Source organism: Miscanthus floridulus, chromosome 6 (genome assembly GCF_019320115.1).
Source record: "Miscanthus floridulus cultivar M001 chromosome 6, ASM1932011v1, whole genome shotgun sequence".
Classification (NCBI taxonomy): domain Eukaryota; kingdom Viridiplantae; phylum Streptophyta; class Magnoliopsida; order Poales; family Poaceae; genus Miscanthus; species Miscanthus floridulus.
Genome location: NC_089585.1, coordinates 121,583,489 through 121,655,577, shown reverse-complemented (window position 1 = coordinate 121,655,577; position 72,089 = coordinate 121,583,489). Strand labels below are relative to the sequence as shown.

General features: G+C 44.1%; 5 protein-coding genes and 1 pseudogene across 5 annotated transcripts; 2 read left to right on the top strand and 4 right to left on the bottom strand.

Annotated features, from left to right (window-relative positions):
* The first annotated feature begins 35,529 nt into the window (after positions 1-35,529).
* LOC136459374 (histone H2B.4) lies at positions 35,530-36,233 on the top strand. Its single transcript, XM_066459236.1, has one exon. It carries the CDS (start codon positions 35,610-35,612, stop codon positions 36,021-36,023), a length of 414 nt encoding a protein of 137 aa, XP_066315333.1. The 5' UTR covers positions 35,530-35,609; the 3' UTR covers positions 36,024-36,233.
* A 1,446-nt stretch (positions 36,234-37,679) lies between these two features.
* On the bottom strand, positions 37,680-39,626 carry LOC136459373 (pentatricopeptide repeat-containing protein At5g42450, mitochondrial-like). The gene has a single exon (XM_066459235.1). The coding sequence runs from the start codon at positions 39,075-39,077 to the stop codon at positions 37,701-37,703; it is 1,377 nt and encodes a 458-aa protein (XP_066315332.1). The 5' UTR covers positions 39,078-39,626; the 3' UTR covers positions 37,680-37,700.
* A 340-nt stretch (positions 39,627-39,966) lies between these two features.
* On the bottom strand, positions 39,967-43,505 carry LOC136459372 (uncharacterized; annotated as a pseudogene).
* A 3,027-nt stretch (positions 43,506-46,532) lies between these two features.
* Positions 46,533-49,117, top strand: LOC136459371 (protein SOSEKI 5-like). Its single transcript, XM_066459234.1, has 4 exons — positions 46,533-46,868; positions 46,984-47,053; positions 47,158-47,943; positions 48,743-49,117. Exons 1-4 carry the CDS (start codon positions 46,646-46,648, stop codon positions 48,870-48,872), a joined length of 1,209 nt encoding a protein of 402 aa, XP_066315331.1. The 5' UTR covers positions 46,533-46,645; the 3' UTR covers positions 48,873-49,117.
* A 2,770-nt stretch (positions 49,118-51,887) lies between these two features.
* Positions 51,888-53,077, bottom strand: LOC136459369 (zinc finger protein ZAT8-like). Its single transcript, XM_066459233.1, has one exon. It carries the CDS (start codon positions 52,841-52,843, stop codon positions 52,274-52,276), a length of 570 nt encoding a protein of 189 aa, XP_066315330.1. The 5' UTR covers positions 52,844-53,077; the 3' UTR covers positions 51,888-52,273.
* A 3,784-nt stretch (positions 53,078-56,861) lies between these two features.
* On the bottom strand, positions 56,862-60,449 carry LOC136456789 (uncharacterized). The gene is made up of 4 exons (XM_066456769.1): positions 60,309-60,449; positions 58,494-58,638; positions 58,079-58,405; positions 56,862-57,785 (listed from the first exon to the last, which is right to left on the bottom strand). Exons 2-4 carry the CDS (start codon positions 58,635-58,637, stop codon positions 57,144-57,146), a joined length of 1,113 nt encoding a protein of 370 aa, XP_066312866.1. The 5' UTR covers position 58,638; positions 60,309-60,449; the 3' UTR covers positions 56,862-57,143.
* Between the last annotated feature and the right edge of the window lie 11,640 nt (positions 60,450-72,089).

Sequence of the window (72,089 nt, the reverse complement as noted above, 5' to 3'; positions counted from 1 at the left end):
CAGACCGCGAGAGAGTCAGCACCGTGTGCCCCTGCGCCACCAATGTGCGTGTCGGCGACGAGCCCACGGGCGCGTGCTGCCTGGCCCCGCGTGAGGTGCACGAAGCCGTGGCCAAGGTTTTCATTTTCGCAAATTAAATTTATGAGGGTCACAGATAAAGAGGATAAACATGATATATCGGAAATATCGGACCAAATTTAAATAAAATTTAATTTGAATTTAAGTAAATTTAAATAAATTTAAACAAAATTTGTACGAAAAAGATAGATATTTCCTTATCGACACCTACAGATAAAGAGGATATATCGAAAATATCAGGAGATTTCAGCCGATATTGAAAACCATGGCCGTGGCTGCCGGGAGCACGTCATCGAGGGAGGCACGGTACTGCACCAGGAGGCGCTCTCTGGGCGCGGCCGCAGCGCGCCGGGGCCATGGCCTCGGCCACACCCTCGGCCATCTCGTGCAGCGGTGGATGACCTGAGGCCGCATCAGGGCGCTTCGAGGTCCGAGGCCACCGGGGAGGAGGAGGGCGGCCGCTTCGAGGTGCGTGGGCGCTCGTCGTGCTCTCCGGCTCGCCCACAGGCCACCGCGGGCGCCCATCACGTGAGTGGAGCATCGCCGCCGCTCCGCTTGTGCGTAGGCCACCGCAGGCGCTCGACGCCGCTCCGCCTCACGCTCTGTCCGTTGCAGCTAATCGCTCCGCCGCGAGCGGGATTATTCTTACAGAGGAAACGGAGACTAACGCCCATACGTGTTCCCGTAGGAATACATGTCTGCCAGTGGGCCTTGTATGCAGGATACGTAGAAAATGGCATCAACGAGGGAGCGATGAAATTATAATAGCAGTTCTCTAAATAGACGAATTATAACGACATATCTCTAAATTTTCAAAATTATAATGTTATGGATAAAAAAACTTTTAACTAACAGATTTGCTAGCGCCCAGACATCTCCTGACGGTTCCCGCACCAGGAGCGAGCGAGCGTCTAGCATGTCGAGCTCGCGAGCAAGCGCACCAGCAGTGGGTTCGCGCCGCCTCGGGCGTCGCCCACGTCTGACCGAACATCGCCCGCATCACCAGCCGCTTTCCACCCGAATCTATGTACACCCGATCTACTTTTGAAACATTCAAATACAACAGTTGCAACATATAAAAGACGACAGTTGAAACACTTGAAACAAACGTCTGTGACACTTGCGAAAATGCCTGAAAAACATTTAAAAAATATTGCAAACAAATGCAATATCCAAATGAAAAACACTTGCAAACATAAAAATGAAACATCTAAAAATACGAAACATATGCTTGCAGCATGCATGTATATGCAACATTCAGATCTACTTTTACAATATCTAGATAAAACACTTGCAATATATATCTATAATAGTTGAAACATTTAGAACATACACTAACATACGTGTATAGTCATTATAACATGTGCGACATGTCAATCTACTTTTACAACATCAATATACAACACATGCAACATACCTCTAAAACACTTGAAACATACCCTTGCAACATGCGGTTTTCACCCTTTTTTCTTCCGTACGACGCAACACAGAGCGGGGGAACGGTCGATTTCAAAAGTCTGCATCCTGGCCACCGTCATCGTAGCCGCTGCCAGTAAATGCTCTAGTTTGGTTTTGGTGAATTGATGAAACCCTAAGTGCTAACCTAGTTTATCAAGTGATCATGAGATAGGTAGCACATTCCAAGTGGTGAAGCAAATGAAGATCATGACATGATGATGGTAATGCCATGGTGATGATCTAGTGTTTGGACTTGAAAAGAAGAAAAAGAAAAACAAAAGGCTCAACGCAAAGGTATAAATGGTAGGAGCTATTTTATTTTGATGATCAAGACACTTAGAGAGTGTGATCACATTTAGGTTTGATAGCCATACTATTAAAAGGGGTGAAACTCGTATCGAAATACAGTTATCAAAGTGCCACTAGATGCTCTAACTCATTGCATATGCATTTAGGATCTAGTGGAGTACTAACACCCTTGAAAATATTTGTGAAAATATGCTAACACATGTGCACAAGGTGATACACTTGGTGGTTGGCACATTTGAGCAAGGGTTAAGAACTTCACCGGTGGAATGTCTGCCCATAGAGTGCGAACAGTCTGACGATGCCACCGGCACCCTAGATAGAAAAGACGAAGGTCACTGTAAGTGACCGGACGCTGCTCTCTGAAGGACCGACGCGTCTGGTCAGTAGCAGCAGAAGAAGCATAGCGTCGATCATCGACCGGACGCTGGCGCTGAAATGACTGGATGCTGACTAGCTACGTCTGGTCACACTAACATGGTCATGCATAGGGGAGTCGTCGTGTGACCGGACGCTGGGTGAGTCCGATCAAGCATGACCAGGCATGCCCGGTCATGAAAGTTGTCTCTGGATGCTTACTGGAAATGACCGGACACTAGGGTTCAGCGTCTGGTCACTTTGAGCTGCAGCGTCCGGTCGTCATATGACCGTTGAGATCGGGCGTTCAATAATTGAAGAGAGGGACATGTGGCACGCATCACATGACCGGACGCTGAGGTCCAGCATCCGATCACCCCGTGTTGTGCCCAGTGAAGGGGTACAACGGCTATATTTCATGGGGCTTCTATTTAAGCCCCATGGCCAGCTCAAGCTCACTCTCTTGGCTATTTGCATTGACATAGCAACCTTGTGAGCTTAACCAAAGCCCTCTCACTCATCTCCATCATTGATTCATCATCTTTCTAGGATTGAGAGAGAATCTAAGTGCATTGCTTGAGTGTTTGCATCTAGAAGCACTTGGTATTCGTGTTTCACTGCGGGATTCACTTGTTACTCTTGATGGTTGCCGCCACCTAGATGGCTTGGAGCAGTAAGGATCATCGAGCAGAGGCTGGTGATTGTCTCCGGCTCCGATCATGGTGATTGTGAGGGGTTCTTGACCTTTCCCCGGTGGAGAGCCAAAAGGTACTCTAGTGGATTGCTCGTGGCTTATGTGATCCTCATCTTGTGTTGGTTGTGCAGCACCCTATTGAGGGTTTGGCGTGTGAAGCCAATTAGTGCATGAACCTCTAAGTGAGTGAATCGCCACAACGAGGAGTAGCTTGCCGGCTAGCAAGTGAACCTCGATAAAAAATCATTATATTCATCATTTGATTCCGAGATGATTGGTCTTTATTGGTATTCATTCTTGTGATTGATTGGCCTCTTTCCTGACACGGCGGTATAAACAAATTGCTCACTCTCTTTACTTTACCGCAAACTAGTTATCAAGCTCTTTAGTGTAGCTAGTTGTGAGAGCTTGTTAGTTTAGTTAGTGTGGCTCTTTAACTAGCTTTTGAGAGCACACTAACTTAGTGTAGTGACATAGTTTTTGTGTGGATAGAAACTACATAAGCTAGAATTGTGGTAGGTGGCATGCTATTTTAGTAGGCTAGCGCAACACTTGCTTCACCTCATAATTATCTAACCGGTTTGTTAAGTGTTGTTATAGAAATTTTTAATAGGCTATTCACCCCCCCTCTAGCCATTAGGACCTTTCAAGTGGTATTGGAGCCGAGGTCACCGTAATTTGAAGCTTAACAACCTTCGGTGTAAAAATAGCTCAAATCAACAACACCAAGAAGCCACCCTAATTTGATGGCACAAATTATTCATATTGGAAATCAAAGATGACCACACATATCAAGTCAATCAATAGAAAAGTGTGGAAGGTGGTAGAAACCAAAATTGAGATTGGTGATCTGTAGAATCCCACTGCGACCGAAGAAGTGCTTCTCCAAAACAATGATATTGCTCTAAGTGCCATTCATGATGCAATTGATGAGAGAACATTTGAGCAAATCAAGAATATTGAGATGGCTCATGAGGCTTGGAAGAAGTTGGAAGAATTATTTGAAGACACTCAAGCCGTAAAGGGTGCAAAGGCATACATTCTCAAAGAGAAGTTTGCAAGCTTCAAGATGAATGAGGATGAGAGTGTGCCGGAGATGTTCCATAGGCTTCAAGTGCTTGTTAATGATTTCAAAGCACTTGGAGAAGAGGTGAAGGACAAGGACATCTCTCACAAGTTCTTAAGATGCTTACCTTCAAGATTTGGCACATTGGTCACTATTCTAGTGAGGAGTGGTTTGGACACCATGACACCAAACCAAGTGTTGGAAGATATAATGACCGATAATACATATAGAGATGATAATGAGAAGGAAGAAAAGAAGGAGAAGAAAGATGAGAAGAAGAAGAGTGTGGCATTCAAAGCCACATCATCCAAGGGCAAGGCAAGTCAAGAAACATCAAGTGAAGATGATGGCTTATGGGATGATGATGATGATGAGAAGATGGCTCTCTTTGTTAAGAAATTTGGCAAGTTCATGATGAAGAAAGGGTACCGTGCTAGAAGAAAGAAATCTTCATCCAAGAACAAGGAAGAGTCAAGAAGGTGCTTCAAATGTGAAAGCAAAGATCATCTTGTTGCTCAATGTCCATACAATAGCGACAATGATGACGACAACAAGAAGAATAAGAAGAAGGACAAGAAGGAAAAGAAAGAGAAGAAGGACAAGATGACCTTCAAGAAGAAGAAGGGTGGTTCATATGTGGTCACTTGGGATAGTGATGCCTCCTCAAGTGATGATGATGATAGTGATAATGACAAGACCACCAAGAAGAAGGCACTTGCAAGCATTGCTATCAATGAGAAGCCTTCTCTCTTCGACACTCCATCATGCTTTATGGCTAAGGTCACTAAGGTACAAACTTCTGATGATAATGGAAGTGATGATGAACATGATAATGAAAATGATAGTGATAGTGATGATGATGAACCTACTAAAGATGAATTATTTGACATGTTAGAAGATGCCAAAGAACACTTTGACATTAAGAGAAGGGAATGCAAGAGCTTGAATAAGGAGGTAAAAGCCCTTAAGCAAGACCTTGATGAACTCAAAGCAACTCATGAGAGGCTAGAGAAAGCCCATGAGAAGCCTGGCAAGGCTCACAAAGAGCTTGAAAAGGCTCATTCCTCTTTGCTTAATGAGTAAGATAAAAAGAAGCATGTTGAGACTTATGATGTAGGTTTAACTTGTGATATAATTGATGAATCATTATCTATGCCTATCATTGTTGCTCTCACTAACCCTTCTTGTAGTACTTCTACTTCCACCTCATCTAGTAGTGATGGTCTCACTTGTGATGCCTCACTAATGGTTGTGTAGATGCAAAAGTGGATCTGCAAACACAAAGGGCTAATACCCGAATCGATATCCAAAGCGTGCCAGTCGATTTGACCTGTTAATCGACAAGGATGAAGATACGAGCACTTTGATCCTGACAACAGCGATACGCCTGGAAGTCACGGCCAAGAGGTACTCACGCGGAACTCGAGAATCGCCGAAGGTTGCACTACAATGCAACTCGCCGAATCAATGAGAACTCGTAAAAAGAAAAATGTGCAAATTGACGAAGTCGCCGAAAAGTAAGTAGATGCAAATAGGAGTAAAAATTGGTTTTGATATTGATTGATATATCTTTTACATTGCCCTTCAATCTATATTTATACCCTGATCTAAAGAGACATAACCAAACATAACTAGGACACCAAATCCATACCTAAGGAAATACGTGACTCTTACATGAATCATATTCTAATAAATACAGAAAAGGAAATCAACTCCTATCTATTTCCCTGTCCGCCTCAATTACGATGGAAATCTCACCGACCTCCTTTCCATCGGCATACTTCCTATTTCATCAGCAGTAGTCTTCAAGCCTTCCTTCATCGGCATCGACAATAACACCTCCAACCTCATCGGCAACGCCCGAGTCTAAATCAACCTTTCCATCGACCACCACCAGTCATCGGCAACCATCTTTACAAGCTGACTTTCATCGGCTGTCAGCGTATACAGTAACTTTCCTCCTGCCGATTAGTCCACTCCGATCATTTTGACACGTGCAAAAAACAGTGTCAACACATGCCCCCCAATTTCGGAGTATAAAACCATTAATGCTCCGAAATTTACTCCAGATAACATTTGCCTTCACCCAATTATCGTAACTCATCCTCCAAGCCAAAACCTGATCTGTTATCAAATCTAATCAAATCTAATCCTGATTCACGTACCTCAGTAAATATCACACAATCGTCAACCACTCTTGCCTTGATTATGGTTAAGATACCGAAACAATAATCCATCGGCAAGATCCTAACATAATAATGCTGTCATTTTCAGAATTAAAATATCCTGTACCGATATCTCTTCCAAGTCATGATTACTTGCCATCAACTCATCTGTACAATCCCCTGATTATCGTGCGAACAGTTACCATATCCATCTGAACCACCTCGACCTACATGCGCGCGGTATAGAGATAAGTCCAAAATACCCCTACTCCAAGCGGCTTATAAATAGATTCCTTCGAAACGCTTATCTTCTACCCTCAGACTCCAATCTTTGACATTTTCTCTTTTTGGCGGCGACTCCGACGAACAACTGCGCGACCTCAACCAACAAGAACTCTTCTCCAGCGTTAACCTCAAGTCTCTGGCTCGTGCCCCCATCTTCCTCAAGATAATGGCAATCAACTTCGACATCCCTGCGGTTTGTTCCACTTCCATTACCTTTTACCTCGATTCCCCTAGTTTTTGCAAATTCATACAGTTGGTGATTTTTCTTTTCTTTTATTCTCCGGATCCTTTAAACTTAGGAACTGCGCAACAAATTAGTTATTCCAACCGATCAGCCGCATGTCCAATGCCTAGGACCAATGGGCAACCCAGATCCAACTGATCTAATTAATGCAGAGGTTAACAGAATCTCCTTTGAGACTTTTCCCTGTGTGCCCTTATAAAAGATCGTAATTCCCTGTGTGCCCCTGAAAAAATTCAGCGGTCTTCAGCGCCACTACTTCAACTTTTTCGTGTCATCCATGCCACTTCCGTCAGTTTGGGCTCTAACGCCGTTAAACTGCAGGTGTGAAAAGACGAAAATGCCCTTAAGTTCAAATATGTTATTATTTTTTTTTGAGCATCTTAACGACTTCAAATGAAAAAACTCAAAACTAGAAAGTTGTAGATCTCGTCGAGATCTATAATTTTCATATAATTTTTTTTTCATTTAATTTCGCAAAAAAAATAATATGATTTTTCTAAGATATATTAATCATATCAAATCATATTTTTTTTGCGAAATTAAATGAAAAAAAAAATTTATATGAAAATTATAGATCTCGACGAGATCTACAACTTTCTAGTTTTGAGTTTTTTCATTTGAAGTCGTTAAGATGCTCAAAAAAATTAATAACATATTTGAACTTAAGGGCATTTTCGTCTTTTTACACCTGCAGTTAATGGCGTTAGAGCCCAAACTGACGGAAGTGGCATGGATGATACGAAAAAGTTGGAGTAGTGGCGCTGAAGACCGCTGAATTTTTTCAGGGGCACACAGGGAATTACGATCTTTTATAAGGGCACACAGGGAAAAGTCTCATCTCCTTTAGAGCCCAAAATTTCTCTCTGAATTTATGGAAAGACACATTCCGATCTTGGCCCAAAACCACCAAAGGGTGGAAAGATTGGTACTTGAGGGTTAATAGATCGATACAAGTATACTGTGCAGAACGGAAGCTAGACCAATGCATTAGGCTATCTATTACCGATATGCAGAAGAATGAGTCAATGATGATTGCAGCTGCTTACTTCTGGTCAGACACAACAAACACTTTTATGTTTGGACATGGCCCAGCTACTCCCACACTTGCTGATGTATATATGCTCACTGGTTTGGATATTTCAACTGCCAATGAAGGCTCTATCTATGGCAGAAAATCTAAATATAGGGTGAATACCCGCAACATCGGTAGTTGGACAGGATACATCCAAGAATGCCAGAAGACTGGGACAATTAATCAGAGGGAACATGCCACATTCTTGAATATGTGGTTAGAAAAATTTATCTTATGTGGTCGATAAGTAGGACCAACCAACGCTTTCCTCCCCGCTGCTGAACTCCTGGCCAATGGTGTAAGATTCCCTCTTGGCCGATACCTTCTGAGCTCCACTTATCATCTTCTTCATCAAGTGTCTCAGAAACTTCTGCTTGGCAAACCCATCGGCAACTTAGGAGGCCCGTGGTGGTTCATCAACATGTGGCTAAATACCCATATGCATAAACGGTTGCAATGGGACTTCTTTACCCAACAATTCCCACAAGAAATTGCTGAAGACCATGTGCTTGGGGACGAGGAATCGGCAACACGCTCACCTCTCAATTTTGGTGAAGCCATAATTGTCCTCCCTAGAACAGAAGCCAATGAAGACCAGATCGGCAGATTCTTTCAAAGCTTCTACAATGGTCTTTCTCGTGATCATAGGGCCTAGGTGCCTTATATTGACGAAGAAAATAGATTCCTCCTTCTTTTCAACTTTGCCAATGGCACTCTGAATCAAGATAATGAGCTCATGATGGCTATCATTACTCCTAGGGCAATTCCAGTAAACATATTCGGTAGCGGGAAAACACCAATATCACATATGAGTTTTACAACCCATCGGCAGTATCCCGTCAATTGGCTTTTGGGCAACTGCCAATCAAACTTTGTTTTGCCGATGTGATCAAACCCAGAGAAACAATCACCTGCGGAACAGATTGGAACAGGGTAGTGCAACTCTCCCCCGATGCCGATACTACAAATGTCGATATATCCATCTGGATGCCAGTATCTTTCATCACCGAATCATATAAGCAATGGTGGCGAGAGTGGAGGGAACAACTATTTGCAACATCTGTTCACACATATCGGCACATGATCAACCCTAAATACGCCATTCCCGATGACGCAGTAAGTTCCTTTTAGCTCCCTTCCGCTTTTTCCTTTCATATATCGGTAACTAACTTTCTTGTGACAGGTTAACAACCCAGCACCAACTATGAGCAAAAGTGGGAAACCCTTCGATCTTTGGCCTGTTTCCCCGATATCACCGATCGGCTACAACGCCCCCACCTTAGCCGCTTTGACTCACCAGAAGATCCATACCAAGACCATCACCTCCAAGTCCAAATTGGCTACAGCTAGGGCCACTCCATCGGCTGCTGCTACAACCTTGGTCAAGGCATTCAAGGTAACAACCTTATTTATTTCTACTTATGCCGATCATAAACTGTATTAACATTAATCATCAGGGGGTAAGAGCCGCTGCTGGATTATCATCGGCAATTCCTCCGATATCAAGCACCACTTCTTCTGACAAACCTTCAGAGGTATCCCCTTGATTTCACATTTTATCTGTTAAATATCATACCTTACACTTGTTTTGCAGCAACAAATGGGTACATCGGCAAGCGTACCAGATGTCCAATCTTCACAACCAACATGTGTTGATGCCCCCCAGCCAACCGTTGCTGATGCCCAAGCAAAGCGCAAAGCTTTAACAGATGCCGAGGCACAGCCAAAACGACAGAAGTCCATGCCGATCCCCACATCTGCCCCAATGTCATCGGTCATCATACCTCAAGAGCCAACCACTGATGAAGTCACAGAGGATATCCCATCGGCAAGCTCAGTCGATCCTCCACATGGCATACTGTAGGCTGCTTCCTCTAGTCAAGCACAGGAAATTGCCTTGAAACAGGTAAACCGATTGACCTAGTTGATTTATAATACTCATACTTGTCCTTAACTGACCTCCTTTTCTTTTCCTCAGGAACAAGACTCCCCAAACAGCCTATTCTCCTTTGCCATTGACGTTTCTGACGATGATGGAGAGAAAACAAGTTCTTCCCTTGCACTAGGAACAATATCGACAGAAACTAAGTCCAAGTTGGAAGCTCTCCTGAACTTGTTACAGCAGGATACCGCCCAACTGGTAGATGACTCAGACCCCGCAAAGGCAATTTTCAAAACAATCCGTGGCCAGGTCCCTGCCGATGTTGAAGAAGTACTCTTCCCAGCAGCCCAGTTAGAAAGCCGCCAACTGCAATATCAACGGGCTGCTCAACGCATTGCTGATAGAGCAGCTTAGGCTCAACTCAAGGAAGAGATGCTACAACTGAAACAAATTGCCGATGAGAAGCACAAGGGCATCGGCATCTTGCAAACTTCGGGCGCTGAACTCAAGCAGAAAATCTTAGATTTATCGGCAAAGAAGATGGCTCTATTGGCTGAATTGAAAGAAGTCGAGGCAGCCTTAACTCAGGCTCAACAAGAAGAAAGCCAGCTACCCAATGCCATCAAGGCCCTTCAGCAAGAAAGAGACACCCAGGCTCACAAAGCCTTGACCATGAAGAAAAAACTCAAGCCTGTGGAAGGTGCTGCCGATGAAGACATCAAAGAAATGAAGGAAGCCGACCAGATTCGCCTGCGTGCGATATTGGCTATCCAATCTTTGTTAAACTTGTAAATCGTGTCTATTGCATTGGCACTTTACGAGACATTAACATCTTTGTATAACTCTAGCCGATAGGACTGTTATCGGCACTTATACTTTTATGCATCCATCCAGATACTAGGGTAATATTTCTTTAAATATTTTCCATTTAATGCTCTAGGAAACACGACCCCTTTGAGGGTTTCTAGAATATATGTGTTACCAGGAACAGACTGATTTATCCGATATGGACCTTCCCAATTAGGAGACCACTTTCCGAACTTTGAACTTTTAGTCCCAATCGGTAAAATCAATTTCTAGACCAGATCTCCATCGACAAACTCCTTTACCTTCACCTTCTTATCATACCATCTGGCTACTCTCTTCTTATTTTCTTCGATGCTAACTAGAGCCCTTAATCGATGACCCGTCACATCTTCCAACTCATCCTTCATAAGAGTATCATAATCATCGGCTGTCAGCTGATCTTGAGAACATATTCACCTAGATCCAGTTTTAATTTCCCAAGGCAATACTACGTTGTGTCCATATACTAACTGATAAGGCGTCACTTTGGTTGCACCATGATATGACATCCGATATGACCACAAGGCTTCATTTAATACTGTATGCCACCTCTTAGGATTTTCTTCAATTTTGCTCTTAATGAGTTTGATGATCCCTTTATTAGAAGCCTCAGCCTGACCATTAGCTTGAGCATAATATGGAGAAGAATTTAAAATTTTAATTCCCATACCTACAACAAACTCATCAAATTCTCCTGATGTAAACATAGTGCCCTGATCGGTAGTGATAGTCTGAGGAATACTAAATCGGTAAACAATATGCTCTTTCACAAAATTGATCATATTAGCCGATGTCACCTTTTTTAAAGGAATTGCCTCAACCCATTTTGTGAAATAATCGGTAGCAACCAGAATAAATTTATGTCCTTTGCTCGATGGTGGATAAATCTGACCAATGAGATCGATAGCCCATCCCCGGAACGGTCAAGGTTTGATTATAGGGTTCATAGCCAATGCAGGCGCTCTTTAAATATTACCAAACTTTTGACACCCCTGACATCCTTTAAAATATTTAAAACAATCTTCAAGAATAGTCAGCCAATAGTATCCATTCCTTCTGATCATCCACTTCATCTTGAAAGCCGATTGATGCGCTCCACACACTTCTTCATGAATTTCACCCATCAAACTTTTCGATTCATCACTGCTAACACATCTGAGTAAAACTCCATCTATAGTTCGATAATATAATTCATCATCGAGGAGCACATACTTGGTAGCTTGGAACCTTATACGCCTTTCAACCTTTTTACATGGATCCTTTAAATAATCGACAATCTCCTTTCTCCAGTCATCGGTATTGACTGCCGATGTTAGCACTTCCTGAATAGGCTGATACCCTGAAGCATGCTGAGCTAGTCAATTAGCCTCTTCATTATGCAATCGAGAAATATGTTCAAGACAAAAATCTCTAAACCCTTTCAATAATTGCAAACATCTTTCATAATATAAAATTAAAACTTCACTCCGGCATTCATAAATCCCAGCCACTTGATTTATAACTAGCATAGAATCACCAAAGATTTCAACAGCATCGTCACGTATTTCCTTCAGCAATTCTAAACCTTTTATCAAGGCTTGGTATTCAGCCTGATTGTTTGTCAATGTAGCAGCAATCGGCAATGAAAACTCATACTTCCTTCCTTGAGGTGAAATCAACACAATGCTGATACCTGCTCCTTCTCCACATGTAGACCCATTGAAGAAAAGTGTCCAAGGAGCAACCTCCAGAGAGTCTACTGTATTACAATGCTGAGTGACAAAATCAGCCATAACTTGCCCCTTAACTGCCTTAGTCGATTCGTAATGTAGTTCAAATTCTGACAATGCCAACATCCACTTGCCAATTCTACCACTTAATATCGGTATCGACAGCATATACTTTGACTACGTCATATTTGCATATGACCGTACATTCGGCAGATAACAGATAATATCTTAATTTGACACAAGAAAAGTATAAACACGAACATAATTTTTCGATGGCCGAATACCTCGTCTCGGCATCCACTAGTCTTCTGCTCAAATAATAAATAACACGTTCTTTCCCTTCAAATTCCTGAATAAGAGCTGAACCGATAATGGTATCATCAGTTGACAAATACAACCTGAAAGGTTTCCCGTGTTGAGGTGGAACTAGCACTAGAGGATTTGTTAAATATCTCTTAATTTGATCTAGAGCTAACTGCTGCTCAGCTCCCCATACAAATTTCTGATCGGCTTTCAATTTAAGTAATGGACTGAAAGCCTTGATCTTACCCGATAGATTAAATATGAATCTTCTAATGAAATTAATCTTACCAATCAAAGATTGCAATTCAGTTTTATTGGCAGGAGCAACCACCTTGTTAATTGCATCAATAGACCTCCTACTAATTTCGATGCCCCGCTGATGCACCATAAAATTCAAGAATTGACCTGCCGATACACCAAATGCACATTTATTAGGATTCATCTTCAATCCATGCTTCCTTGTGCACTCCAGTATCTTTCATAGATCGGCTAGATGTTTTGTGATATCTCCAGACTTAATCACTACATCATCAATGTAGATCTCCACTAATGTGCCGATGTATTCATGAAAAATAAAGTTTATAGCTCTTTGATAAGTAGCACCGGCATTTTTCAAACCAAACGTCATGACTATCCACTCAAACAACCCTACATGACCTGGATATCTAAAAGCAGTCTTGGGAATATCTTCTTCAGCCATGAATATTTGATTGTAACCTGCATTACCATCCATGAAGCTGATAATTTGATGTCCGGCTGTAGCATCAATCAACAAATCAGCAATCGGCATTAGATAGCCATCCATTAGTGTGGCTTTGTTAAGATTCCTAAAATCAATACAAACACGAAGTTTTCCATTTTTTTTATAAACAGGAACCATATTAGAGATCCACTCTGCATATCGACACTGCCGAATAAACTTCGCCTCAATTAATTTAGTTATTTCGGCCTTAATATCAGGAAGTATATTAGGGTTGCATCGGCGCGCTGGCTGCTGATGTGGCCGAAATCTAGATTTGATAGGTAATCGATGTTCAACTATCGATCGGTCTAATCCAGGCATCTTAGTATAATCCCAAGCAAAACAATCTTTATACTCTTTTAACAAATCAGTAATTTGCTGCTTACACTTGGAATCTAACTTAGCACTAATAAAAGTAGGTCTTGGCCTATCGCCATCACCAATATCTACTTCTACTAAATCATCTGCCGATGTGAACCCTTGACCTAATTTTCCATCATTGGCAAACCTATCCATTAAAACTCTTCTTCAAAACCGACTGCTTGGATCGGTGGAATCTCATAATCAGCAACTCTAAGGAACTCTTTTTCCCAAACTTCTCCTGATATGCACTTAGTTTGCTCATAAGTATCTGTTTCTGCCGATGCAATAATATAAGAAGAATCACCAGGGACAAACTCAATCTTATCCCCAATCCACTGTACGAGGCATTGATGCATTGTAGAAGGAACACAACAATTAGCATGAATCCAATCCCTCCCTAGAAGCAGATTATATGCACCCTTGCCATTAATGATAAAGAACGTTGTTGGCAAGGTTTTGCTACCGATAGTCAATTCGACGCATACTGCCCCTTTAGCCGGTGACACATTGCCTTCAAAATCCTTCAGCATCATATCGGTTTTTGCCAAATCTTGATCTCCCTTACCAAGTTTTCGATACATCACATAAGGCATAATATTAATTGCAGCCCCTCCATCGATAAGTATCTTAGATACAGGCTGCCCATCAACTCTGCCTTTCACAAATAAAGCCTTAAGATGCTGTCTCTCATCATCAGTAGGTTTCTCAAAAACAATCATCATTGGATCTAGTGTCAACTGAGCTACTTGATTAAAGAGAACAACTTCTTCCTCATTATCAGATAGTGCCAAAAACTCCATTGGCAACATGAATACCATATTAACGTCTGCCGATGGACCCCTATTTTTGTGTTTTACCTGCCACTGCTGATGACCGGACCTCTCATTGGAAGAATTTTCCTCTCGATATAAATCCTCCTGATGCTCATGTTGCATCATCCTTCTTTGTGTCTTCGTCAGACCCTCGGGGCACCATCAAGGAAACTTAGTTTTCCAAATCGGCTGATAACAGGTCCTAGTTGATTCTACACGGCGTATATTAGGGTTCCTGTAGAATATTTCTTCATCAGGAACTCTTGCGTTTGCCATCTCTTCAAGCTCCTCTTGATTCCTTAGAAAATATCCAACGCGTTTACCAAGCCTCTCATGTACACTTAGTCTGCCCCCTAGCCGATCATGCACTGATGCTCTGCCTCTGATCGGCTCATTAATAAATAAACCCTGATCGCTAGGTTGAAACCTCCTTTCTGACCGATTGACCCCATAATAACCATTGCACTCAGGGCAATTTTCAACAGTTGGCAATTTAATACCTTCTTCCCAGCAATGGATGAAAAACAGGCACCTCCAATGATCTTTATGCCGATGCCATTCTTCTCGACGTCTCTCTTCTTGCTGTTGTCGATATCGGTCATTTCGCTGACGCTAACTCTCCTGCTGCCTTCGATGGGTAATCACAATGCCAGATCGAGGAGGATTTTTGGAACTACTGCTTTCTCCCAGCAAACCCTTACTTTTTGCATCATTGGTAGTTATTCGATGTTGGGGATCCACTGATGCATTTTTCTCAGCAGCCTCTGACATCAATACCTTGGTCTTCCCTTTAGCCTCCAACATATTTGCTGGAAAAGGGTGTTGATCAATTTTTATCGGCTTCTGGGCCTTGAAAGTACCAAACTTAATTCTCCCAGATTCAATAGCCGATTGTAACTTTTGCCTGAACACCTTGCACTCATTTGTACTATGTGAAGTTGCATTGTGCCATTTGCAGTACAAGATCTTCTTCAACTCTTCTGCCGATGGGATCACATGATTAGGTGACAGCTTAATTTGGCCCTCTTGAAGCAGAAGATCAAATATTTTGTCGGCCTTGGTGATATCAAAGGTAAACTTTTCTGGCTCTTTTTGACCAAAGGGACAAGATATCAGCTTTTTATTCTTAACCCACTCAGCTAAGCCGATAACTGGTTCTTCATTAGAATCAGAATCTCCTACTTCTTCAACAAATGATACCTTTTTACTCCAATTCTTTTTAGGTTCAAAAACCCTAGTATCTTGATTAGAGATCCTTTGCATGAGATGACTGAGGCTTTCAAATTCCTAAGAAGCATACCTGTCTTTGAGATGTGGCAATAACCCTTGGAAAACCAAATCAGCAAGCTGCCGATCATCCAGCACCAGGCTGTAGCACTTATTTTTTACATCTCATAGTCTTTGCACAAAGCTTTCTACCGATTCATCATTACACTGTCTCAATTTTACTAAATCAGTAAGCTTCTTTTCATGAATTCCAGCAAAGAAATACTTATGAAATTGTTTTTCTAGATCAGCCCAGGTAATAATAGAATTTGGTGTTAACGAAATGAACCATGTAAATGCCGATCCAGACAAAGATGATGAAAATAATCGAACTCTTAATTCATCTCTGCTACCAGCCTCTCCACATTGAATAATGAAGCGATTGACATGTTCCATTGTTGATGTATCATCTTGCCCAGAGAATTTAGTGAAATCTGGTACCTTGTACTGATTTGGGAGAGGAATTAAATCATATGCAGGGGGGTAAGGAGTCCGATAAGAATAAGTATTGACCTTGGGCTTTATCCCAAATTGATCCTTCATAATTTCTGCTATCTTATCAGCCCAAAAAGCACCAGCCTCCTGCTGATGAACTGGCTGAATTTCTACAGGAGGTACCTGCTGATATCCCTCCACATATCTTTGTGGCCCACGATCTCCAGCAATCGGCATATTTGCCGTTACTTGTGGTCCATTAACCTGCTGGAAAAGATTCATCGGCTGAGCTGCTGATGCTTGATTCTAGAAACTAGCTTGCATATGACCTTGTTGAACCCCTGCAACCTGCTGATTTTGCTGAACTGTATGTTGAACAAGTAACTATCTTGGCCAACCATTATTAGAACTCATCGGTACAAAACTTACCGATGGCTGGTAATTTGCTGACATTGTTGGATAATTATAACCAGCTTGAGGCATGAACTGAACCCTAGTTTGACTCATAGCAGGGACTTTCTGCTGCATTGGTAGTAAGCTTACCGATGGACTTGAATTGGGTGTTTGAACCAAAGGCATCTGGAAACCTCCTAGAGTTGGTTGCACAGTAGTTGCTGTGGCATATTGAGGCACTTGAGCCATCAACGAAACAGCCAATGGTATAGGAGCTTTTCCTACTATGTCAAATACTTGAGGTAACCCAGGATTGAAAGCAGAGGACTCTGGAGGCATACCATATCCCCACCAATTAGCAGGAATCTAGCTATTCTAAGACACAGGGCCTGACATAGCTAATGCCGATAGATCTGTATTAAGCTGAACTCGTCCTCCTGGTAGTACTAGATTTGATCGTATCGGTGTAGATTGAATATTAGGTAAGCTTGCCGATATTGGAGGAGAAGTAACTTCTGTACCCACAACGGCCGAGGGAGCCGATGGAGTATTAACAGATACCAGCTCTGGTTGATGATAGGCAGGCCCAACATAATGCGGTGTCGTTTGTCCTTCTTTGAGAGTTCGAACCATAGCATTATGAATAGTATTGGACAACGCATTGGAATGATTAATTAAAGCATGATTTACTGCAGAATTAACCATCTCTTGAAGTTTACCAGGATTGGAGTCAAAGGTAACCTGCCGAGGCAACGGCAAATCTTGCTTCTGGATGACTTGTCCACTCTTGTTCAGGCTAAAAGATTTCAGACAAAGCTACATGTATTCTTCTACAGCTTTTTCCATAGCCTGCCTCTGCTCTTCCTTAAGATCTTCTTCTGATACTGCGATAATGTTCTCTGAATTGATCTCGAAATTGAACATATTGATTGGATTGATTGGTCCCACCAGGCGTGCCAAAAGATGTGTTGATGCAAAAGTGGATCTACAAACACAAAGGGCTAATACCCGAATCGATATCCAAAGCGTGCCAGTCGATTTGACCTGTTAATCGACAAGGATGAAGATACGAGCACTTTGGTCCTGACAACAGCGATACGCCCGGAAGTCACGGCCAAGAGGTACTCATGCGGAACTCGAGAATCACCGAAGGTTGCACTGCGATGCAACTCGCCGAATCAATGAGAACTCGTAAAAAGAAAAATGTGCAAATTGACGAAGTCGCCGAAAAGTAAGTAGATGCAAATAGGAGTAAAAATTGGTTTTGATATTGATTGATATATCTTTTACATTGCCCTTCAATCTATATTTATACCCTGATCTAAAGAGACATAACCAAACATAACTAGGACACCAAATCCATACCTAAGGAAATACGTGACTCTTACATGAATCATATTCTAATAAATACAGAAAAGGAAATCAACTCCTATCTATTTCCCTGTCCGCCTCAATTACGATGGAAATCTCACCGACCTCCTTTCCATTGGCATACTTCCTGTTTCATCGGCAGTAGTCTTCAAGTCTTCCTTCATCAGCATCGATAATAACACCTCCAACCTCATCGGCAATGCCCGAGTCTAAATCAACCTTTCCATCAACCACCACCAGTCATCGGCAACCATCTTTACAAGCTGACTTTCATCGGCTGTCAGCGTATACAGTAACTTTTCTCCTGCCGATTAGTCCACTCCGATCATTTTGACATGTGCAAAAAACAGTGTCAACAGGTTGAGAATGAAAACCTCAAGAAGGAGGTCAATAAGCTCACTCACACCTTGGTTAAGGCCTATGGTGGTGAGGACCGCTTGCTTATGTGCTTGAGTAACCAAAGAGCTTCTCTCTACAAAGAAGGATTGGGCTATACCCACAAGAAAGGCAAGGCAGATTTTACTCCTCACAAGACTAGTTTTGTGAAGAACAATGGTCGATTTTGCACTAGTTGCAAGCAAGTTGGTCATAAAGAGCATAATTGCAAAAACAAGAGCAAAAATGCTAATGTGTCCTCCATTAAGCTTGATTCTTTCTACATGCTTACTAGGGGTACAAATGGTGTAAAAGCTAAGTTCACTGGTAAACCATAGATGGGCTCAAAGAAGAAAGCCATTTGGGTACCAAAGAGCTTAGTAACTAACCTTCAAGGACCCAAGCAAGTTTGGATACCTAAAAAGAATTGATCTTCTTTTGTAGGTCAATTACAAAGCCGGAGGAAGACATTGAGTTCTTGATAGTGGGTGCACTCAACACATGACCGGTGATGTAAGAATGTTCAACTCAATCAACACCAATGGCAATGATGGTTATGATAGTATTATATTTGGTGATAATGGCAAAGGCAAGGTCAAAGGACTTGGTAAGATTGCAATATCCAATGACATGAGCATATCCAATGTGTTGCTAGTAGAGAGCTTGAACTTCAATTTGTTATCCGTGGCTCAATTGTGTGATCTTAGATTCAAATACATATTTAGAGTAGATGATATAGAGATCATAAGTGTAGATGGCTCTAACTTGATCTTTAAAGGCTTTAGATATGAGAATCTATACTTGGTCAATTTCAATGCTAGTGAAGCTAGATTATCTACATGCTTGTTCACTAAGTTTAGCATGGGTTGGTTATAGCATAGAAGGCTTGGTCATGTTGGAATGAAACAATTGAATAGATTGGTTAAGCATGACTTGGTTAGAGGTTTAAAAGATATTGTGTTTGAAAATGATAAGCTTTGTAGCTCTTATCAAGCCAGAAAACAAGTTGGAAACACCCATCCTAAGAAAAGCATGATGAGCACTAGTAAAGCATTTGAGTTATTGCATATGGATTTGTTTGGGCCAACACAATACACTAGCATCAGTGGTAACAAATATGGCTTTATGATAGTGGATGATTATACTAGATACACATGGGTATTCTTTCTAGTGGACAAAAATGATTTGTTTGCAACATTCAAATCATTTGTCAAGGGCATTCACAATGAGTTTGAAACAACCATCAAGAGAGTTAGGAGTGACAATGGTAGTGAGTTTAAGAACACTAGAATTGATGAGTTATGTGATGAATTTGGAATTAGACATCAATTCTCGACCAAGTACACTCCACAATCAAATGACCTTGTTAAGAGAAAAAATAGAACACTCATTGATATGGCAAGGTCTATGCTTAGTGAGTATAATGTTAGTCAATCTTTTTGGGCTAAAGCTATCAACATGGCTTGCTATTATAGCAACCACCTCTATTGTCACCCATTGAAAGAGAAGACACCATATGAGCTCTTGAATGGTAGAAAGTCCAACATTGCATATTTTTGGGTCTTTGGTTGCAAATACTATATCTTGAAGAAAGACACTAGATTGGGCAAGTTTGACAAGAAATGTGATAAATGATTCCTACTTGATTATTCCACTACAAGCAAAGCATATAGAGTTTAGAATTTGGATAGTGGTACTCTTGAGGAAGTTCATGATGTTGAATTTGATGAAACCAAGGGTTCACAAGTAGAGAATGAGAACTTAGAAGATGTTAGAGACATTCAACTTTCAAATGCCATGAAGAACATGGATATTGGTGAATTAAGGCCTAGGCAAGTGAATGATGATGAAGATGATCAAGTGCAAGTGCTCTCTAACTCAAATGTGCAAGATGATACAAATCAAGCTAGTACAAGTGGTTCTCATAACAATAAACAAGATCAAATGGCTAGTACATCATCTCAACCTAATGATCAAGTAAGTGCAAGCAATCAAGTTCCAATCCTCCAACCAACCAATGTTGCAAGGGATCATCTATTGAATACTATCATTAGTGATATTTCTAGAGGTATGCAAACTAGATCAAGATTGGCTTTATTTTGTAAGCATTTCTTATTTGTGTCATCCATTGAACCAAAGAAGATAGATAAAGTATTAAAGGATGTTGATTGGGTAAATGCTATGCATGAAGAATTGAATAACTTCACCTAGATGGCTTGGAGCAGCAAGGATCGTCGAGCGGAGGGTGGTGACTGTCTCTGGCTCCGATCATGATGATTATGAGGGGTTCTTGACCTTTCCCCGGTGGAGAGCCAAAAGGTACTCTAGTGGATTGCTCGTGTCTTGTGTGATTCTCATCTTGTGTTGGTTGTGTGGCACCCTATTGAGGGTTTGGCGTGTGAAGCCAATTAGTGTGTGAACCTCCAAGTGAGTTAATCACCACAACAAGGAGTAGCTTGCCGGCTAGCAAGTGAACCTCGGTAAAAAATAATTGTGTTCATCATTTGATTCTGAGGTGATTGGTCTTCATCGGTATTCATTCTTATGATTGATTGGCCCCTTCCCCGATACGGTGGTATAAACAAATTGCTCACTCTCTTTACTTTACCACAAACTAGTTATCAAGCTCTTTAGTGTAGCTAGTTGTGAGAGCTTGTTAGTTTGGTTAATGTGGCTCTTTAGCTAGCTTTTAAGAGCACACTAACTTAGTGTAGTGACATAGTTTTTGTGTGGATAGAAACTACATAAGCTAGAATTGTGGTAGGTGGCTTGCTATTTTAGTAGGCTAGCGCAACACTTGCTTTGCCTCATAATTATCTAACCAGTTTGTTAAGTATTATTGTAGAAATTTTTAAAAGGCTATTCACCCCCCTCTAGTCATTAGGACCTTTCTGCTAGGCTAGTCGCCCATGCTGAAGGAGTTGCCCCTACCCGATCTCGTACGCATCACTGCTGGAGACTGTCGCCAAGGGAGGTAGCGGCCCGGGCGCCATGGAGATAGAGAGGGGAAGGCCGATTGGTTGCCACTCCTAGCATGAGCTACCGCCAGAGAGGGACAAAAATAGGTGGGGAGCAATGCAAAATGGAAACCACACACATCAGTCGGTGAGAATGGTGAAGAGGGAAAAAGCTGCACGACGACGCTCAAGTGTGGTGGGGAGGAAGGATGAAAGCAGGCGGGCAGCCAGGCATAGTGAAGAATGCTGCGCCAGAGGGGTCACCATGGACCATGCCGTGGTAGCAAGGAGAACTCGACAAGTAGAGAGTATGGTTTGATCTTGTTTGTGGAATGGATTGGTTGCACGATTCTCAGTTAAGCAGACGTAGTGGAATGTTTGGGCCATTCAAGTTGGCGTCGTGGCCTAGCAATGGAGGCGTCCGGACGATCGAGCACCTAAGCCTAAGTATTTCTATTTAACTAAACGTGTCCATGCACGCCAACGAAACTCAGTACGTATAGAAATCAGATATCATCATTACATGTGAGCTATTCTAACTCATATGATTGTGGATCATGAGTATAGGTTACCTACGAGGCACAGAGTGCATGAGTGCCGTTTGGAAAGTAAAAAGAAAAAAAACCAAAGAACTTTTCACCGTCCGGGTAGTTAGGCTAGAGGTGGATGAAAAAATAGAGATGTAATTTTGGCTCTTTAATATTATTAAGTATATAGATATAGATACAAATGATAGGTATAGATATAGACCTGAATGATAGGTATATGATCACATTAGCTAGTGAAGATGGGCTACTCTCCACAACCAACGCTCTATTGGGAGAGTGTAAAAGGATTCATCGAGTCCATGTTGATTAGAGATCTTTCTAGGTTCTCGCTAGATCCAACTAGAATTACTAAATCAATCTTGTTGTCCACTGATGCCTCTTGTGTCCCTCGATGTCACTCGTGTTTCCTCAATATTTCATGACATCTTTTAGTTTTACTCAGTGTCCCTCGATGTTTGTCTATGTTACTCTACATCACTTGACACCTCTCTTGGTAGAATCGCCCCTTAAAGTCACTCATTGCCATTTGGCGTCCTTCAACGTCATGTGATGTCTATCGATGTCATGTCGAATCTCAACCCCCTCAATGTCCTCCAATGTCTCTCGACATCCCTCGATGTCCCTCAACATCCCTTGTCAATGTTGTCAACTCAACTCCTCCAAACTTCACCGCCGACGTCACTGCCACCTCATTTAACCATTTGAATCACTTTTAGAATTGCTTTATATATATCTCGCTCTATATTTTTTGTTTGTGACTTTCTACTAAGTTGACATACAACTTTAGTAAGAAAGGGATGCATCTTACATGTGCACTCGGTGGATGAGTGTTCTTCTTTCTAGAATTCATGTACCTATGTGATATACGTTCCGAGTGTAAAATTTTGTCACTAGTGATGGTGTCCACACATGGCATGGGACTATGATCTACTCAGTAGCTCACAGTGAGGAAACAATAACAAGGATAGAAATTAGCAAACTTAATGAAGCTATGTTTTGTAAATAAGTACTCGCGTGACAAATTATGTGTAATAAGCTTTATACACAACAACGGCTTACCGCTATAGAATATGGCATCTCTAGTTATGCATAGCAATCCTCAGACATTTGCAATCATATAGAGAGTATGACACAAACTGTATAAAAACAACATAGATGATTCTCGTAGAAAATTCCAGAGGACAATGTTGAAGCAACCACAACAAGTAAATAGGATTTTGGAAAAATGACCACAAATTATATAAGCATAGCTCCAACAGAGTACAAGTGCTTGTTGCTCTCTCTCACAACCCTGCTTGATCCTCTAGGGCCCTCTAATTCTTGTCGTACATAAAAAAACTAGTGCAATAGAAATGTCTAGCCTACTCATCTCGAGCGCTACTAATTGCTCCAGTTGACGCCTATGACCTCCTCCCCCTTTGTTTGTATAGTGCCCTCCAAGATCCTCATACATATAAGTAGGAGTCCTATTTCTGATAGGATTCAACATTAAAGAACTACGGCTATAACTTTGACATTTGAGAGCGGGTAAATTCGACCACTTAAAAAACTAAGGCTAAAACCACTTATAGAAAACTATAAGTTCTATCTAAATGTGGACTAAGGATTTTCTCTTGCTTTCTCACAGTCTCTTTTGCCAAATCTGATGGGACTAGGGGTTGTTCCTAATCTTTTGGTGAGTGTGGATAAACTCAATTTGGGGTGGATTCGACGTTGGCTGTCCGACTACAATGACCACAAGGTTGCTGTGCCTTAGTAACAGGTACACTGGCTCCGATTGTGATGTTCTTGTCGTGCCAAGAACACCAAGAACCTGCAAGCAACCAAGAACAAGCAAGAACAAGATGAACAAGCAAATAACTCATGGATTTAAGCCAAAGGCTGAATCTAAATCACAAGTTGGGGTCTTGAAACAAGCAAATCGGGTGGTCTAGCCAACACACGCATTTACAAGGAAGAAGCAGCAGCTATCTTGCATCTAAACAAAACCCACCCTCATTCTAATGGCTGCTGGCTCTATTTATAAGGAGGAGAGCACAAGGGGGAGTGGGAAACCCTAATTTAGGCATCCCTCAAAGGGTTGTAGTTAGTACAAGGCCTAGGCCCAAGCTGTAGGTCTCTGCGTCCTTTGGCTTGTTGCACATAGCTTTGGTAGATTCTGATAGTGGGGTTGGACCCATGTGAAAGAGGATGACGCACTCTTTCCAACAAGTAAAAAACCAGCTTCATTGGATCTCGTATCAAGGAGTTATGGTACTTTTGATGGAGTGTCCCCTGCTGTCTCGAGATGAGCTGTGCGCCCCATTAATGATGATTCCCACTTGTTCGGCTGCTCCATCCTCATCATGGGGTCTAAACATGAGGCAATGGAGTCTTGACCAACATTCCTAAGAATAAGACAATCATCACCATGATTTAGTAGCCTCCAATTCTGAGACGAGTTTGTATGAACAGCGAGGAATGACTTTACCTGATAATTAAGTTGTCGTGCTCGAGCTCTTGTCATCAGACCTTGTTGTGCAGCAGGTGTGGTTGTATCAATGGAAGGGATGTCCTCATCATCCTCCCCTTCTTGCATTTGAGTTGTCCTCGACTCTAGTTCATCCTCTTCTCTCAAATATGGCTTCAAATCTGCAATGTTAAATGTGGGGCTAACCCCAAAAGCTGCAGGTAGCTCAAGTTTGTACGCATTATCATTAATCCTTTCTAACACTTTAAAAGGACCATCGGCTCTAGGCAACAACTTAGACTTTCGCAAATCAGGGAACCTATCTTTTCTCAAATGGAGCCAAACTAGATCACCAGGTTCAAAAATGACATGTTTCTTCCCTTTGCTACCAGCTAGTTTATACTTTGCATTCATGCACTCTATTTTCTCTTTAGTGGTTTCATGCAATTTTAAGATCAGTTCAGCACGTTGTTTAGCATCAAAGTTCACTCGCTCCGAGGTCGGAAGAGGTAACAAATCAATAGGAGCACGTGGCACAAACCCATAAACTATCTCAAAAGGGCTTTTCTTAGTGGTAGAATGCTGTGAACGATTATAAGCAAACTCAACATGAGGCAAGCACTCTTCCCACATTTTTATGTTCTTTTTCAAAACAGCCCTAAGCAATGTAGATAAGGTTCTATTGACAACCTTAGTTTGTCCATCAGTTTGGGGATGACAAGTAGTGGAAAATAAAAGCTTAGTCCCTAGCTTAGCCCACAAAGTTCTCCAAAAATGACTAAGAAATTTTGCATCCCGATCAGAAACAATGGTGTTAGGCACATCGTGCAATCGAACAATCTCACGAAAGAACAAATCAGCAACATGTGTAGCATCATCGCTCTTATGACATGGTATGAAATGTGCCATTTTAGAAAATCTATCCACAACAACAAACGCACTATCCCTCCCCTTCTTTGTTCTAGGCAGTCCTAAAACAAAGTCCATTGAAATATCTTCCTATGGTGCACTTGGAACAGGAAGAGGCATGTATAAACCATGAGGATTAAGGTGTGACTTAGCTTTCTGGCATGTTGTGCAGCGAGCAACGAACCTCTCCACGTCTCTCCTCATCTTGGGCCAAAAGAAATGACCAGCAAGGATGTCCTCTGTCTTTTTCACACCAAAATGTCCCATGAGTCCTCCTCCATGCGCTTCCTACAACAATAACAAACGCACGGAGCTAGCTGGAATGCATAGCTTGTTGGCTCTAAAGACAAACCCGTCGGTGAGGACGAATATGTTCCATGTTTTCCCCTCTTGGCAATTTAGCAATACATCTTTGAAATCATTGTCATATGCATATTGTTTCCTTAATAGTTTCCAAACCAAAGATTTTAAAGTCAAGTTGTGAAAGCATGGTGTAACGTCTAGACAAAGCATCAGCAATTATATTTTCCTTCCCCTTTTTGTGTTTGATGACATAAGGAAAGGACTCGATGAATTCAACCCACTTGGCATGTCTACAGTTCAGTTTTGCTTGACTATGGATGTGTTTCAATGATTCATGATCAGAATATATGACAAACTCTTTGGGCCACAAATAATGCTGCCATGTTTCCAAAATCCGAACTAGAGCAAGCAATTCCTTATCGTAAGTAGAATAGTTCAAACTAGGGCCACTCAACTTTTCACTGAAATACGCCACAGGTTTTCCCTCTTGTAACAGCACACCACCCAACCCAATTCCACTAGCATCACATTCAAGCTCAAAGGTTTTGTTGAAATCAGGAAGTTGGAGTAAAGGTGCATGAGTTAACTTATCTTTGAGTGTGTTGAAAGCATCCTGTTGGGCTGTAGCCCAAGTGAAGGTTGCACCCTTCTTGGTGAGTTCATGCAGCGGGGCTGCAATGGTGCTGAAGTCCTTCACAAATCGATGGTAGAAACTAGCAAGTCCTAGAAAACTCCGCACTTGTGTGACCATGCAGGGAACAGGCCAGCTGTGTATGGCCTCAACCTTGGCTTGATCAACTTCGATTCCCTGCGGTGTCACAACATATCCAAGAAAAGAGACTCGATCTGTGCAAAAGGTGCACTTCTCAAGATTGCCAAACAAGTGTGCATCCCGAAGAGCATTGAAAATGGCACGCAAATGATCAAGATGTTCCTCTAATGATCTACTATATATCAAGATGTCATCAAAGTATACCACTACAAATCTGCCAATAAAAGAGCGTAAAACCTCGTTCATTAATCTCATGAAAGTGCTGGGTGCATTAGTCAATCCAAAGGGCATGACAAGCCATTCATATAAACCAAACTTAGTTTTAAACGCTGTTTTCCATTCATCTCCTAGCTTCATACGAATCTGGTGGTAACCACTACACAAATCAATTTTAGAGAACACAATTGAGCCACTCAATTCATCAAGCATATCATCTAACCTTGGTATAGGATGACGATATCTGATTGTGATGTTGTTTATCGCTCTACAATCAACACACATGCGCCATGATCCATCCTTCTTAGGAACTAAAAGCACGGGAACGGCACAAGGGCTAAGAGACTCACGCACATAACCTTTGTTGAGCAATTCTTGTACTTGTCTCTGAATCTCTTTTGTCTCGTCCGGGTTGGTCCTATACGGCGCATGATTAGGCAAGGAAGCCCCAGGGATGAGGTCAATCTGGTGTTCAATCCCTCAAATTGGTGGCAGCCCCGGTGGTACCTCCTTTGGAAAAACATCGGCATACTCCTGCAAAAGATTAGTGACAGCAGGAGGCAAAGAAATAGATGTATCTTCAAGTGAAAATAAAGTTTCTTTGCAAACCAAAGCATAGCAAACAGTAGTACTAGCATCAATCTCATCCAAATCAGATTTGGTGGCAAAGTAACAAGAGCCTTTCAGCTTGATCTCATTTTTATTATGATGAATAGATTTGCTAGACTTCTTCTTATGTTTCTCAAGTTCATTAGCGACAATCTGATTTTCACTAGCAACAGCCTGATTCTTAAGTTTGCTAGATCTAGCAAGTTCATCTCTTAGAATAGACTCAGAGGACATGGGGTGCAACACAATCTTCTTGTCATTATGCACAAAAGAGTATTGATTTGTTTTACCAGAGTGCAAGGAATCTTTATCAAACTGCCATGGTCTACCTAACAACATAGAGCATGCTTGCATAGGCACAACATCGCAGTCAATGGAATCATGATAAGAACCAATGGCAAACTCTACCCTTACCAATCGGGTTACCTTCACCTTGTCGCTGCTGTTAAGCCACTGAATGTAGTAAGGCTGCGGGTGTGGTTTTGTGCTCAATGAAAGCTTCTCCACTATTTCAGCACTTGCCAAGTTGTTGCAGCTTCCTCCATCTATGATCATACGGCAAGAGCGTTTCTTGATCACACACTTGGTTTGAAACAAAGTGTGGCGCTGATTTTGTTCAGCCCTCTCCATTTGGGCACTTAGCACCCGCTGCACCATGAGGCTCTCATAGTGCTCAGCAGCTTCAGCCCTAATGTGCTCTTCATCTTGTTGGAAATCATCTCCTTCCGCTACATTGTTAGCAGCAAGCAAAGCACATGTTTCTTCATCAAAATCACTAGCAGAGGAATACCCACCATTAGCTCGCACAATCATCACATGTGTGCTTGGGCAGTCCTTGCATATGTGGCCATATCCTTTGCAGTGTAGTCACTGAATATCCCTTGTTCTCCCCGTGGATACCACCAAGGATGAACTCTTGGCAGATGTAGCTGTTGCTCCTCTAGTTGGTTCACTTAGGCATGGTATAGAATTTGTTGTAGAGGAGCGTGGCTTGATGGTCGAGGAAGATTGTGGGGGTGCACGTGTTGACGGTGCAGCAGCATTGGAGGGTGTCCATGGGCTAGCACGACCTGTAGGAATGTTAGCCCTCATGCTAGCTCATCGTCCCTGCACTTCTCGTTCAGCTTTACAAGCAAGGTGAAATAAACGATTGACAGAATTATATTCCTTATAAGCTAGAATATCCTGAATCTCCCGGTTCAGCCCACCCATAAATCTAGCTATGGCACCATCCTCATTTTCCTCTAGCTCGCAATGAAGCATACCCATTTGTAGCTCTTGATAGTACTCTTCTATAGATTTGGATCCTTACCTCAATTGTTGCAACTTATGTAAAAGATCACGGGCATAATAAGAAGGAATAAATCTGGCCCGCATGACCCGTTTCAAAGCATCCCAAGTTGGTGTGTTATTTGGGTTCTTATGATGGTATTCAGACCACCAAACAGAGGCAAAGTCAGTAAACTCACTAGTTGCAGCCCTAACACGTTTGTCCTCAGGGAAATCATGGCAAGTAAATTTCTAATCAACAGCTAATTCCCAACTAAGGTACATATCAGGATTATACCTCCCATCAAAAGCAGGTATGGTGAATTTAATCTTGCCAAATGAGTCATCGGCATGTACCTCTTGCCGTGGTCGATGAGGACCTGTCTCATGGCGGCGGTGATGTTGTTCAATGCGTCGATGACCATTCAGCTCCTCATCAAGCTCAGTGTCCGCTGTATATTCTTCTTCATCATGACCAGCAGCACTGCCCATGGTGTTGTTGTTGTTGTGATTACGTCATTCAAAACCATCACAGTGATTCTGTTCCATCCTCTCCAATCGCTCCAAGACACCTACAAGAGATGTATTAACAGAACCAAGAGTGCCTTCCAAGGAAACCAACTTGGTGTTGGTCTCAATCTGAGCTATCTCCAATTAACCAAGGCGCTCATTGGTGACACGAACATCCTCATCAAGGTGTTCAGCATGGAGCCTCACTTTGCGTTCAAAGTGTTGCAGCAAGGCTTTTGATCGAGGTGATTGTGGAGGGGTCCTTTCACCTTCTCCTGCCATGGTTAGTATGTAGCAAGGGAATCACAAGAAAATATGTCCTACCAACTAACTGAATTAGGTGGCAACAATTTTCATTCTCTCAGCATGTGCAACCGAGTTCTTACATGTCCTTACCTTGCTATGCAGATGGTGTTGGCGACGACAAGAACAACACAAGTAGTAGCAAGTAGAACCCTATGACGTTGTAGATAATTTGTGGAGCTGTAGGTGGCTTAAAAAAATCAAGGTACAACTGGAACCACATTAGTCAATGCAAGTTGAATAAGTGTTCAAAGATAGTATCGTGCTGGTCCTAGGCTAACCCGTGCTAGAGACGTGAGCTTAGACACAAATGTTGTCACCGGACAGTAGCAAACAATGGAAATGATGAGAGTAAATAGCATCAACTTAACCCTTCTTTTTTTCTTTCTTTCTTTCTTTCTTTCCTCCTTTTCCTTTCTTTTTCTTTTCTATTTTCTTTTCTTTTCTTTTCTTTTTGACAAGTAGCGCACAAACTGAACTTTTGCAATATGATTATAACAAGAATGCAGCAAGTAACATAGACTTTCTTTTACTAGGGATAAGGATTGCAACAAGTAGTACAAATATGCAATTTGAACTCTCTTATTTTCAGAACTGAGTGTACTCAGATTTGCACCAAAAGGACAGGTGCATAAGGTAGTGTTTGTGTAGGCACGGCTAAAGGTGATGGTGGTGAGGGTTTCAGCGAAAAGGTGGAGAGAGCAGCGGCTGAAGTGGGGGGGGGGGAGGAAGGCAACAGCGGATTGTGTGGTGACTAAAACGTGACAAGAACTCGAAACTCTAAAGGATTAGAACCTAAGAACCAGCACTTGACACCACGATGTAAAGCACAAACTCAACAAGCAAAGAACTAAGTAGATCAGCAAAGCTCAAACTTGTGTTTGGAATTTCAGTTCTATCCTATTTTTATATTTCTGGACTATAGGTAAAGTAATGAACGGTAAATCACTCACCAAAGAACCTTGCTCTGATTACCACATGATGGGACTAGGGGTTGTTCCTGATCTTTTGGTGAGTGTGGATAAACTCGATTTGGGGTGGATTCGACGTTGGCTGTCCGACTACAATGACCACAAGGTTGCTGCGCCTTAGCAACAGGTACACCGGCTCCGATTGTGATGTTCTTGCCGTGCCAAGAACACCAAGAACCTACAAGCAACCGAGAACAAGCAAGAACAAGATGAACAAGCAAATAACTCACGGATTTAAGCCAAAGGCTGAATCTGAATCATAAGTTGGGGTCTTGAAACAAGCAAATCGGGTGGTCTAGCTGACACACGCGTTTACAAGGAAGAAGCAGCAGCTATCTTGTATCTAAACAAAACCCACCCTCATTCTGATGGCTGCTGGCTCTATTTATAAGGAGGAGAGCACAAGGGGGAGTGGGAAACCCTAATCTGGGCGTCCCTCAAAGGGTTGTAGTTAGTACAAGGCTCATGCCCAAGCTGTAGGTCTCTACGTCCTTTGGCTTGCTGCACACAGCTTTGGTAGATTCTGATAGTGGGATTGGACCCATGTGAAAGAGGACGACACGCTCTTTCCAACAAGTCAAAAACCAGCTTCATTGGATCTCGTATCAAGGAGTTATGGTACTTTTGATGGAGTGTCCCCTGCTGTCTTGAGATAAGCTATGCGCCCCATTAATGATGATTCCCACTTGTTCGGCTGCTCCATCCTCATCATGGGGTCTAAACATGAGGCAATGGAGTCTTGACCAACATTCCTAAGAATAAGACAATCATCACCATGATTTAGTAGCCTCCAATTCTGAGACGAGTTTGTATGAACAGCGAGGAACGACTTTGTTGTGCAGCAGGTGTCATCGGACCTTGTTGTGCAGCAGGTGTGGTTGTATCAATGGAAGGGATGTCCTCATCAAAATCCCTTAAGGAATCACCAAGATTTGAGCAAGGGAGTTGGGAGCACCAAGAATAGAGAGAGACAAAAAGCTTTAGGTCGAAATGAGTGAGTGAAGATGACCGAGAAGGTATAAATACCCCCTCAACTCCCACAAAACGATCGACCTAACAGCGTGGAGGCTCCGCGATGTGGAGGCTCTGCCTCCATGCGCAGAGGTTTTGTGCAGGCTAGAACATATTAGAATGAAGATCATTTGGGTTTTTATGGCTGGGATTATTTGTGATGTAGGTACAGATGTGAGCACTTAGTTCTACCCAGCACACTTTTAGTATCCCCCTTAATAGTACAGTTTGTTCTATAACTCAATTTCAAAACATAAAATGAAGCAATCTTGCTCCTTAGTCATTGCAAGCCATGCTTTTGAGTTGGGGGTCTCCTCCTGTGTTTCTTTGCACCCATAACTTATGATCCGCTGTTAAAGACTTGTAAAAGCCATTAATCCTTTAATTATGTGGCCAATATCACCAAAACCTACTTAGGGCTTGATTGCACTTACATGTGTGTGTAAGCGCAATAGTAAAGAGGTGTGCAAACCTCACTAAACTCAAGGATAACACTTAAAGTAAAGCATTAATGTGGCTTAAACTAGCCTAAGCACAAACAACTACAACATCTTAACCCGACAACATTTAGATGTCAATGACCTAGTGCACATGCATTTTCCCCATATGTTCTCAAGGACAAATAGCGAGTGTAATTCTAACATGTGAAATTGCCAACTAAGAATGTGAAACACTGACAATATATTCTCCATCAATTGCACCACACAATGTGAAACACTAACATTCTGTGTTGAACTCCCTTCATTCCAAACTATAAGTCATTTTGATTTTTTTGGTATATCCATTTTATTATGTCTCTAGATAAATAATATGTCAGGATACATAGCAAAATGGATGAAATTAAAAGTCAAAGCGACTTCTAATTTGAAGCGGATGGAGTAGTTGTCAAGCGGTTCGGTAAAACAACTTCAACTCTATCGGTTGAGCAGCTCGTATTATATGTTTTCAAGCTATACCAAAACACTAAAATCTAGTTATGTTGTTAAGATTCAAGAACTTGATTAATTTTTTAGAAGCAATATTATATGTTTTCAATTTGCAACATATACAAATTATACATAAATGCCTATTTTTACCAAATCTAATAGGACACAATCCAATTCTATAATTGGATCCGGTCAAGCTGCTCGGGATGCAATCATTTTCGACGCGATTGTTGGCATGTGTAAGTCACCAGGCCTGATAGATATCGGCCCATCTTGCCCTTCGCAAAACGCGAATCGACGTCGGCAAACTGCCCAGCAGCCCAAGCCCCTTCTCAAAAAACATAGCCTAGGCCCCACCTCCTCAGGGACCCGCACGGTAATAATCTCCTACAACTAAAAAGAACAAAGTGTGGATATTTTTTGGTACGATATTTATTTTGGTTCGTCCGTCTATCAATGCCTACGATCCCACAACATCTCCCGCATGCTGCATCCTTTGGTGCGATTCTCCTTAATTGAATATTGCCTGTCATGTGATAGAGGAATCGTAATAAAATAGGAAGTAAAAAATTATTGTGCTATCCATATACACATTGCATGTTTACATGCACCAACATACATGGCAACGAGCAAAAAGAAAGAGAATTAACACAGAAGAAACCTCTTTGCATTTATGAGAACCTTGCCAAATCTGCCTACATTTAATTACTTCCTCTCTTTGCATTTGTAAAATGAACAGCTTTTTTCTCATTTCATTTGGTTTCACGCTTACGTGTTCCATCGCCATCGCTTGTTGTTTCTTGCTAAAATTGCCCTTGGATCTGTTCATTTTGAATCCTTTCCTCATATTCTAATTAAACTATAAAATTTTGAATTAGGATACGAGGTAAGACATGCAAACATATATTTCAAAATTACCTGTATAGTCCAAAGAACTTAATAAATAAATTCTTCTGGAGGCAATGCAAATTCTCTATAATCTTTTATTTGGTGTAGTTAGTGTTATCATAGTACCCGCATGTATTCCTACAATTAAAAAGAATAAAGTGTGGATATTTTTTGGTACGACATTTATTTTGGTTCGTTTATCTACCCACGCCTACGATCCCACGACATCTCCCACATGCTGCGTCCTTTGGTGTGATTCTACTTGATTAAATATTGCTAGGAATCACGGTAAAATAGGAAGTAGAAAATTATTGTGCTATCCATATACACATTGTATGTTTGCATGCACTAGCATACATGAAAACGAGCAAAAGAAAAGAGAATTAATACAAAAGGAAAGAGAATTAAGATAAAAGAAACATCTTTGCATTTCTAAGAACCTTGCCAAATCTGTCTACATTTAATTACTTTCTCTCTTTGCATTTACAAAAGGAACAATTTTGCCTCCTTTCATTTTGTTTCACGCTCACGTGTTTCATCGTCCTCGCTTGCTGTTTCTTGCTGAAATTACCCTTGGATCTATTCATTTTGAATCCTTTTCTCATATTCTAATTATACTACAAAATTTTGAATTAGGATATGAGGTAAGACATGCAAACAGATATTTCAAAACTACCTGTAGAGTCTAAAGAACTTAATAAATAAATTATTTTGGAGTCAATGCAAATTCTCTTTAATCTTTCATTTGGTGTAGTTAGTGTTATCATAGTACCTACATGTATTCCTACAACTAAAAAGAACAAAGTATAGATATTTTTTGGTGTGACATTTATTTTGGTTCGTCCGTCTATCCACGCCTACGATCTCACAATATCTCCTACATGTTGTGTCCTTTAGTGTGATTCTCCTTGATTGAATATTATCTATCATGTGATAGAGGAATCACGATAAAATGGGAAGTAGAAAATTATTATACTATCCATATACACATTGCATGTTTGCATGCACCAGCATACATAACAACGAGCAAAAGGAAAGAGAATTAACGTAGAAGAAAATATAATTAAGACAAAAGGAACCTCTTTGCATTTCTGAGAATCTTGCCAAATCTGCTTACATTTAATTACTTTATCTCTTTGCATTTGTAAAAGGGACAGCTTTTTTCTCCTTTTATTTGGTTTCACGCTTACGTATTCCATCAACCTCGCTTGCTGTTTTTTACTGAAATTGCCCTTGGGTCTGTTCATTTTGAATTATTTTCCCATATTCTAATTAAACTATAAAATTTTAAATTAGGATACGAGGTAAGACATGCAAACAGATATTTTAAAACTACTTGTAGAGTCCAAAGAACTTAATAAATAAATCCTTCTAGAGGCGATGCAAATTCTCTCTAATCTTTCATTTTGTGTAGTTAGTGTTATCATAGTACCCGCATGTATTCATGAAAAATAAATTGTGGACAAAACGTGGATACTTTTTGGTACGACATTCCAACATAGGTCCATCGTCTATTCAATATTCTTGAGGCAGATCACATAAAGAATGAGAGTCCCTCTATGAGATTGCTCACAAGAGACTCAAACTTATATCTGATCATGGTAATGTTGAATTGCTTTGCATCAAAAACATCGACAATGATAAACAGGAACATAGATTTTAGTATGCATAGTGGAGGAAAACTCAACCTTGGCCTTCTCAGCAGCTTTTCTAAGCCTCTGCAGTACTAACTTGTCCTTACTCAAATAGTCAAGAGATGCACTATAAAATTATGCAACACTAAGAAAAGTGTCATCATTGGTTACCTTGACCTGAAAAAATATGTCAAAATTGAGAATTACAATACCTAATTCAACATCTTTGAACAGACACTCATGTGGATACCTTATTCTACAATATATGTCTGTGTGGAATAGTTCTAAAGCCACACATATTTATACGGTGAGTATAACATACTTTGTTTTAAGATTTTATGAGAGATTGTTTAAGACACGCAGTATTATTCATGTGACATGCACTAATATTTACATATATACTCGAACCTGTATGTACATGATTATATGGAGATGCAGTGGAACTTATTCATGGATTTATTGACGCATGAAAGAAATGGATATCGAAGAATTCTTTTTACCGATATAAAATATTATCTTAGCCATATTATGAAAAAGTCTATACAGTAGAGTTTGTGAGCCTGCGACGCCGCGCTCTCCGTGACTGTGTTAATTTTATAAACTTTACTTTTTAAATTAAATATTATTTTAACATCGGTATTTAATTTAACAGTATTGTTATCTTATCGTACTATTTGCATATTTTTAATATAAAAAATTTAATTGTTTCGTAGCCACGCACGAACAGGCTCCTCCAAAAACATGCTCCAAAAATTTGCTACCCAAAGCGCCCAAAGACACACGATTTCGCACGGCTTGGCGGTTTCCCGCTCACATTTTCGGCTCGCACACCCCCGCCAAAACCACCCGGATCCGGGGCATCACGCGTCCCCACGCCAAAGCACCCCCGCGCGCTGAAATCCCAGCCGTACCGCGCATCCAACGCCTCAGAGACCGCCATCTCAGCGATCCGCGCCGCCACCGCTTCCACCAATCACGTCCCGCCTCACCTTTCTATATAATCCCACCGCATCCTCCATCCAGAGCACACAGCCAAAAGCCACGAGCACTCAACAAATTCCAAATCCGCCGCTTCCCACCTCGCGTTTGCCGCTCCATTTGATCGATTCCTGATGGCTCCCAAGGCCGAGAAGAAGCCCGCCGAGAAGAAGCCGGCGGAGGAGAAGGCCGAGAAGAAGCCCAGGGCGGAGAAGCGCGTGCCCGGCAAGGAAGGCGGCGAGAAGAAAGGGAAGAAGAAGGCCAAGAAGAGCGTCGAGACGTACAAGATCTACATCTTCAAGGTGCTCAAGCAGGTGCACCCGGACATTGGTATCTCGTCCAAGGCCATGTCCATCATGAACTCCTTCATCAACGACATCTTCGAGAAGCTCGCCGCCGAGGCCGCCAAGCTCGCCCGCTACAACAAGAAGCCCACCATCACCTCCCGGGAGATCCAGACCTCGGTGCGCCTCGTCCTCCCCGGCGAGCTCGCCAAGCACGCCGTCTCCGAGGGCACCAAGGCTGTTACCAAGTTTACTTCCTCTTAGGTTGCTGCGGCACGGTGCTACGGTCCTGTTTCGTTTCCTCGTGTGTTTAGGCCAGTGCTAGGTTGCTCGTGGAACAATGTAGAATTTGTTGTATCTGCAGAATGATAATCAGTTACCCTTGTGGAATTTGTTGTATCTGCAGAATGATAATCAGTTACCCTTGTGGAAGTTTCTAGTATATTGCAATATGCTAATATGATTTGCTTCAAATCTTGAGGTTGTCAATTTTGGTACGATTTTTGCATGCGGTGCTGTTTAAATTTGCGACAACCGCCACGGTTTTTACATCTCATACTATATTTGGCGCCAATATTTGCTTGGGATTGCCTGGGGTTAAAACAATCTCCTGGACGATGCAATGTGTTCAGGGGTTTATGGGTAAACAATATTTGTCAGAAATCTGATCGCCTGATTTGTGGCAATGTTTGCCTTGGCCAGTTTTCAGTATTCACATCCGGACAAATTAATTTGTGCTCATGGACTTCTAACTGAATTTATCATCACAAATTGCAAGAAAATGATATGAAGCTTTGTGTTGTTTTCGGAGTTTGGACGATTTGTGGCACCATGCACCTGACTGGGGAGGCTCATCGTCTTTAGGACAGTTAGGCTGTGTGTAGCACTTTTTGGGAACTAAATACAGCCTTAGTTCGTGAAATTTGAAAATTTGGCTACCGTAGCATTTTCGTTTTTATTTAGCAATTAGTGTTCAATCATGGACTAATTAGGCTTAAAATATTCGTCTCGCGATTTCCAACCAAACTGTGCAATTAGTTTTTTTTTTGTTTACATTTAATGCTCCATGCATGTATGACAAGATTCGATGTGATGGCTACTGTAGCACTTTTTGGGAAAGTTTTTGGGAACTAAACACAGTCTTACTTGCAGGTTTCCTTTGCTGTTGGGATTGAGGAAGGGACTTTTAGGTCATGTTTGTAGTCGCTCTTAAAATTCTTATCACATTGAATATTTGATACATACATGAAGTATTAAATATAGACTAATTACAAAACTAATTCCACAACTTGCGACTAATTTGTGAGACGAATCTTTTAAGTCTAATTAGGTCATGATTTGACCACGTAGTGCTACAGTAAATATTGCTAATGACAGAGTAATTAGGTTTAAAAAAATCGTCTCGCAAATTAGCCTTCATCTATATAATTGGTTTTGTAATTAATCTATATTTAATGCTCTTTATTAGTATCTAAACATTTGATGTGACATGAATTTTAGGAGCGACTAAAGAACCAAACATCCCCTTATTATTGCTGCTAGCTCAATGCATTGATGAAGGCTGAAATCTGATTATTCATTCTTCCAGCAAGAATTGATGGAGTGCAGTCCGGTCTGGTGTGTTCCTCATGTACTAAGGCTGTGTTTAGTTCCCAAAAAGTGCTACAGTAGCCATTACATCGAATCTTGCGATACGTGCATGGAGCATTAAATGTAGATGAAAAAAAACTAATCGCACAGTTTGGTTGGAAATCGCGAGACGAACGTTTTGAGCCTAATTAGTCTATGATTGAACACTAATTGTCAAATAAAAACGAAAAGTGCTACAATAGCCAAATTCCCAAATTTCACGAACTAAACATAGCCTAAGTTCAAAAAAAGACGATGACAAGTAAACACATTTACCAATAACCTCTCTTGGATACTCATTTGTTATTACTATCACACAATTGAGTAATCACGTTCATCTTCCATGGAATAAAAACATGCTTCAAGCATCGAATAAATTTCATCACTCTGATGATGCCTAAAGTCTCCATTGGAGAAGACATGGACCTTGTCCTGGACCTCAATCCAACTACAGCCGGTGATTCTCTTCAGCCCCTTCTCCTTAATCTCCCTCCTGATCGTAGACACACTTTGCCAGCTTCCTGATGCAGAGTAAACATTTGACAGAAGAATGTAGGAAGATGTGTCCTTTGGATCCAATGCATGAATGCGCTTTGCAACACTCTCAGCCAGCTCCCTGTTCCAGTGAATCTGACAGCCCCCTACCAAAGCCTTCCAGAACCCAATGCCTGGCTCAAAGGGGAGCTCCTCAAGAAACCTCTTGGCATCGTCGAACCGCTTGGCACGAGATAGTAGATCAACCACACAAGCATAATGCTCAGGTTTCAGTATGCCGGGTTGCTCCATCTCTGCGGTCTTGAACAATGCATAACCTTCATCAACCAGACCAGCATGGTTGCAACCAAACAGCAAGCCGAGAAGAGTGACATTATCTGGCTTGAGGCCCGTTGCTCTCATCAACCTGTAAGCATCCAAAGCCTCCTCTCCCTTCCCGTTCTGTGCAAACCCGCAGATCAGTGCATTCCACGAGACCACGTTTTTCCGATTAATCTTTTTGAAAGCCAAAACACTGTCCTCCAAGCTACCGCACCTGGCATAGAAGCTCACAAGAGAATTACCTATATAAACGTCAAGCTTGCCCAAGAACTTGATGGCTGATGCATGAACGCTTCTGCCAACGCCAAGTGCCCCTGCATTGGCAACAGAAGTGAGCACGCAGGGGAAGGTGCTTTCATTCGGTGTGATGCCTCCTCGACACATTTTCAGGAACAGATTGATAGCCTCCTCACTGAGACCGGCTTGACTGCACCCGCCGATCATCGCGTTCCAGGAGACCACGTTCCTCTCTGGCATGCGCCGGAACAATCGGTCTGCTTCATCAAACATTCCATTCTTCAGCAAACCGGCAATGAGGGCGGTGTAGGACACCACATTCGGGTCACAGGTGTCATCGAGCGCGCCCTGGGCCTCCCTCATGGCGCCCATCTTCGCATAGTGGTCGAGGAGGGCGCTGCCGACGAAGACGTTGGAGCAGAGGCCGAGCTTAGCAGCGCAGGCGTGGAGCTGCACACCGACGCGCGGTGCTCGAAGAGAGGTGGCCGAGCGCAGGACGGTGCCGAAGGTGAACTCGTTGGGCGCGACGCCGTCGGCGAGCACTTGGGAAAACAGTGCCAGGGCGTCGCGGTGTCGGCCGCGGCGGGTGAGCGCGCCGATGGCGGCCGTGGCTGAGACGACGTCCCGGTGCGGCATTCCGTCGAGCAAGTTGCGCGCGAGTGACAGGGCAGTCCGTCGTGGGCACTGGGCGCCGCACGACTACCACATGATGAGTTGCGCCAGGGGTGATGGGGAGCCCGTCAGGATTTCGTCGTACACGTACTGGGTGCGGCTGCGCCGCGGCGGAGTGCGGCGGTACCCAGTGCGCGTGCGCCGATGTGGAGGCCGACCCAGCGGGCCCGGGCTTGGAGGCCCGGATGGGGATTGGGGAGCCTCAGGGAGTGCGGCGACGGCTGCGCGTGTGCGCCCTCGTGTTGGAACCGGCGGACTCAGCGTGGCGTCGCTGTGCGGCTACGCGTCGTGCCACCTGCACAAGGGGTGGGGGCTGCACGCCGCGGAGGCCCTCGGCAGTTTGTGCGCGAGTACGCCGGTAAAGCAGAACACGCCCCTCCTCAAGTGCTTGAAATGCTAATGGCGTTGATGTGCAGACAGCGGTCTTCACAGTTCTGGTAAAATATATGCAATAATGAATAATATCATGGTGGTTTCAATCTGTTCTCTATTGGAACAGACTCTTTTGCATCAGTCAAATAGTTGGTGCTGGTTTCAATCTGTTCTGTATTGGGTTTCTGTGTTTCTTATGGCTCATTTATTTATATCATAAATCTTTTAAACTGATCAGTGGCTCATTGCTTATTGCATGGTCCCATACTCAAACTAAGCACTGCAGTATATCCCAGTGGGATTGGGCAGAGTAGGATATACTGACGCCCGTAAACTGCGTATTTGATTACCTCACGTCCACAGTTCGATCTAAATCTGACGCCGGTAAACTGCGATCAGGAGCACAGAAGCAAAAACAACCCAACAAACTACAGTTGAGGTCTATCAATGGTGAAAGACAGAATCAGAAACGAAACTGCGATAACGATCCACGGACACAGGATTGGTGGATTGATGCATACACGAATCGTAATCTGTAGTTACATCTGTTACAACTGCAATAAGCAAAACAGAGATACATCTCGCTCGTTCCAAACGTCCTCTGTGGACAGCCTTGCAATCTTCAATTGATGAATTAGAAGCAATGAAGCATACAATATGACAATAAAGTTTGAATTATTCTATCGGCAGTTATCTCCAGAGAAAAAAAAAATCTCCTGCGACTTAAGCAAAATAGCTGAAACTTTCTATGGAACATAGATACACTAGCTCATAAGCCGTCTGATTCCGAGGTCTTTGGTGATTTTAGGTCCTGCCCATTGTTGGCTAGCACGTGACTTGGTCCATGGATCAAGAGGAACTCGTTGACGCGGGGGCGGTGTTGCTGGTTTGGGCTCTCGAAGCTCATTCTCCCTGTCCACGAACCTGCATATGACATAACGGATAAATACATGACTACAAGGAATCTGCTATATGTCATTTGACGGGTTCTGCAGTCTGACTCATATTGAACTATTTGAATGTAACAATGTCAAGCAAAGCCAATTACTCCCTCCATTTTTTAAATATATGACGTTTAGGACAAGCTAAAATAAACTAATTAGCTTGTCCTAAACGTCATATATTTAAAAACAGAGGGTGTACTTGGCTAGAAATATATACTCAGCTCCTTTCACTAAAGGAAGTACCAAGGAACAATGAACTTGCAACAAGCACCAAACTATAACACCCTGTGAGAAACTGTATGGGTAAAGTCGGTCTCCAAGAAATAGATAAAGAATGTTACTCGATGTATGCCATTGTTGAAGCATCACCAGTACGTATCTTGGTTCTTAACATTCTTGTGTATCCGCCAGCTCGATCTCTGGAATATAAGAATATACAATTAGTTCCAATCCACTCTGCTTCCAAATACATGGCATTCTATTCTACTTTTCACATTTGTGTTATCATACAAATCATTATACAACTTTTAGATGAATAGTAAAAGTTTTTAATGCCAAAATCTTCATATTATTGCTAGAACTAAGGTTCTGGAATATACATTAAATATTGTACTGTAGTTGTTCTCCTTATGCCTTATTGCCTATTTCAGACATCAAAATCACAACATCACACCAATTCTGAAATAGGGCTAGTCACAAATCGAATGCAGATACTGTAAATTGTGTGAATCCATGTGCAGGTAAAACAGATTACCTGTAGCGGTAGGCCAGCTCAGTGAATAGCTTATGAACGACATCATCACCCCGAACAAACGCAGCAGCACGTCTTGCTGCATGCTCAGTACCCTACATATCGTGTCAATATATGATATAAGTTTCTGCATTGTTGGCTTCAAGACATCAAGTCACCAAAAATCAAAACAAGACCCAGGCCAGAAAAAAATAAGTTTCAGTTGCAAATAAGCTTCTAAGGAAGGGCATAGGGCTCTAAATCATATGCCTATTGCATACACCTCTGGGACATTTTTTTTCTGGTTCTGACAAAAGAATAACATATCTAGGACTACTGGGTGTCCACAAAAAAGTTTAATCCATGACTAAGGGCTCCTTTGACACAGATTCTTGCCGCTGATTCCTTTAAGAAACCAGCAAATCCCCGTCAAATGCCTTTTCTTCCGTCGGCTCCATGTGGGAATCACAGTGAATTGATTCGCCATTTTGCACACGTGAGGCAAGTCAATCAAAACCTCATTTCACGTGCGACTAATCAAACTGTTTCACCAACTGCATTATCCCCTGTCGCTACGGTTGGCTCTCCTTGGCGCTGAGCTCCCCATTGGTGGGAAGCTCGTCCTCGGATGTGAGCTCCCTGTCGGGGTCAAGCTCGCCCTTCATGCTGAGATCCCGGTCCCATCTCTCCTCCGTGCCAAGCTCCTCCTTGATGGCAAGCTTGCCCTCCATGCTGAGCTCTCTTTCACAGCAAGCTTTCCCTCCACACTGATCTCTCCCACGCCGAGCTTGCCCTCCATGTTGAGCTCCCATGCAAGGCAAGCTTGCCCTCTGCACTGAGTTCCCTTCCACGCCATGCTTGCCCTTCACAATGAGGAACCCTGGTGCCCACTGAGGCCTCCCATACAGCCAATGAATCAATTCAATTTGTTGCCACCCTTCGCACAGATGCAGAAGGAATGCGGTCAATTTATCCTCTCTTTTAAGAATTAGAACCCAACCAGCTATTCAAACGATTGCACAGCTGAATTGATTAATCAAAGAAACACGTTCAGGGCACTGGGGGAGCCTCCTGGAGGTGAACCTGGGCAGTAAGGCTAGTACTTGATAGAATGCTATGTTTTCTTTGCTGAAGACAATTACTAATTTCTAATAAGAGAAGGTATTAAGAAAACTAGACTGAAGCGGTAAAATGTTTCTATATATTGATTTGTACTCAACAATTTGGTTTCCTCCTTGTTTAATCACCACGCTCCGCCGCTATTTCAGGGTGAATTTGAATAACTTCCAAAGTGAATCAGAATCTGGAGCCATGCCAAATGGGTCCTAGGATGTTAGGGTTATTGGATCCTTTATTACAAATTAGCATTGACAACAAAAGATGCTAAGTTCCGTGCCAGAAACAAAGATGCTGGTCTGCATACTCGATTAAAACAAAGGTGTTGGTCTGATTGCTTAAAACTTTGCTTTGCTTAAAAAGAGCTGGAAAGAAACTACTTATAAGTGTCCATTGAGATTTCAATGAATCAGAGTGTCAAATAAATAGACAGGAAGCATTATTTCTGAAGTGGTAATCAGACAATCAGTGGCCAATAGTGTCCAGCTCCAATTCAGGCAGCAATGCATACAGGCCATGTGGAGAAGTATCTCATCTGAATTGTAGAGGTGAATCCTACCGGCCGCTGAGAAGAAGCAGCGGCCAAATATAGGAACACTGATTTCTTTCTTACAAATACTTCTAACCTATGCGCATACTTCGCAAAAATGATTGCTAGGTTGTTTACAGCCACTGCCCTGCATAGATTCATGGTTACCACGAAATGCCCCGATATTTCACGCAGGAATTTAATTAGCATCAGGGGACTTGTGTTCCAATTACCTCCTTCCCTAGCTGCACCATCTGATCCGCCTTCCGCCGGACCTCCTTCGCCTGAAACGAACCACGGCAAAGGAAACGCATTCAACGATCACCCCTCCTGGAACACAAATCCTGCCCGCGCCACCACAGGCCCCTGCTCGAAGAAACACCGGTATGGGAAATAAAGTACCTTGGCGAGGGTGGTCTCGATGCGCTCGTGCTTCACCAGCTGCGACACCATCGTCCTGCCGAGGAGACAAATCCAGAGGTTAGCGGGCAAGGCAACGTAGAGGCTAGAGCCATAGGATAGAGGCGTTGATGCGGGTTAAAAGCAAGACCTGAGCAGGGAGAGGCGGTGGGAGTAATCGCGGCCAAGCTTGCGGAATTTACCCATGGCGACGGCGGGAAGGAGGAGCAGGCGAGCAGCCGGCGACGGCGAGGGTTGTGAGGGGTTTGCGAGCCGGCTCGGTGCGGACGGAACTCTGTGCGATCTCGCTGGGCTCGACTGCCGTTCGACTCATGGGTCGAACCGGCCTGATGACCGCTGTTTGGATGGGGCCTCATGGGCCTTCACTCACTTCACCCATCAGTCCTAGTGCGTTTCGGCCTTTGGGCCTCTGTCAGCTATACGCGGTTTGTGTAGACCACTTGGCCCAAACAGGACAAGCAGAAAAGGCGTTGGGTGCTCTCAACGCAACACGGTACTGGAGTAGAGTAGTTCGCTTGCTGTCCCGTCCAACGTCCGAACCTCCACGCAAAAAGTTTTCCAAAAAAGTGCTATAGTAGTCATCACATCAAATCTTACGATACGTGCATAGAGCATTAAACGTAGACGAAAAAAAACTAATTGCACAGTTTGGTTGAAAATCGCGAGACGAACGTTTTGAGCCTAATTAGTCCATGATTGAATACTAATTGCTAAATAAATACGAAGCCAAATTCATAAATTTCATCCAACTAAATAAGGCCATGATCTCCTGCTACAACGGTGTGCGGCCGACGCATGTTCTCTGCAACTGCTGTACCGGATCGCATCGAAGAAAACCGATCCCATTCCCATCCGGACGATTTGCAAAAATAGAGTCAAAATATTGATCGTTTGCAGATTTAACACTGGACTTATATTTATAGACATAGATGGATCTACTTATCATCCATCCATATCATCATAATATATCATCATATTAAGGAGTCCATCTTTCAAATGTCATTTTTGTAATTTTCTCTCTCCCTCCCGTCCTCTCTCTTCACTGCGGCGTGCGCTGGACCGACGCGGTACGTGAAGAAAAGGCACGCAGCAGCAGAAAGCAAACGGATCAGAGGCTAGAGTACACTCTCCGTGACCCTGGAGATTCGATCGAGCTCTACTCCCTCCATGAAAAAAAAACACAATTCTTGCTTTAAATGTGGACACGTTGTTGAGAATTTAAGTTAAAATTGCGTTTTTTCGGGAGTACGACGGTGCACGACTCCAGCTCTGTTCGGGCTGATCTGAGGCCTCGTCGGTTTCTGCTGCTCTTAAACTCTAGCAAAGATCGGACGACCCGTTGCATGTCTCCGACGCGTGCACTGCTGCTCGGTTTGCAGACGCGCGCCACAAGCTTCCAGCTTTAGCAGGTCTCACCAACGCACCGCAATAATAAACAATAACTCTGGTGTTTGTTTTCCTTCGCTTGGAGACGGATGTGGACTTTTTTTTCCCGAAGCTCTAATAAATCGCATGCCAGGTAAGGCAGGAGTACCTGTATTTTTCTGCCAAGCATCGTTGGCTCCGCCGAATCCGCCATTCCAAATTAAAGAAGAAACACGCGTCGGCGTCCAGTACGATGAGCCTCTGGACAGGAATGCAGGATACCGGACCGGCTGCGTGAACGCGAGCCATCGATGGCTCGCCTGACCGAAAGCTCGAGTAGCCACGGCGGTTAATCAGTGCGCTACGCTTACCGGGGCGCGGTAAAGACGAGGAATTGCTGTAAAAAGGCGAAAACAAGCTCACACCACACGCGGGAGAGCAGCGCGACGAGCCGCGCGCGGATCTCGACGCCCGAACGGCCCAGCGCGGTGGCCGCGCGTCTGCTCCGCAGTCCGCACCGCCCAGTCCCGTTCGTCTCCGTCTCCGTGGGTCAAACGCAGTCGCGATCCCCCGCGCGCCCCGGTAGCTGCGGCCTGCCCTCCCCGGTGTCGCCGCCCGCCCGTCGTGCGCTCTCGCTTTCCGCACCTGGAGCGGCATTGCCGTCTCGTCTCATCCCGTAGCCGGTGGAGCCTCCCGCTTGTCCTCACCGCCTGTCCCCTGCGCCAGTAAATACTCAAATTTTCCGGTGTGATTTCAACTGCCCAGGGAGCCGCTGAGAGGTGGGCCACTGGGCACCGGGGGCCCAATCCTAAACGGCTTTGATTAGCCTAAACGTGGGTCTGTGGTGGCCCCTCATCCCCTCTCACGTGGCTCGGATTAGTATACTTGTCCCATCTTCTCCCATGCATGCATACGCAGAGCAGCGGGTTGGAACTCGGAGGCCCCAAGTGGGCAGGACAGGGATTGCAGCCTTCCCCTGCACGCAAATGCTTCCAAATGTTACCAACATCAGCGCGGTACACCCTTACTCGATCCACTCACATGAGCCCTGTTTGTTTGGCTGGTTTGACTTATAAATCATGGCTAAAAGTACTGTTGGCTGATTTGATGAAAAAAAAAATTATTCGTTAACTGATAAATTATGACTTATAAGTCAAATACAACCCAGCGAAGAGGCTGATGATGTACAGCACAAGATCATTTTTGTATGCGCAGCGCAGACACGCATCAGACATTAAAGCAGAACGTAGAGCCAGTAAACAAATCGTTGGAAACTTGGAACGGTCCGGAGTATGAGGTACTACACACTTTTTACAGTGCGATGGAGAGGCCTTGGTCTTGGACCAGCAGGGACTGCCATCTTTCCTGGCCTTGGAGCTTGGACTCGCCGGCGCGTCTGGTCAGCGTCGATTCGCCATGCCCCAGGCGTTGTGTGCCTGGTGTGGGCCTCGTGAGTCAAAGGCGCAAGTTAAAACAAATTGCTCTGTAGTACTCGTTGGCAGCGCTAAACCAGCTGCCATTTTTTTCACCATCCTAGAAGCCTTTGCAACCCGGCAAGCCTCGTTAGCTAGTCAACACCGACAGTAATTAAGCTCCTGTTAATAAGTACTAGCAGCGGCACTTCCCATCATAGCAGCAATTAACGCACAAGGACGGTCTGCCTGCCATACAAAAATGCACTGCTCCAGCAGCTAGTTGACCTCAAGAGCCATAGAGGAACCAAGGAGAAAACAACAAGATCAGGCAGAGTTTTCTACCAATCTTTTTTTTTTCTCAGTTGCCTTTCACAATCACAGGCTCCACAGTTTCACTTCGGTTAGTGTACACCAAGCCACACACAGTGACACATCGCTACGGTTGCAGTGCAAGCTGGTCCTAGCACGATTTCAATGCCTGCATCACAGTGTGTGCGCTGCGCCTCTGACTCTGAGCCCTTTCTTTTGCACCTTCCCTTGTGTCGCACTCGCGCCATTTAAACGCTACGAGCTCGCTAGCTAAGCTAGTACTCCATCGACGAGACGGCGCCAGCGACAAAGAGCGCGGCGGTTTGGTAAGCATGGCGGTGGTGGTGGCGGGCAGCAGGGCGAGAGCGGAGCAGGCGAGGCTGCAGTGGCGGGAGCAGGAGCCCAGGAGCCCCGAGATGGCCGCGCCGCCAAGGCCGCCCAGGCTGCGCCCGGCGAGGGCGGCGGTCGTCTACTACCTGGCGAGGAACGGGCACCTCGAGCACCCGCACTTCATGGAGGTCGCGCTCTCCTGCCCCGACGGCCTCTACCTCCGGGGTACGATACGAATGCTTTCCTTGCGCCAGCTTCTCGTGATCTCGTCGCATTTTGCCTTCCGCTGTAATGGCGCTCAGCGTTCTGCTCTGTGTTGCCGTTGCGTTTGTGCGCGCAGATGTGATCGACCGGCTCGACGCGCTGAGAGGAAAAGGGATGGCGCGCATGTACTCATGGGCGTCCAAGAGGTTCGGGGCGTCTTCTCTCGTTTTGGTCAATGCTGCAAAGTGCAAACTAGTGGTGCACCCACCACGCCGTGACATGCGTTCCTCGCGATTTCGCTGCAACGCAGGAGCTACCGGAACGGCTTCGTGTGGCACGACCTGGCGGACGACGATTACATCCACCCGGTGGTCGGCCGGGAGTACGTGCTCAAGGGCACCGAGCGCCTGCACCCGGTGCCGCCGGCGCTGCTCGACGCGGCGGCCGCGTCCTCGTCGTCCTCCGGCTCTCAGGAGACGCCCACGTCCTCGTCCTCTGCCAGGTGGGAGGCGCACGGCAGGCCGGCGCACCGGATGAAGAGCGCCAGCGCATGCGGCGCGGCTGACCTTGGCGAGTACGTGGTGTACAAGGGCGAGGAGCGCGCGGCGGACGCAGCGACGCAGACCGAGGACAGCCGCAGTCACCACAGGCGCCTCCTGGCTCCCGCCGCGCAGGAGGAGCTGAGCAGGGCGGAGACGTCGCCGCCGACGGCGTCGACGAGCCCCGAGACGCTGGAGGCGCTGATCAAGGCGGACGGGCGCGTCGTGGCGGCCGTCAGCGGCAGCGGCCGGGCCAGGGCGTCGTCCGTGCTCATGCAGCTCATCTCGTGCGGGTCCGTGTCCGTGCGGGACGCGCGCGCCTCCCCGGTGATGCCGCGCGCGCACCACCACAATCACCACCACCGCGGCAGCGCCCGCCCGCCCCGCCCGCCGGCGTCCGCGGCCGTGGAGCTACCGTCGTACCGCGCCAAGATCGTGGAGGACAAGGAGTACTTCAGCGGGAGCATCATCGAGACCGCAAAGCGCTCGCCGGCCAACGACGTGACGTCCCAGGACCTGGCCGTTCTCCGGCGGTCGTCGTCGTACAACGCGGAGAGGTAAGGAACAACGAGACCCATCCCTCTCGCAATCAATGGCGCGACGGCGCGAGCGGCAGGCGCCGGAGACTGATCCGTCGCTTACGCGAGACGCCTCTCTCGCTCATAGTCATATGCCGCCCAGGAGTAAGGATGAGCTGCCACTGTTACATTGAACCAACCAGGCTGTCCTAGTCGGGGGGGAGTTAAGGCTCTGGCTCGCCCATGGCCGCAGCTGAACCCACCACGCCATTGCCGTACGCGCAAGATACGCCCGAGTAGTGGCCACCTCCATAAATAGAAGTAGGTCTCGCGGAGCTGTCGCGCACCAGGCACCACGGCACTGATCGCTAGGACGGGGTAGAGAATTTCGTCAGGAAGGAACGGCCGGGACTTCAATTCTTGGCCGGGACTTGCTCCTGTTCCGTGCGAGCTGCCGAGCTGGGCAGGCTCGGGCGCACCCAAATCCCTGAGCCGCTTTTGGCGCGCGCACGCTCTACGTTTCAGAAGGATTAGTGTGAAGCTACTCATAAACTGGTTACTACTGCACGGTTCGTTCTTTGAAAGAGTAACCCTGAAGACTGATGTGAGCTTGTAACAGCAGGCTTTGTCAGGCATTTCAAACCTTTGCTTTGAAGCAGTGATCGCAATCGGGGTCTGAACAACCTGCATCATTTACGAGTGCCTAGAAATAAGAAATTGTACATACCCCTACACTACTGCCATGTGCGACGTACGAGAATAGTGATGATGAGATAGTGATATGATGATTATATGATCTGAGCCGTGTTGAATACTGAATACGATGAGTACATGGCAGGGTGATAAAGCTGGAGCTGGCAAAGGAGGCCGGGGACCTGCATGACCGCTGCATCCCACGGAAGCCCAAGGGCAAGAAAGACGGCTACCTGGTCATCTCCTGCAGCGCGCAGGGGAATAATAAGGGATGACGTGGGCGTCTTCGTTGCTTTAGCTGGTCCCGCCGGAAAACGGCGACCGATGGGCTTTAGCTGGTCCCGCCGGAAAACGGCGACCTGGCGTGGCGCCGGCCTATGTGCCTTCTTTCTTGCGTCGGGAACAGTAGATAAGTGTCCAGTAGTCCAGTTTGATGCCGTCTGCTTGTTAGATGCTGATTGCTGAATATGCCTGTGATTTCCGTGAGAGCTACCACTTTCATGTTAATACGTGTTCTGTCTGCCTCGTTGTCTGAACTTTTTACTGTCTAGTGATCTGATTCTCTTCTGCTAGTGGGTTTAAAACTATTCTTCGCGTGTTCACGTACTGTACCGTATACGCGTGATGAGCCCGGGCCGTGCTGCTGCGTGAATACTGAGAATCGTGATGGATGTAGTACATGGTAACACGGTGCCGATGAGTTATGCTATTATTACTTCCCGTCCTCAGATTCCTCCCGGAGTCCCCAGTACTAGAATCTGGGCAAAGCAGGACTACTCGATTGTCACTTCATTTCCCTGGGGAGAGGTTCTTCAGTGAGGCGGTAAATTTTTGGTGCAGAGTGGCAAAAAGAATAAGCTGATGATCAGACAGTTCTGTCCCTGCTACTACTACTTCACCTTACAATTTTTCTGCCTACAAACTAGCTAGCACGGTCCCCACGATGATGTGATCAGCTCTCTCATCCTGAAGCCTGATCCATTTCCTCTCACATCGATCTCTTTCCTGACTGATATTTGGGCTGTAGTAGTGTGCAAAACGTGATTAGTAAGTACAGTACTACTAGCTTACAATGGTGGCAATCTTGGGGAAGACGTGGCATATGAGTGACAAGTCGAGAGCGTCACCAGTGCTGTGGCTTGTGGCTTCCAAGTTGCAACAAGTTCCTGCGAAACCCAGAGCTTAAAACGTTCGGCCGAGCTATTCCAGGACCAATGGTTGGGCCGGTACAGATTCCCTGAAACCTGGAATGGGCCAGTTTTAAGGAGGTTGTACTTTTCGGCTCTCTGGAAGTCTGGATGAACTTTTTTTTTCCCAAATAGTCTGGATGAACTTCATCACATCACATTTTTGTTTGAGTTTTATGAAGACCCGGTAACCTGATCACAATTTTTTTTTTGCGAACAAACCTGATCACAAATTCGACGAGGAACCAGCCTTGCTGCGAGTTTTGCATGGGAAACGTTTCACGGGGCGGCACTAACTAGAGGAGAGATGCTAGCAAAAACGAGAAATTTCACTAAACCACCAATTGACGCAACAAGCTGTCAGATCAGTAAGTTTACATACAACAAATGAATTGCAATCGAATGACAGCTTTACTTCAAAGAGCAAAAGCTAAGCTTGCTTCGATATTTATCTTTTCCTTCTTTCCAATCTTTGTCACTAATTTTCAATAGAGAGACCTCATTCCCCAAATGAGGAACTACTTCTATGTTTTATGCATCCTCCTTAACTCTTTCTCAGTGGTGGAGGGGGGGGGGGGGGGGGGGGGGGGGGTGCTAAAGCCCCTACAGATTCTTTTTTTTTTTTAGATTGTTGGGTGGAGGACCATTTCATGAATTGGGTGGAATCATTTTATATGTTTCAGTTTCTTTTCTTTTAGTAACAAAGCTATAAAGCCAAAGTCTGAAGCTGAAAAGAGGGAAATCTTCAAACAACTATATAGGGTTATCTTACTTTTACTGAAAAGAGGTAAATCTATTCTCGAATAACATTAATAATAGGCCTTGAATAGAAAAAGGATACAAGCGTGATACACATAGAGCATCAAATTTATAAAACTATGTTAAACAACTCTTATTTTTAAAGAAGTCATGATTCAAACAGCTCGTGCACAAAGGATAGAGATACCTCGTCCCCCAAATGGGGAACTACTTCTATGATTTATCCATCCTCCTTACCTCTTGTTCGGTGGTACTGTGGTAGAGATAGGGGAGGGGGGAGGAGGGGAGGGGGCACAGACCCCTATGCACGTACAAATTCTATTGAAAGTTTTTGAATTTGACTAAACTTTGAAGAAATTTGTTCTGTTGGCCTCCCTAAAAAAAGTAAAAATCATATTTTGGCTCCATCACTGCTCTTGTTGTTGGTATATTTCTAACATACCAATTATTTTGAAGACCCTCCTTTGTTTGGAAGCAATGATCAATATCGTTATTCACTTTAACAACCATGCATCGTTTTCTAACAAACCGCCCAATCGAACTGCACCATTTCTATGAAAAAAAGACTTCATTCGTAAATATTGTTGTACAGAGGACCATTTCGTTTCCTCAAAAAAAAAAAGAGAGGACCATTTCACTTAATTTCTTGTGTGCTTTCTCAAAATCTAATTTGAGAATAACACCATTCAATTGCTTCCTATACAATTCATGTAAGATTTTGTGGTGAATGCCAACTCCTCCTATAATGTATCTACCTAATATATGAACACAACTTGTGTAGCTTTAAAATTTTACGAGCTACACCCTTTTACAACTTATACGTGGTTGGAAAAAAATGAAGCTAGAATCCATAAGATGAATTGGGTGGAATTGTTTTATATGTATAGGTTCCTTTTCTTTTGGTAACAAAGCTATAAAGCCAAAGCTGAAGCTGAAAAGAAGTAAATGTTTAAACAACGCTATAAGATCATCTTGTATTACTTAAAAAAAACCAACGACATTCAGCAAATCATCAGGATTGAAGTGCTTTGTCGTGTTCCATCTATAAAATCACATCCATGACCTCTTCTCCCGTAAAGACTTGTGCAAGCAAATCATTATTGATATAACTTACTTGAAGGGTGTCATTAGTTTGTGATTCGATCAAAGATAATTATTGACTCCCCTCTGGTTGTACGATTTGAGCGCTTCGTCCCCATCCTGGAATTCTTGTCTTACTATACTTCCCATGAGCAACTAGTTGGAAGTGATTGTTATTACCCCTTTTTCGATAAATTGTGTGTTATAAATTTATTTCACTTAACCACCAATTGGGTGGTTGACGCAACAATATATTCACAATTTTACTTACAAACAAATGAATTGAACCGACCAATAGCTTTATACAAAGGAAAAAAGAACAACTAAGGGGGTGTTTGGTTCGAGCTACTAAACTTTAGTAGCTACTAAACGGTTTAGTCACTTTTAGTAACTCCAGAGTTATTAGAGATGACTAAAATCCTTTTAGTAGCTTTTAGTCATAGTGTTTGGTTGAAAAGTTACTAAAGTGACTAAAAACTACTAAATTTAGTAGCTACTAGGCGAACCAAACAAACCCTAAATCCACGAACAACCTATGAAACTAAGCTAGTCATCGAAGAATTCCATTTCATGTTCTGGTTCCAAAATTTATGTAACCATTCATTTACAACTCTGAATCACCACGCACGCGTCCGTTTGTGCACGCTAAGCTATACAAGCAGGTTGAGCAGCTGAGGCTCGGAGCCGCGATCATCATCCGACTGCTGTGGACCTTGGCCATCGCCGCTGCCGATGCAGATGCCGTCGTCGTCCAACGGGGGCAAGTTGAGGTCCGGCATGTCCCGGTCCGTCTGCGCCGCGGGGTTGTCGTGCGCGGCGGGTGGCGGCGCCTCGCCCCTGTGGCGGCGCATGTGCCCGCCGAGCGCCTGGCCCATGGAGAACTCGAGGCCGCAGACGGCGCACTCGTGCACGCGCGCCCTGTCCCTCTCGGCCGCTGCCGCTGCCGCCGCAGGGTCGCTGAGCATCCGCGCCTGCAGCCGCGTGTGGCTGGTGCGGTGCCCGCCGAGCGCCTGGAACGACGGGAAGCGCTTGCTGCACGTCTTGCACTCGAACACGCCCTCGGCCGCCATGGCCCTGCGGGCCGCGGCCGACGACGGCGTGCCGCCGCCTATCGACGACGACACGGGCGACGACAGCGTGAGCAGCGCCTCGGCGTGCGTCCGGAGGCCCTCCATCTCCTTGCTCTCCTCCGCTTCGTATCTCGTAAGCGTCATGACCATCGAGAGATCAACCGACGTTTGCCGGTTCAATTCTCCTCCTTATATTATTGTAGTATAAGCAGCGAACTAAAATTCCACCGTTACGCGCACGTACGTGTTCATATGTAAACGGAGTCGAGCGCGCTTGCTTGTGAGAGTTTTTGTGTGTGATGACTGGGCAGGGGTATCTGTGATGATAGAGGCGTTCACGTCAGGGCTTGTGCGGACTTGGCCATGCCAGCGGCCGCTTGGATGTGATGAGGCTTGGACACGAAGAAACGTGACGCGGTCGCACTCGTACGTATCACACTTGGTCGTCGTCACCCATGGCGCGCGCCTCGGATCGGAACACATGGTTAATTACGTGTTGCGTGCTTTGCCACGCGTCCAGAAGCTAATTTCCGGTGGACACTCGCCCGTTCAGATGGCATGGCTCGATCATCCTGGATTCCTGGCCATGGCGGCGTCGCAGGAACTCGAACCTACGCGACCGGCTGCGCACTTTCCACTGCCCGCTTCCAGCTAAGTGCAGGATGATCTACTGTACGTGCACGGCCGGGAACGTATCATACATGTGACGTCACCTTACCTTACCATGGCATGCAGTTTCGTGAAGAAGCCATATATCAGTCGGCATTCGCGTATGGATGATCGGTTAGTTAGAGTACTTGTTCACCATCGACCAACTTGTGTCATTGTGTGTACGTACATACGTACGTCGATCGCTTGCACACATGCATATCCATTCTTGACTATTCATTCCGTGAGTGTACGTGCATATCTTGACGAATCGAAAGTGCGGCGACCATTTCTTCACGGCAGAAGACGGCACGGTGCTAGGAGAGCATGGAGCCCAGCCAGGACGACGGCCGAACGAACCGCGAGGCGACCTGGCCCCTCCAAAAGTATACTATGTAAAAAGAAGATTTCCCGTCATATCAAATTTGTGGTACATATATGGAGTACTAGATGTAAACGAAATCAAAAACTAATTGTACAGTTTGCTTTAACTTTGTGAGACGAATCTTTTGAGCCTAATTAGTCAATGTTTGGACAATAATTCACAAATACAAACGAAATGCTACAGTGGAGAATTGTGCACTATGTAAAGTTCGCATGTGCAAACTTTGTCGAACTAAACGCGCCCCTAATCCATGGGCGTTTACCATTCCAGACTCCAGAACACCGCATCCGCATGGTTTGGTTTAGTTCCGTGCGCGGCGGGCGAGCGGACCGCGTCGGCCGCGGGCGGCCACCCGCGAGTCCACACGGCCGCGCCGCGGCGGCGGACGTAACGTACGTAAGCTGTGATGCACGGATGCGCGAAGCAGGCGAGGCCAAGCAACGGGCGCCGACGACGAGCCGCCGTCACTTGGCCTGCGCGTGCGGGTGCGGCAGCCGACAGGCAGATTTTGTAAAAAAACCGGCGTTGAATTCTAGCTTCGTGGCTGACGTTTCGCTGGGTTATCGCGTGCGCTTTTTCTTGGGCCGGAAGGAGAGTACGAGTCCGCGAAGCGAGTTCGTGGAGTGTTCTCTCTGGCTCTTCTTGGTCAGAATTCAGAACACACAGGATCTGGAAGATAGAAGATCAGCTGGACACTGGTACGAGTCAACTTGGGCTCTTTCATCTATACAGTAGATTTGATGTGGATGTGCATGCCGATGCGATGCGAGGGTACATCCGGACGGGCCTGACGCGATCGGCTGGTGGTACTGGTAGCTGCTCATGGAGCAGTTGGCTGTTTCGTTGCGATTGGAGGGAGGGTTACTCGAGAAGCAGCAGGTGGTTACAACTCGGGAATAATGGGAGGAGGAAAAGCAAGGGCCTAACACTACGACATGTGAGCGGATTTGACTTCAACTTTTCAAGGGTTCCTTTTTTCCACTCCTCCTATATCTCAGGTGCATTAATTTTAACATGATTTTAGGCAACACTTTTATGCCACCAACTAGTATAAGTAAATTGTTACTTTTATAATTTGTTATTTATCTTTGTGTATAAAATATTATTATTTTTTGTCCTTGTCTTCCTATATAAATAATTGTAAATTGTTAATTTTTTTTTGTGCCAACATAAATTAGATTTTGTTGAGCTTGTGATTTTTTCTAACTGGTTTTTTATTCTCGGTACCGAAAATTGTAGGTTGCGTCTACAGAAATTGCATTGAACAAAATATGCAATTTTAGTATAAAATATATATAATAACCGTCACCTGAAAGAAAACTAAAATTCATAGCGAGTCCCTTTTTTTATTATCTGTTACGTGCTCCGAAAGGCAGAGAGAGAGAGAGTAGGTAGAAATTTCACCGGGATTTTTTTTTGGCGAACTAACGGTTCTCATCTCATGTGTTGATTTTGACAGCGCCCAAACGTGTGAGTGTGATCGTCGGTGGGTTCAACGTTCTACACGGGCGGAATTAAAATCTGGGCTAGGAATTCAAAAGCACAGGTAGGAAGAAGAATGCGGATCTCGTCATTTTCTATTGTCCATGGCTTCATCATGCCGTCTTTCCATTAGAGGATTACACATGTTGAACATCTAATTTGCGTTCATTCAGACTTTTTTTTTAATTCGGATCATTCAGGTGGACGATGGATCAGGCCGAAAGAAGACGCGTTAGTGATGGGGCCGTCTATCTGAAGGCCCACGAGGCAGTTCACGTGTCGGGCCTCTTTGAGACATGGACCTAATCCTGCCTTCAGTTCCACCCCACTAGTACGACTTGACCTGAATGTGCTTTGGCGACGTCGCCATTCGCTAGGATCCATCCACTGCAAGTCTAGTCCTTGGAAGCTTGGATGCAAAAACATGACCCATGACCGGAGAGTAGCAGCCACGCCCACGCATACAAAAAGTAACCATGTTTCCATTTGCCATCTTGGTAAAGGGAGCAGAAATGTGCAGGACTCGGGGAGGAAAGACGGTCGTATCCATCCACTTCTTGTGCGGCCGGTGGACGGGAACCAGAACTCGGGAAGGAGCACAGATTTGGTGGAAAATCTGTTTGACCGGAGGTCCGGAGACGTCCGGGTCCGGGTACGTTCCACACGTGGGTGGTCCAGCTACCACTACCACACCAGCGCGGCAGCGCCACATTTTCTGCGGTCTGTGCGGCTAGATTTGTGCTGATAAACACGACTGGAATTTCTGCGACGCATGTTTTGGTGCCACGATTAAGTTACCATCTGCATCATTGCAGAGATAAAGGTAGGTCATATCTACATTGGAGAGTGACTGAGCTCGGATGGATGTTAGACAGCTAGCATGCAGTAATAGTTCTCCTTAGGAAACATTCGGGTTGCTCCTGAGCAATGGGGTATTGGGGTGATTGAAGTTGGATCGTGCCTTCTACAGTTCAGACGGAGTACGTCAAGAGTTCAGACACAACAACCCATGTTTCCAAGGCATACCCTTGCTAAGCAAATACTAAATCGTAATCCACCTGTTACAATGAACACAGGAAAGATTCAGCGCGGACCTAATTGCACGTAACAGACAGAAAAAGTCCCTGATAATGGAAGGAAATTCAGAGGGGCAGCAGAATTACAGTGCTGCCTTTGCAATTTGCATGTTGCTTTCTCAACTTTGAGTGTTTGACATATGATCAGGAATTGTATTTCACTGCCTACATATAATGCCTTAAACTAAATATATAGACATAAAAAGAGACAGCATTCTCACAGAATGCAGCAGAACTATATTATTTCAGGGTCGAGACATGTGCCTCATTTCATGACTCTAAATATTACATGCTAACAGACAGCTTCAAGTTTTAACTGATCAAATGATATAAGACTTAGCTGGGGGGGGGGGGGGGGGGGGGGGGGGGCTTCCATTTTTCAAAAATATGTGATAGCTTCAGCTGATTTACAGAAGCGAGAAATGCCACAACACATTAACCAAGGGAGTTAACACACCATGTATCATGTCAATTCCCAGGAATAAGCATAGAATTTTAATTCACATAACCAAACCATATATGCAATAGATGCAGACAACAAAGCTCCCTGAACGCTCACATGACAGTTCATTCAAAGTTTAACACAATGCAGACTTTTTCTTTAATCAGACAAGGTATGTTTTTTAAATAGCAATGCAGCAGCATCAAATTACAGACGCATACATCAATCTCGACCATAGCAACACAGCAAACAGTGCTACCATACTATTATGGTAGCACCTCTTATTCCACTTATCGCTCCATGGGCACAGCTCAGTTTTCAGGGACACACGAGGCAATTACATGACACTATAAGATAAATAAACTGGTTCAGGCAAAATCTCTTCAGAGATTTGCATGAATCACACCCATAATACAATCAGAAGCACATACTTGGGGTTGGTGCAGGAGAACCCCTAGCAGCTGAGCCCGTTATCTTCGTCGCAAGAGGATCCCATGCCTTGCCTTCAGTGTCGCTGCAATGCCCATTCTTGTTTGGATACATAGCAGTATTTGTTGCAGAATCACCAGTACCCTTTGCCACCTGATTCCTTAGACGGATGCGCTCGGCCCTTGACCCAATAGTCTGGCCAACAATGGAGGCTGCTATGGTGAATGCCATCGCAGTCCTGGGCATCACAACAGACTTCCTCAGCATTGCAATGAACGGAACAGCGGCATGGACAGCTGCAAACCACTGAGGAGAGAACTTCTTGGTGTGCTCCCGCCACACCCCAAGAGGGATGTTTGCCACCATCCCCAGTAGTGCAATGGCTACCATCTTCGAGGGCAGGGGCTGTGGTCGCAGGGATTTCACAAGTGCAGTTCGTGCAAGGGCAGCTCGGACAGCAATCACAGCAGGTGGGCACTTCAGCTTCATACCAGCTGGTGGCTGTAAAGCCTTGGCGACAAGGGGCAAAACACCACTCATTGCCCGGTAAGACCGCGCAAGTGGGCACTGGCCATTTTCCAACCACTCATCGCTGAATGCCTCATGTGATGGTGGGTTGACTCCTTTTTGCTGAAAAAAGACCAATGGAAGAGAATGAGAACACTGATCCCATAAATTAGAGCAAGCAGAATAAGATAGCTATTGTTTTCTGATCAACAACACTCGCCTTTGGATATAGCAATGTAATGGATAACTAGGAATGTTCTGAGTTGGATGAAATGTAAAATAATTAACATTACACATTGAAACTTGGGTTGATATTAGGATGGAAAGAATCAAATAATATGGCCATAAAGTATCATCAGATGCAAATGGAATGAGACAAAGAATGAAGAAAAGAAGCGCTGGAAGTTGGAACACACTTTCATCGAAGACTGATCTGGTGTCTTGGGCTTCTGGTGGGACTGATCTAGATTGTTGGGCTTCTTGTTCTGCCTTTTGCCCTTACCGTTGAAGAAGCCAAAACCAAATGGTCCAAATGCTGATAGACTTATTGAGGCTGCTCTAGCAGCCAATGGATTAAATGGCAGAGCAGGTTCAGTCTTGACATCAATGCTCTCATTGTGATTTTCATCAGATACATATGATCTTTCTGAAAGGGGAATTATTCCATCTCGGCCATGGAAAAGCTTGAATGCTGACTCAAAACCTGGTCCATCCTCAAAAATTGGACCCTTGCCTCCTCGGGCCTGCACAAAAGATTGTATTGTCAAGGAACAGATGAACCGATGACATTAATCGCTGCTAGAACAAAAGGTCATAGTAAGCAGATCTTACAGCTACTGGCAAAGCAGAAGTGAAGGAAAAGGTTGTAGCTCCATTGATGTTCCTCAGGAATGGGCACCTCTCAACATCCGGGTGGCTGAAAAGGCTCTGCGATGATGCTGATTCACTGAGAAAGCTGCCGAACAACATTTCCATCCTGACAACAGCAAAATCAGATGCACATTAGCAAGTAATGACCTAGCAGGATGTATTTGATCTTGGATGATGAACATCAATACTAATATATACATCAGTGATACTACAAGTAGTTGAATGCCTCAAAGAATCATAACCGAGGGCCAGGAAAATAACAGCATGATTAAACATAACCATTTTGTCACCTGATAACTGAAAGAACTCTAATCACTTCCCAACACACAAACAAATGAAATATGAAGGACTGGAAAAATAATTAGTATTTAATAAAGGTTTGCAGGTGTGCATGCAAGTAGCGTACATTAGTTTACTCTATAGACAGTAGAAAAGGAAATACAGTGATGTTCGAGAAAAAAGAGAACGCTCTTGTTTTATCATTAGCTGTGATTCTGTAGTATCTTATAGGAAGTATACAACAATTTTGTCAAGAACACGAGAAATATCACGATAGAACTGGTTGCAACCACATTTTGTGGTACTGGCCATATAAAGTGAAATGTCCTAGGAACACTCATTCAGTGGCATGTTAGATGAATACACATAGATCTACACAATATGGCATTAATAACTTCCTGGAACTAAAGGTTATTATCTAGATGGACAGACAGCATATAAGCTTTTTTATGCATATATAAAGAAATCTGTTAGGATAGAAAGACATCCTATTGCAGTGTAATTTTAAACATTGCAACGCTATTCGGTAGACATGTTATTGCAGTGTGATTTAAACACTGCAATGCAATTTCATAAACAGGTATGCTACTATTATCTACAAACAAATACAGCAGCACCATGGTCCTGCGGTAAGTCAGAAACAGTTTGTGAAGGACCTAGAATTACCATATAATATGACAGAATTGATGTATGCTTTAGGCATGATCAGCCCCAAAAGTGTAACCATTGACTGATTAGTTATTTAAGTTTCATACATGAGGTCACTTTTTTTTTTGGAGACAGTGCAAAAGGCACTCACTCCTACACAGGAGTTTGATACAGATTACACTGATATATTTGTTGTATTATTCTTCACATATCCTACCTAATCCTTCTCTTTGGCGCCTTATTTCTAATCTGTTGATCCCCATCAATTTTGCAGCAAGAGATGTCTTGTATGAGCATTCCCCCCAGTGTCAGCATGTTATCCTGACAAATCAGGAGATCGAAACCCAAGCTAAACATGACAACCACGCACAACAGGTGACCTTTAGCCGGTCACTCGTGTTAAGGGGAACAAGGCGTGCCCTTGTCCAACATCGATCGGGAAAAAAAAGCAATCGCATACCTAACCCCATTCCACATGCTCCCAAGTCCCAGCCCGGAGCCAAGCAGATCCTTGAATTGCTTAACATCCCGGCAAACCAGCAATTCCCTAAAGAATACGGTACGAAAAATCAACTAGATCTGCCCGTGCGAAATCGAGACAATCGGAGCCCGCTTGCCAAATACGCTAATGGCTCTAACCCAATCGCTCCCAGATCATATCAATTGAGGCCTTCTGGATCCCCACGGATCAATCAATCATGGAAACCACCGCGAGGAACATCGTGGAAAATCATTGGGGATTGAGGGGGTGGGCGTTGGGGGGAGGTCTAATTCACAACGACGAGAGGAGCTAAGAGGCGAGAGAAGATCGGGAAAGGGAGAGAGGGAGGGCGTGTGGAGAGCAGTTACCTCGCCGAGTTCTTGGAGCGCGAGAAGTCCGACCGGCTGGGGGAGACGAATGCGGAAGGGAGGAGAGGGGAATCAAGGAGTGGTTGTGTACTTGTGTCGCGTGGTTAGCACACCACGAACGGTTCGGCGTCGCGCGGCCGGCACACTCCTCTGCTGCGCCACGCGACGTGGCGTCCGAAATTTTTATATTTTAGTCTTTTTTTTTTAATTTCACACAAATAGACCCATAGCGGAAAGAATTCAGAAAATGCACTCTTAGCTCGGCGTCAGCGTCTCTGGCGTCGAGCTCCTGTGCACGATAGATGACATGACAGTGAGCTCGACGCCAGAACTCGACGTCAGTCACTCTGGCGCCGAGCCTTTAATATCTATGAACTCCGCGCCTCTCTTCCTCTCCCTCTCTCGTCCTACCAGAGCCGAGCTCTGCCGCTGCCGCCCTCCGCGTCCTTGATTCCACCGGTCGCCTCGCCTGCGCCGTGCCCGCCCCCGCTCGCGCCCCCGAGGCCACCCCGCGCCGCGCCCCAGCGGACGGCCCGCACCCCGCGGCCACCCCGCCCCTCCCCCCGCGGCTGGCCGCTCGCGCCGCGGCCAGCGGCCCTCCTCCGTCGTCCTCGTCTTAGCCTCGCCTTGGCCTCCACCGCCGGCCTCGCCCCATCTTTGAAAGGTCTTAATGGCTAGAGGGGTGAATAGCCTATTAAAAATTTCTACAACAACACTTAACAAATCGGTTAGATAATTATGAGGCGAAGCAAGTGTTGCGCTAGCCTACTAAAATAGCAAGCCACCTACCATAATTCTAGCTTATGTAGCTTCTATCTACATAAAAACTATGTCACTACACTAAGTTAGTGTGCTCTCAAAAGCTAGCTAAAGAGCCACACTAACCAAACTAATAAGTTCTCACAACTAGCTACACTAAAAAGCTTGATAACTAGTTTACGGTAAAGTAAAAAGAGTGGGCAATTTGTTTATACCACCGCGTCGGGGAAGGGGCCAATCAATCACAAAAATGAATATCAATGAAGACCAATCACCTCAGAATCAAATGATGAACACAATGATTTTTTATCGAGGTTCACTTGCTAGCTGGCAAGCTACTCCTCATTATGGCGATTCACTCATTTGAAGGTTCACGCGCTAATTGGCTTCATATGCTAAACCCTCAATAGGGTGCCGCACAACCAACACAAGATGAGGATCACGCAAGCCACGAGCAATCCACTAGAGTACATTTTGGCTCTCCGCCGGGGAAAGGTCAAGAACCCCTCACAATCACCACGATAGAAGTCGGAGACAATCACCACCCTCCGCTCAACGATCCTTGCTGCTCCAAGCGTCTAGGTGACGCCAACCACCAAGAGTAACAAGTGAATCCCGCAACGAAACACAAACACCAAGTGTCTCTAGATGCAAACACTCAAGCAATACACTTGGATTTTCTCTCAATCTCACAAGGATGATGAATCAATGATGGAGATGAGTGGGAGGGCTTTGGCTAAACTCATAAGGTTGCTATATCAATGTAAATAGTTAAGAGAGTGAGCTTGAGCTGGCTATGGGACTTAAATAGAAGCCCCCACAAAATAGAGTCGTTGTACCCTTTTACTGGGCACAACAAGGGGTGACCGGACGCTCCGGTCATATCGACCGGACGCTAGACCTCAGTGTTCGGTCATGCGATGCGTGCCACGTGTCCCCTCTCTTCAGATACTGAGCGCTCGGTCTCAATGGTCATGTGATGACGGGACGCAGCAACTCAAAATGACCAGACGTTGAACATCAGCGTCTGGTCGTTTCCAATAAGCATCTAGAGACAACTGCCAGCGTCCGATCAGTCACCCCAACACTGTGTGTTGCCACGTCAGTAGGACCGGACGTAGCCTTCCAGCGTCCGGTCAGTTTGTGACCCAGCGTCTAGTCAGAGACCGACGCTGCGCGTCCTCTGCTACCACTGGCCGAACGGGCCGGTCCAACTGAGACCAGCGTCTGATAACTTACAGTGACCTCCGTCTTTTCTGTCTAGGGTGCCGGTGGCACCATCGGACTGTCCGTACTCTATGGGCAGACACTTCGCCAGTAAAGTTTTTAACCCTTACTCAAGTGTACCAATCATCAAGTGTATCACCTTATGTACATGTGTTAGCATATTTTCACAAATATTTTCAAGGATGATAGCACTCCACTATATCCTAAATGCATATGCAATAAGTTAGAGAATCTAGTGGCACTTTGATAACCACATTTCGATATGAGTTTCACCCCTCTTAATAGTATGACTATCGATTCTAAATGTGATCACACTCACTAAGTATCTCGATCACCAAAATAAAATGGCTCCTATCATTTATACCTTTACCTTGAGCCTTTTGTTTTTTCTTTCTTCTTTTCAAGTCCAAGCACTTGATCATCATCATGGCATTACCATCATGTCAGGATCTTTATTTGCTTCACCACTTGGAGTGTGTTACCTATATTATGATCACTTGATAAACTAGGTTAGCACTTAGGGTTCCATCAATTCACCAAAACTAAACTAGAGCTTTCAGCCTTGCTGCCCTCCACCGCCGTCCTCGGCCGCGACCATCGTGTCTCCCGCGCCCGTCGAGCTAGACTCGCCGCATGGAGCCCTGGGCATCCCGCCGCCCGCCGCGTGCCACCGCTGTCGTTGGGTTTATCACAGCTCGATCTCCATAATCGCACAGAGGAGGTTCTTCGAGTCGTCTAACTATGGCTAGGTGCTTCTCCTTAGCCATCATTGGCGGAGGGTTAGGGGGGGTGGAACCCACCGCTTGAAATGCTCATGTGGATGTCTCCCTCTAAACCAATCATCGAAAAGAAGATACCTAAGATCAAACTTGTCTGCACCGTCGATCCACTGAAAGAAAAGGCACCTCTTATGGTCCTACACAACGATATTTCAATAAAATATTAGTAGCATATTTACATAAATAAAGAAAAAAGATAGTGGAAACTATTTTTACATTAAAACGACTGCATGTGTAGAAGCAACGCGCCACTGTGTCTGGATGTTTCGATTGAAAAATATGGGCTGGGAAACCACAGTCACAGTTAGGGACAGAGAGGTCATGAGGGACGAGGGCATCTTTGCTAGATGCGTCGGGGTATAATTCTCGAGGACGACCCCATTTTCGTCAAAACTCCTCCCAAAATATTTCTTGCATCTAACAAAACGGATGTAATTTAATAAACATAAATGAAAACATCACAAATAAATATCAATGAGAACCATAACTACAATACAATCAATTTCGTTCTAAGAACCCAAAGTAGTTAACATTAAACTATAAACCTAGGGTTTCCTATTTGATGCACAACAATGAACCCATAACATAACTACATACGCCTAGATTTGCTTGCTTTTCCACGTCTTGGCATTATCCTACGGTTGTATAATACATATATTGATGGATACAATGAAACCCTAAGTGATGACGATTATTACGTTCAAAAATCCGACTAATACATACCGAATCGATGCGAAAAAACTAGGAGGAGAGCGAGGATACCTTGCTCTCGAAGATCTACGGATCAAATCAAAGTTTCTAAGGTCCAATATGTCGATTCGTGAGGTAGGGTGAAGTGGGAGAGAAAAAATCCGAGAATGAGGAGAAAGAAGAGTAAGAACGCTCGAGCAGGAAGGTTGGCTGGGGTTAAACGGCAGAGAGCTCAGTGCCAGTTACTCTGGCGCCGAGCTCGACGTCAAGATCTACGACGATGAGCTCAGCACCAGAGTGACTGGCGCCAAGCTCACTGCCATGTCATCTACCGTGCCTAGGAGCTCGGCGCCGAGACGTGTTAGCTCGGCGCCAGCACCAATGGCGCCGAGCTAAGGGTCCATTTTCTGAATTCTTTCCGCTAGAGATATATTTGTGAAAAACTTTTAAAAAGGCTAAAATGTAAAAAATCCGGACGTGGCGTGGAGAGTCTTACTCGGCGCATGCGCGCCAGGAGGAGTAGCGACGCACGCGCGCTCGGTGCGGTAGCGACGCGGCCAGAAAGTTCCACCAATTCCGATTCGTAGTTTCGGCCCACTGTTTGTGGAGTCCCGTTCCCTGTCTAGCTTATTTACTCTAGCTTGTTTATTTTTCTCTTTCATGAGTGGATAGTGAAAGGGCGGAGAGATAGTTTCACTTACATATATAAGTAAAAGTAATAAGCTAGAACACAAAATGGCATAAATCAAGTTTGGAAAAAATAGTAGAGAGAAAATATTTAATATGTAATCATTGGTTGGAATGAAAAAGCCTTTCCATCGAATGGGCAAACTTTGAAATTCAGGAATTTTATATTAGCACATTTAAAACTTTGTACTTTAAATTTAAAACTTTGTAATTGAAAACATTATTTTCAAAATTCAAAAACTTTATACTAGCACGTTAAAACTTTGTATTTCAAGATTTTAAACTTTGTAATTTCAAACTTTACATTTTAAATTCAGGAACTTTATACTGGCCTATTTAAAACTTTGTACTTTAAGATTTAAACTTTGTAATTTAAAACTTTTAAAAAAAATCAAGGACTTTATCCTAGCACATTTAAAACTTTATATTTCAAGATTTAAAACTTTACATTTTAAATTTATGAACTATATACTAGCACATTTAAACTTTATACTCTAAGACCTAAAACTTTATAATTTCAAACTTTATTTTTACAATTGAGAAACTTTATACTAGCACATTAAAACTTGTTACTTCAAGGTTTAAAACTTTGTAATTCCAAACTTCACATTTTAAGTTCAGGAACTTTATACTTGCTCATTTAAAACTTTGTACTTTAAGATTTAAACTTTGTAATTTAAAACTTTATTTTTGAAATTTAGGAAGTTTATACTAGCACATTTAAAACTTTGTATTTCAAGGTTTAAAACTTTACATTTTAAATTCAGAAACTATATACTAGCACATTTAAACTTTATACTCTAAGACAAACTTTATAATTTCAAACTTTGTTTTTAAAATTAAGGAACTTTATACTAACACATTTAAAACTTTGTATTTCAGGGTTTAAAACATTGTTATTTCAAACTTTACATTTTAAATTCAGGAACTTTTATACTGGCTCATTTAAAACTTTGTAATTTAAAACTTTATTTTAAAATTCAGGAACTTTACACTAGTACATCTAAAACTTTGTATTTCAAGATTTTAAACTTTACATTTTAAATCCAAGTATACTAGCACATCTAAACTTTATACTCTAAGACTTAAAATTTTATTATTTCAAACTTTATTTTTCAAATTGAGGAATTTTATACTAGCACATTTTAAACTTTGTATTTCAAGGTTTAAAACATTGTAATTTCAAACTTTACATTTTAAATTTAGAAACTTTATACTAGCATATTTAAAACATTATAAACTTTGTACTGCTAGATTCAAAACTTTGAGATTTCAAAACTGTACACCTAAATTCAAGAACTTTATACTATCTCATTTTAAACTTTTGTACTAATATGTTATGAACTTTATACACCTAAAAATGGAACTTTGTAATTCGAAACTTTGCACCCCATGTTTTGGAACTTTGTACCGTAACATTTGAAACTTTATACTACTAGGCGTAAAACTTTATCATCATGAAAATTATTTCTAAATATATCCAACATGGATCTACTTTTGTAGATCTTGTCATAATGAACATAATGGTGCAAACGAAATTAAAACTAGATGCTTAATAAAGAAGTTATCATATTTTAAAGTTTATATACTGTTTACAAATAAAAAGCAGTCCCCGCTCTCTCATGCGTCACGTGTCTGAACGCTGCTATATGGTGGATCCTTCATACGTGACGCGTCCGTGCCTGCCTGCTATATGGCGGAGTGCACGCGCGCCAACTAGTGATTGGGTGACGTGGCGGCGACGCCGCCGTGACACCGTCACACTCACACCTACCACGAGTCTGCGACTATTCCACGAGAGTGTCTCGCTACCGGGCCGGGCTTGTCATCGTCAGCAAAACAGGCCACCTGGGCCTGCCTACCCAGCACCAACTCGGATCCGGGCTTGCTTTGCGCGCGGCGTGGAGAAACCGAGGGGAATTCAGTGACGGACCGGGAGCGAATCGTGCACCTTAGGAGAAACACCACAGAATTTGACCATTATCCGCTATTTTTTATATACAACTACAACCACAAACACATACTTTGTACATAATCAATTTATCACGACAGCATCAGGTGCCCAGGAAAACAAAGTAATTCCTTTCTTTGTTGTGTTTGTGCAGGGAAGCAATTCACCAGACATTCTTGCAATAGAGCACTTCACTTGCATGTGTTATTTTCCCCATTTATATCTATATCTATATCTATATATCTTATAAAGATAATCCCTACTATAAGTCATCCACATCATTTCTCACTACTATCCATATTATCTCCCACTAATAACCATATTATCCCACTAACTTCCAACGTTTAAATGCAAACTATCCACGTCGTCTTCACTTAATTTCATTCAAAATTCTTGACAACCCACTAACAACAATGCGGGGTATCTTTCTAGTTACAAAGAACATAAAGTTTTCCTCTCCTCTCAACAAAAACACAGAGTAACTAATGGCATAAAGGAGTGTGGAAATAAGGTTACGAAGTAACTAATAAGGGCATAAAGAGTGAGGGAATAAACAGGTTGTAAGCAGGCTAAGGTTGATCTCATACATTATGATCATGACCTTATGCAAAACCTAAGAAGAAAAAACATAGAGTCCACCCTCAAGCTTAGGACTCTTCAAGTATTAAAATAATGAACTTGTTGGCCTAGTTGTTGTTGCCACAATAATGAAGGCCTCCATCAACGGATGACTTTGCGTTGGAGGGCTCAGGGAAGGTGAATCCTATGGTGTTAGACCTAGATCTTACTCCGCCTCAACAAGGTGGAGTCATGCTGGCATGGGTGCCCCACCATGGGTCCCTGCCGTGGCTCCTGGATGACGCATCGTGGGCTCGCACAAAAATGACCGTGTCAACAAATAATTCAAAATACCTAGACTTTTTCAGAATAGGTTCGAGTCAAATAGCAATGATTCGAATCACTTCTTTTTTCGTTATACTATTTTGGTCACCAAAGACAGTGGAGGACCCTGGCGCGGTCACTGGTGCAGCGATAGCACATCTACAACTAGACAGTGTTGAATTGGTGAAGTGTAGTTGGGGGACTGTGGATTTGGCAACGGTGATGCTGGGGAACAATGGCGGAGCTTGAAGTAAATCCGGGTGGGGGTAATCAAACTTGGAGTATACAGGGGGGCTAGATTAGCAATTCATCAACATTTAAGTGGTGGAATCAAGTGTTCTTTTAATAAACTTTTTAGGTTAGGAGGGGCCATGGCCCACTTTAGTCTACACTAATCTCCGCCCCTAGTGGGGGACACTACCGTGATGGAAGCCAAAAGAGATAGAGAACGACACACACTTGATAAATAGATAGAAAAATGTTTTATTTCACGAATGGAACATGACATTTATTAATTCATCTAATAATAATTATTATATATCATAAATATTAATATTTATATATATATATATATATATTTGGTTAAAGTTAAAAATATTTAACTTCTTGAGAAATGGTCATGACATTCACTTAGTTAGGACCCACCTTAAGGTTGGAGGAGATTGTATACCATACGGATGCCTTAATAAAAGTATAGCACAATCCATAGATAGATATTGATTAGATATAAAAGCAGTTTCATTTAAGCGGTTTCCAAACACATCTACCTATTTGCATTGCATGCCATCTCTCATCCCCCGCATGCCGACACAAAACATAAAATGATGAACTGATGATATACACACTTATTCTCTCCATCCAAAAAAAGTGTACTTTGTCTAAGTCAAACTATTCTAAATTTACCTAAAAAATGTTAATAAGTAGAATCTCAAATAGTTGTACTATAAAAATTATTTTTCATGATGAATTTAGTAATACTATTTGACATCATAGATAGTTTTATATTTTTATAAAAATAGCTAAATTGAAGATCGTTTGACTTAGGACTTAGGCCCCGTTTAGCCTGCCGGGAATGGTGACCAGGAACCATTTCTACCAAGAATGATTGTAATTTATATAGGCAAATCCTCACCGAGAACTATCCCTAACCGAAAGTATTTTTATTTATTTTTTATAAAATGACTAGGAACCGACGAAACTACTATTTAGCAAACGGGTTCTAATCACTGTAGTTAGAGGTGCATCTTTTTGGACAGAGGGGTAGTACAACAGAGGGTGATACAGGAACAGAGTGAATCTGAAGCAGAGCCTGGGTCTGTTGACATGGCAAATGGCATTTTTTTAATTTTAGCACTTTTTGAAAACTAATTTTAAATTTAACACGGTCGTTTTTTTTTAAAAAAAAGCTAACGCTTTTGGTAGCGCCTATTGCCCTAGCACGGCCAAATGCCTGTTGTCGGGTTCATAAACCCGGGGTCCCTCGGGGACCGGCTTCCACGCTAGGGCTCGGCCCAGAAAAATGGCCTTTCTTTCTTCTGGACCGTCCCGAAAGTCTAAAACCAACAGACCAGAGTACTCGCTTCAGGCCTAGGCCGCCTTCGGCCCATCTCTTCGACCGGAGCACTAGCTCAGGCTCAGGCCAGCTCCGAACGGCCTCTCTGATCGGAGCGCTAGCGTCAGGCCCCGGCTGCCTCCGCACGGCCTCCACTCGGAAAGCCTGACCCAAGGACCGTCTCTGACTCTGACCCCGTGTCTCCGACCGGGATTCATAGAAAAATACCGCCATCACTATTCTCCGACTGGCGTGCTAGAACCGACTAGGGACCATCCGACCGGGGACGCCCGCTCGGAAAGAACAAGAAGGTGTGCGGAGAAAGGCAAGGCATGGCTCACAAGTCAACACCACTGTACCAGGGACCATACCCTACACGAAGCAGTGCTCTGCAGCCACCCTAACACAAAGTATTGTAGGGGCCGCTAGAAACTCCCATATGGTAAGCCCCCCGCGTGTCTCTGGACATCGATCGCGGTATGGGCTCTAAGATTTGCCATACCGGGTGAACATAGCACGGCTCCTCACATACCACTAGGCATCGAGAAGTATCTTGCAGGTACCGATGTCATCCTTCCTGAAGAAGATAGCTCGACCTCCCGTGCACATCCGACATCCTACAGCGACATCGACAGTATTGGGGGGCTTCAACCATTATCCAGTTTTCATCACCGTAGGCAGCAAGACTTAGAAATATCTATACTCTCCCCCTCTCACCTATAAATCCATCCCCTTCATCTATAAAAGGGGATGCGCTCCCTCCCCCGAAGGGGAGATCAACTTCTTCAAGCTCAGACTCATGAGATTGACTTCTTCAAGCTCGGACTCACTAGATCGATACCAACCCCTTACAACCGTAGCACCACCGAGTTCCGACCACAACCCTTCCGGTCGGAGCCTTTTGAACCTCTTGTATACCCCCTCCTTTCTCCTTCTCATTTGTAACCCCACTACAGACTTCGAGCACCTGGGCTCAAGAATAAAGTCGTTGACCGACCCCGACTGGACGTAGGGCACGTTGCCTGAACTAGTATAAATCCTGTGTTATTGAGTGCTAGGCCACCTCCGATCACAACGTACATCAAAACTACAAATATTTACTAGTTGGTCACTTTCTGCACCAACAGTTGGCGCCGTCCGTGGGGAAGACGTTGTACGTTCAACACCTTTTGGTCATCGGATGGCCCATTTTTCCACCACTCCCGCCATGGCGGGCTCCGACAATACGATTCGTTTTGGCTCACTGGAGTTCCCTGCAGTCTCGCCCACCGGGATGTGGGTTCCACCCGTCTTCGAGCCATTCCAGGCCTTCCGCTTCGGGAGCCTGGACTTCGTCGCCGACCGGCTTGACATACTCCACCTCCGCGAGGAGGCTCACGACCCAGCACCCATCGGAGGAACGTCCTCCATCGACTCTAGGACGTGTGATTTCGATGGCGCGACATCTACACTTCATTCTGAGCAAACTCTCTGCTCAAACCCCACTGTAAGTAATATGCGTGCTACGCACTCTTTATTTGCTATCTCTCACCAGTCACCCGGAGGAAATGTACCACCCACGCCACAAACGCCATATGATCGGTTCCCCTACGGCCTTGTGTCCTCCATGGACGCCTACACTCGGGGGCTCCAAAGGATGCTGGCACTGTCCCCCCTCACATCTGAGTTCATGGGAGTAGTGGGCTTTGTTCCTGCCATTCCTCACAAACTTCTGGATGATGATGGCAAGAGCAACGGTTCAAGCATCGGTGATGTGGCACCCCACCACTGTCCGTCCTGAGAGTGCGCTATGGCGGACGCTCCGTGACAACCACCGGTGGTTGTGAAGTCTATGCAGACTCACACCCCTCTAGACCCACATGCGGGAGCCCTCACGTCTACGCAAGCACACACTGAGGAATTACAACAACGATGGCAGAATCAGCCACCGTCGGTGCAGCACGTTGCACCCCATGTGCCTGGCCTGGTGGGTGGCGCCTGGGGTCGCGCTCGTTAGGTTCAACATGACATCTGAGCAAAGGGAACAGTGTCCCACAATTCGCCTGGGCCGGTGAAAGGTCCTAATATGGCTAGAGGGGGGTGAATAGTCTATTTAAAAATCTACAAATCAACTAGAGCAATTTGATTAGTATGACAAATAGCGTAATGCAAACTTGCTCTAGCTCTATAATGGTTGCAAGCCACCTATCCAACAATTCTAGATGCAATGGTTACTTAGGCACCCAAACTTGCTACTCTAAAGAGCTCAACTAGATGAATGTAAATAATAAAGCAAGCTCTCAATTCTAATTATACTAAAGAGCTTGTATCAACTAGTTTGCAAGAATATAAATAAGTGAGTAGGGCGATTATACCGCCATGTAGAGGATGAACCAATCACAAGATGAATATATATCCAATCACCGAGAGAATGCCAAAGACAAGAGACAATCGATTTTCTCCTGAGGTTCACGTGCTTGCCAACACGCTACGTCCCTGTTGCGTCGACCAACACTTGGTGGTTTGGTGGCTAAGAGGTGTTTCACAAACCTCATCCATATGATAGGACATCGCAAGAACCGACCCACAAGTGAGGTAACTCAATGACACGAGTAATTTACTAGAGTTACCTTTCGGCACTCCGTCGGGGAAGGTACAACTCCTCTCACAATCACCGAAGGCGGCCACGAATAATCACCAACTCATGCCGATCCTCCACCGCTGCTCCAACCATCTAGGTGGTGGCAACCACAAGCGAAATCCGCAACGCAACATGAATACCAAGTGCCTCTAGATGCAATCACTCAAGTAATGCACTTGGATTCTCTCCCAATCTCACAAAGATGATGAATCAATGATGGAGATAAGTGGGAGGGCTTTGGCTAAGCTCACAAGGTTGCTATGTCAATGAAAATGTGTAAGAGTTGGAGCTACAACCGGCTATAGGGCTTAAATAGAAGCCCCCATGGAATAGAGCCGTTATACCCCTTCACTAGGCAAAACGCGCTCTGACCGGACGCTCCGGTCATACTGACCAGACCCTAGACTCAGTGTCCGGTCCACTAATTTATGCCATGTGTCACTCTGAGTTAAAACTGAACCATCAGATCACAATGGCTAAGTGCTGACCGGACGCTCCGACTAAACTGACCAGACGCTGGAGCCTCAGCATTCGGTCGAGTACAGTAAGGGTCTAAATCCATTTTTCCTCGACCGGATGTGTCCGATCCACCTCGACCGGACATAGCCCAGCGTCCAGTGATATACCCTAGCTA

Excerpts from the sequence above, each read along its gene's own strand:
- LOC136456789 (XM_066456769.1), bottom strand. The coding sequence starts at position 58,637 with ATGGAAATGTTGTTCGGCAGCTTTCTCAGTGAATCAGCATCATCGCAG. Across the intron at positions 58,406-58,493 it reads CTTCTGCTTTGCCAGTAGCT|GCCCGAGGAGGCAAGGGTCC; the intron begins GTAAGATCTGCT and ends TCTTTTGTGCAG. Across the intron at positions 57,786-58,078 it reads CAGATCAGTCTTCGATGAAA|CAAAAAGGAGTCAACCCACC; the intron begins GTGTGTTCCAAC and ends GTCTTTTTTCAG.
- LOC136459369 (XM_066459233.1), bottom strand. The coding sequence starts at position 52,843 with ATGGTCATGACGCTTACGAGATACGAAGCGGAGGAGAGCAAGGAGATG.
- LOC136459373 (XM_066459235.1), bottom strand. The coding sequence starts at position 39,077 with ATGCCGCACCGGGACGTCGTCTCAGCCACGGCCGCCATCGGCGCGCTC.
- LOC136459371 (XM_066459234.1), top strand. The coding sequence starts at position 46,646 with ATGGCGGTGGTGGTGGCGGGCAGCAGGGCGAGAGCGGAGCAGGCGAGG. Across the intron at positions 46,869-46,983 it reads CGACGGCCTCTACCTCCGGG|ATGTGATCGACCGGCTCGAC; the intron begins GTACGATACGAA and ends TTGTGCGCGCAG. Across the intron at positions 47,944-48,742 it reads TCGTCGTACAACGCGGAGAG|GGTGATAAAGCTGGAGCTGG; the intron begins GTAAGGAACAAC and ends AGTACATGGCAG.
- LOC136459374 (XM_066459236.1), top strand. The coding sequence starts at position 35,610 with ATGGCTCCCAAGGCCGAGAAGAAGCCCGCCGAGAAGAAGCCGGCGGAG.